The sequence below is a fragment of the Vigna umbellata genome, chromosome 1 (assembly GCF_029865625.1).
Source record: "Vigna umbellata cultivar VRB3 chromosome 1, Vumbellata_1.0, whole genome shotgun sequence".
NCBI lineage: Eukaryota > Viridiplantae > Streptophyta > Magnoliopsida > Fabales > Fabaceae > Vigna > Vigna umbellata.
Window position 1 is genome coordinate 19,910,959 of NC_142165.1, and position 72,089 is coordinate 19,983,047.

At 38.5% G+C, this 72,089-nt stretch overlaps 1 protein-coding gene and 1 long non-coding RNA gene across 2 annotated transcripts; both read left to right on the plus strand.

The window, feature by feature from the left end:
- Window positions 1–14,745: 14,745 nt before the first annotated feature.
- LOC148204868 (uncharacterized) lies at window positions 14,746–27,304 on the plus strand. The gene is made up of 7 exons (XR_015784612.1): window positions 14,746–15,052; window positions 16,941–17,095; window positions 18,982–19,136; window positions 20,995–21,149; window positions 23,004–23,158; window positions 25,045–25,199; window positions 27,101–27,304. It is a non-coding gene; the product is annotated as an uncharacterized LOC148204868 (long non-coding RNA).
- A 33,288-nt stretch (window positions 27,305–60,592) lies between these two features.
- On the plus strand, window positions 60,593–64,186 carry LOC124833239 (PHD finger protein ALFIN-LIKE 4-like). Its single transcript, XM_047307658.2, has 5 exons — window positions 60,593–60,829; window positions 60,964–60,996; window positions 62,389–62,617; window positions 63,233–63,365; window positions 63,679–64,186. The coding sequence occupies exons 1-5, from the start codon at window positions 60,739–60,741 to the stop codon at window positions 63,946–63,948; spliced, it is 756 nt and encodes a 251-aa protein (XP_047163614.1). The 5' UTR covers window positions 60,593–60,738; the 3' UTR covers window positions 63,949–64,186.
- Window positions 64,187–72,089: the final 7,903 nt, after the last annotated feature.

The window sequence follows — 72,089 nt, forward strand, 5'->3', positions numbered from 1 at the left end:
CCACGATAAGATCACCCATGATAAGATTACGCACAATAAGATCTTCTACGATAAGTTCACCCCGATAAGATCACCCACGATAAGATCACCCACGATAATATCACCCACGATAAGATCACCCACGATAAAATCAGCCACGATAAAATTACCCACGATAAGATTACCCATGATAAGATTACCCACGATAAAATCACCCACGATAAAATCACCCACAATAAGATAACCCCAGATGAGTTCACCCACGATCAGATCACCCTCTATAATTTCACCCACGATAAGTTCAGCAACAAGAATTTCACCCACGATATGTTCACCCATGATAAGTTCACCCACGATAAGATCACCCATGATAAGATTACGCACAATAAGATCACCTATGATAAGATCACCCACGATAAGATCACCCACGATAAAATCACCCACGATAAGATCACCCACGATAATATCACCCATGATAAAATGACCCACGATAAGATTACCCATGATAAGATTACCCACGATAACATCACCCACGATAAAATCACCCACGATAAGATTACCCACGATAAAATCACCCACGATAAAATTACCCACGATAAGATTACCCATGATAAGATTACCCACGATAAAATCACCCACGATAAAATCACCCACGATAAAATCACCCACGATAAGATAACCCCAGATGAGTTCACCCACGATCAGATCACCCTCTATAATTTCACCCACGATAAGTTCAGCAACAAGAATTTCACCCACGATATGTTCACCCATGATAAGTTCACCCACGATAAGATCACCCATGATAAGATTACGCACAATAAGATCACCTACGATAAGTTCACCCCGATAAGATCACCCATGATAAGATTACCCACAATAAGATCACCCACGATAAGATTACCCACGATAAAATCACCCACGATAAGATTACCCACGATAAAATCACCCACGATAAGATCACCCATGATAAGATCACCCACGATAAGATCACCCATGATGAGATCTCCCACGATAAGATCACCCACGATAAGATCACCCATGATAAGATCACCTACGATAAGATCACCCTCGATAATTTCACCCACGATAAGATCACCCATGATGAGATCTCCCACGATAAGATCACCCATGTTAACTTCACCAAAAATTAGATCAACCAAGATAAGATCACCCACGATAAGATCACCACGATAAGATCACAACGATAAGATAACCACGATAAGATCACCCACGCTAAAATCACCTACGATAAGATCACCCACGATAAAATCACCCATGATAAAATTACCCACGATAAGATTACCCACGATAAGATCACCGACGATAAGATCTCCCACGATAAGATCAACACGATAAGATCACCGACGTTAACTTCACCCACAATAAGATCAACCAAGATGAGATCACCCACGATAAGATCACCACGATAAGATCACTACGATAAGATAACCACGATAAGATCACCCACGCTAAAATCACCCACGATAAGATCACCCACGATAAAATCACCCACGATAAAATTACCCACGATAAGATGACCCACGATAAGATCACCGACGATAAGATCTCCCACGATAAGATCACGGACGTTAACTTCACCCACAATAAGATCAACCAAGATAAGATCAACCAAGATGAGATCACCCACGATAACATCACCACGATATGATCACCCACGATAATATCACCCACGATAAGATCACCCTCGATAATTTCACCCACGATAAGATCAACCATGATAAGATTACGCACAATAAGATCACCTACGATAACTCCACCCCGATAAGATCACCCATGATAAGATTACCCACAATAAGATCACCCACGATAAGATTACCGACGATAAAATCACCCACGATAAGATCACCCAGGATAAAATCACCCACGATAACATTACCCACGTTAAGATTACCCACGATAAGATCACCCACGATAAGATTACCCACGATAAAATAACCCACGATAAAATCACCCACGATAAAATTACCCACGATAAGATTACCCACGATAAGATCACCCACGATAAGATCACCCACGATAAGATTACCCACGATAAAATAACCCACGATAAAATCACCCACGATAAAATTACCCACGATAAGATTACCCACGATAAGATCACCCACGATAAGATCACCACGATATGATCACCCACGATAAAATCACCCACGATAAGATAACCCCAGATGAGTTCACCCACGATAAGATCACCCTCGATAATTTCACCCACGATAAGCTCACCCATGATAAGATCTCCCACGATAAGATCACCCACGTTAACTTCACCCACAATAAGAGCAACCAAGATGAGATCACCCACGATAAGATCACCACGATAAGATCACTACGATAAGATAACCACGATAAGATCACCCACGCTAAAATCACCCACGATAAGATCACCCACGATAAAATCACCCATGATAAAATTACCCACGATAAGTTCCCACAACGATAAGATCACCCACGATAATTTCACCCACGATATGTTCACCCATGATAAGTTCACCCACACCCACAACGATAAGTTCACCCACGATAAGATCACCCATGATAAGAGCACCCACGATAAGATCACCCATGATAAGATCTCCCACGATAAGATCACCCATGTTAACTTCACCAAAAATAAGATCAACCAAGATAAGATCACCCACGATAAGATCACCACGATAAGATCACCCACGATAAGATCGCCACGATAAGATCACTACGATAACATCACCACGATATGATCACCCACGATAAAATCACCCACGATAAGTTCCCACAACGATAAGTTCACCCACGTCAAGATCAGCCATGATAAGAGGACCATTGATAAGAGCACCCATGAAATGATTACCCACGACAAGATCTCCCACGATAAGATCACCACGATAAGATCACCCACGATAAGATCACCCACGATAAGATCACCAGGTTAAGATCACTACGATAAGATAACCACGATAAGATCACCCACGATAAAATCACCCACGGTAAGATCACCCATGGTAAGATTACGCACAATAAGATCACTCACGATAAGTTCACCCCGATAAGATCACCCATGATAAGATTACCCACCATAAGTTCACCCACGATAAGATCACCCATGTTAACTTCACCAAAAATAAGATCAACCAAGATAAGATCACCCACGATAAGATCACCATGATAAGATCACCCACAACGATAAGTTCACCCACGATAAGATCACCCATGATAAGAGTACCCACGATAAGATCACCCACGATAAGATCTCCCACGATAAGATCACCACGATAAGATCACCCCTGTTAACTTCACCAAAAATAAGATCAACCAAGATAAGATCACCCACGATAAGATCACCCACGCTAAAATCACCCACGATAAGATCACCCACGATAAAATCACCCATGATAAAATTGCCCACGATAAGATTACCCACGATAAGATTACCCACGATAAAATGACCCACGATGAAATCACCCACGATAAGATCACCCACGATAAAATCACCCACGATAAAATTACCCACGATAAGATCACCCACGATAAGATTACCCACGATAACATCACCCACGATAAAATCACCCACGATAAGATAACCCCAGATGAGTTCACCCACGATCAGATCACCATCGATAATTTCACCCACGATAAGTTCACCAACAAGAATTTCACCCACGATATGTTCACCCATGATAAGTTCACCCACGATAAGATCACCCATGATAAGATTACGCACAATAAGATCACCTACGATAACTCCACCCCGATAAGATCACCCATGATAAGATTACCCACAATAAGATCACCCACGATAAGATTACCGACGATAAAATCACCCACGATAAGATCACCCAGGATAAAATCACCCACGATAACATTACCCACGTTAAGATTACCCACGATAAGATCACCCACGATAAGATTACCCACGATAAAATAACCCACGATAAAATCACCCACGATAAAATTACCCACGATAAGATTACCCACGATAAGATCACCCACGATAAGATCACCACGATATGATCACCCACGATAAAATCACCCACGATAAGATAACCCCAGATGAGTTCACCCACGATAAGATCACCCTCGATAATTTCACCCACGATAAGCTCACCCATGATAAGATCTCCCACGATAAGATCACCCACGTTAACTTCACCCACAATAAGATCAACCAAGATGAGATCACCCACGATAAGATCACCACGATAAGATCACTACGATAAGATAACCACGATAAGATCACCCACGCTAAAATCACCCACGATAAGATCACCCACGATAAAATCACCCATGATAAAATTACCCACGATAAGATTACCCACGATAAGATCACCGACGATAAGATCTCCCGCGATAAGATCAACACGATAAGATCACCGACGTTAACTTCACCCACAATAAGATCAACCAAGATGAGATCACCCACGATAAGATCACTACGATAAGATAACCACGATAAGATCACCCACGCTAAAATCACCCACGATAAGATCACCCACGATAATTTCACCCACGATATGTTCACCCATGATAAGTTCACCCACACCCACAACGATAAGTTCACCCACGATAAGATCACCCATGATAAGAGCACCCACGATAAGATCACCCATGATAAGATCTCCCACGATAAGATCACCCATGTTAACTTCACCAAAAATAAGATCAACCAAGATAAGATCACCCACGATAAGATCACCACGATAAGATCACCCACGATAAGATCGCCACGATAAGATCACTACGATAACATCACCACGATATGATCACCCACGATAAAATCACCCACGATAAGTTCCCACAACGATAAGTTCACCCACGTCAAGATCACCCATGATAAGAGGACCATTGATATGAGCACCCATGAAATGATTACCCACGACAAGATCTCCCACGATAAGATCACCCACGTTAACTTCACCAAAAATAAGATCAACCAAGATAAGATCACTACGATAAGATCACCCACGATGAGATCTCCACGATAAGATCACTACGATTAGATAACCACGATAAGATCACCCACGCTAAAATCACCCACAATAAGATCAGCCACGATAAAATCACCCACGATAAAATTACCCACGATAAGATTACCCACAATAAGATCACCGACGATAAGATCTCCCACGATAAGATCACCCACGATAAGTTCCCACAACGATAAGATCACCCACGATAATTTCACCCACGATATGTTCACCCATGATAAGTTCACCCACACCCACAACGATAAGTTCACCCACGATAAGATCACCCATGATAAGAGCACCCACGATAAGATCACCCATGATAAGATCTCCCACGATAAGATCACCCATGTTAATTTCACCAAAAATAAGATCAACCAAGATAAGATCACCCACGATAAGATCACCATTAACTTCAACCACAATAAGATCAACCAAGATAAGATCACCCACGATAAGATCGCCACGATAAGATCACTACAATAACATCACCACGATATGATCACCCACGATAAAATCACCCACGATAAGTTCCCACAACGATAAGTTCACCCACGTCAAGATCACCCATGATAAGAGGACCATTGATAAGAGCACCCATGAAATGATTACCCACGACAAGATCTCCCACGATAAGATCACCACGATAAGATCACCCACGTTAACTTCACCAAAAATAAGATCAACCAAGATAAGATCACAACGATAAGATCACCCACGATGAGATCTCCACGATAAGATCACTACGATTAGATAACCACGATAAGATCACCCACGCTAAAATCACCCACGATAAGATCACCCACGATAAAATCACCCACGATAAAATTACCCACGATAAGATTACCCACAATAAGATCACCGACGATAAGATCTCCCACGATAAGATCACCCACGATAAGTTCCCACAACGATAAGTTCACACACGATAAGATCATCCATAATAAGATCACCAGCGATACATTCACCCAAGATAAGTTCACCACAATAAATTCACCCATTATAACTTTACCCACGAAAAGTTCACCCACGATAAGATAACCCCAGATGAGTTTATCCACGATAAGATCACCCTCGATAATTTCACCCACGATAAGTTCACCAACAAGAATTTCACCCACGATATGTTCACCCATGATAAGTTCCCCCACGATAAGATCACCCATGATAAGATTACGCACAATAAGATCACCCACGATAAGTTCACCCCGATAAGATCACTCATGATAAGATTTCCCACTATAAGTTCACGCACAATAAGATCACCACGATAAGATCACCCACGATAAGCTCACCACGATAAGATCACCCACGATAAGATCACCAGGTTAAGATCACTACGATAAGATAACCACGATAAGATCACCCACGATAAAATCACCCACGGTAAGATCACCCATGGTAAGATCACCCATGGTAAGATTACGCACAATAAGTTCACCCATGATAAGTTCACCTATGATAAGTTCACCCACGATAAGTTCACCCACGATAAGTTCACCTATGATAAGTTCACCCAAGATAAGATCACCCATGATAGGATCACCCAGGATAAGATCACCCAGCATAAGATGACCCACGATATGTTCACCGACGATAACTTCACACACGATAACTGTTACCAATAAGGAGTATTGGTAAATCTTGAAGAAATTTGTTTTGATGATGCTACAAGAAGTTTTAGTTGAAGAAGATATTAGAATTAGTTAAAAGCAATTTGTAGAAATTAAATATAGTAGGAAATTCTTGTAAACCTTGTAAACTTGCATTTTTAACTGTAATAATCGATTATGGAATGGCAATAATCGATTATCACAGAGTCATACAGGAATAATCGATTATCACATTCTTGAAAACCTGTAACGGACTTGAATAATCGATTATCACTTACAATAATCGATTATTCATGGCAGTTGGGAGCTGACCTTTGGCATTCAGTGTACTTGGCTATATATTTTGTTTTGGAGAAATTAGAATGTAACGTTGTTGAACAGAAGCTCTTGCAGAATACTGTTTGTCAGAGGAAGTTCTCAGAAGCTATAGTTCAAGTTCCCTTGCTTGGTCTCGTGAACAGGAGAGGCTCGCGTGTCGTGTGTCGATAGTCGGAGCAAGCTCTCTTCGAGTTAGCAAGGTGCTCTGCCTGGTCTCGTGAATAGGAGAAGCTCGTGTTTCGTTTGTCGATAGTCGGAGCGGTTCTCTTCGAGTTGGCAGAGTGTTCTTCTTCCGGTTCGTTCGTCGAAGGAAGGTTTATTTATCTGCTTTATTCACTATTTCTTGTAATCTGTTAAATAACTTTTTAGTGAAAAAGGTTAATCACTATTTATAGTGATTAACGACTGGACGTAGATTCTTTTGAATCGAACCAGGATGAAAATTGCTTGTGTGATTTTCTATTCCCTACACTCTTTATCTTTTACGCATATCAACTGTTTGATAAATTTTCTCTAACAAAATTGTTTTTCTAAAACGGACCATTAAACTTGATTTGTGACCGTAACACGCTTTCTAAGTATTTTATTCCGCTGCGCGACTCTATAACGGTACCGATTGTTCCAACAATTGGTATCAGAGCTTGCTTTGATATTTTTTCAAATTTTTTCGAAAATGGGCCGTCATAACCAAGTTTATGCTGAGGGTGCTTCTATTGATAGACCTCCTTTGTTTACGGGGGAAAATTATGCGTTTTGGAAAATTAGAATGCAAATATTTTTGGAGTCTATTGACAGGGGTATTTGGGAAGTTGTTATAAATGGACCAATTGTTCCCACTATTTTTGTAAATGATATGCAGGTAGAAAAACCATTTTTACAGTGGACTATGGATGAAAATAGAATAGCACAATATGATGTTAGGGCTAGGAACATAATTTTATCTGCACTAACCCTTGATGATTTCTTCAAAGTATCTGTTTATAAAAGTGCTCAAGAAATGTGGGAATTTTTAAGAGTCAGTCATGATGAAGTATCGAATGTGGCTAAGTTGACTTGTTCGAATTCATGCTCTACATCAAACTCCTCAAGCTCAAGCGATTCTAATGAGCAAGAAAATCTATGCTTGATGGCCAATGATAAATCATCTGAAAGCAAAATATTGAAGGAAAAGAAGGACTATCAGGGTTCCTCTTCAAGCTTGAGATGTTATGGATGTGGTGAAAGAGGCCATGTGAAAGCTTATTGTTCAAGCAACAAAAGAAGTAAAGAAAGAAAAGAAAAGAAAATTCACAAGAAGAAAAAGGTTCACGTTGCGTCGGAGGATAATGCATCAACCACCTCTAGTTCAAGTGATTCTGTTGAAGAAGTAAACTTATGTTTGACAGCTAATGTTGATGACACTGCAAGCCAAGTAAGTTGTTCTAATTCTGAATCTAGTGAATTTGATTTGCAAAAAGCTTTTCTTGAATTGCTTGATGAATCTGAAAAATTGAATGTTGCTCATAAAAATTTGAAAAAGGAATTTAAAGAATTGCGAATTAAATATGAGAAGGCATTAGATGAGGAAGTAAGTTTGAGAAATAAAATTTGCAACTTGGAAATGAAAGAGTCTTCAAATGTTGAAATATGAATGTTAGATGTGTCTTAAGTTGAAAATTTGGCCCAAATTTGTGTTTTCCGGAAATTAACGTAAATAATCGATTACCAAGGGTAATAATCGATTATCTCGTCCTCAAAAATTTGGATTTTGACAATTTGGCTCGCACATAATCGATTATTTAAAGTAATAATCGATTATCTTAAGTTTTCGTAAAAAAAAAAAAAAAACTTTTTTTATATTTTTTTGGAGTTTGTTTTTAAAAGGGGATTATTACATTCAGGGGAAGATATATGAGGTATTATGCTCTTTCATGTTATGAAATTTCAATTTTATTTATGTTTTGAAATGCATCAATTCTTTTGTTGAGGGGGAGAAAAATTTGAGGGGGAGTTTTTCCATTATTTTACTTTTTGCTTCTGATCAAAAAGGGGGAGAAGAATAATACAAGGGGAGAAGTATAAATTATTACAGGTAATGCTAACCTTGTTGTTGTTTGTTAGCTTGTATGTTTTGCAGGTAAGCCAAACTTGCTTTTAAAATTGAATTTTTGATCATCATCAAAAAGGGGGAGATTGTTACCAATAAGGAGTATTGGTAAATCTTGAAGAAATTTGTTTTGATGATGCTACAAGAAGTTTTAGTTGAAGAAGATATTAGAATTAGTTAAAAGCAATTTGTAGAAATTAAATATAGTAGGAAATTCTTGTAAACCTTGTAAACTTGCATTTTTAACTGTAATAATCGATTATGGAATGGCAATAATCGATTATCACAGAGTCATACAGGAATAATCGATTATCACATCATATAATCGATTATCACATTCTTGAAAACCTGTAACGGACTTGAATAATCGATTATCACTTACAATAATCGATTATTCATGGTAGTTGGGAGCTGACCTTTGGCATTCAGTGTACTTGGCTATATATTTTGTTTTGGAGAAATTAGAATGTAACGTTGTTGAACAGAAGCTCTTGCAGAATACTGTTTGTCAGAGGAAGTTCTCAGAAGCTATAGTTCAAGTTCCCTTGCTTGGTCTCGTGAACAGGAGAGGCTCGCGTGTCGTGTGTCGATAGTCGGAGCAAGCTCTCTTCGAGTTAGCAAGGTGCTCTGCCTGGTCTCGTGAATAGGAGAAGCTCGTGTTTCGTTTGTCGATAGTCGGAGCGGTTCTCTTCGAGTTGGCATAGTGTTCTTCTTCCGGTTCGTTCGTCGAAGGAAGGTTTATTTATCTGCTTTATTCACTATTTCTTGTAATCTGTTAAATAACTTTTTAGTGAAAAAGGTTAATCACTATTTATAGTGATTAACGACTGGACGTAGATTCTTTTGAATCGAACCAGGATAAAAATTGCTTGTGTGATTTTCTATTCCCTACACTCTTTATCTTTTACGCATATCAACTGTTTGATAAATTTTCTCTAAGAAAATTGTTTTTCTAAAACGGACCATTAAACTTGATTTGTGACCGTAACACGCTTTCTAAGTATTTTATTCCGCTGCGCGACTCTATAACGGTACCGATTGTTCCAACAATAACTTCACCAACAATAAGATCAACTACGAAAAGTTCAGCCACGATAAGTTCTCCCACGATATCCTCACCCCACGATAAGTTCATCCACTTATAAGTTCACCTACGATAAGTCAACCGATGATAAGTTCACCAACGATAAGTTCACTCGCGGTAAGTTCGCCCACGATAAGATCACCCACTACAAGATCATCCACGATAAAATCACCCTCTATAAGTTAAGCCACGATAAGTTCACCCACAATAAGTTAAGCCACAATAAGTTCACCAAACGATAAGTTCAATCACGACATGTGCACCCAGGATAAGTTCACCTGTGATAAGTTCACCCACGGTAAGTTCACCAACGATAAGTTCGCTCAACGATAACCACGATAAGTTCATCGATGATAAGTTCACCCATGATAAGTTCACCCATGATAAGTTCACCCATGATAAGTTCACCCACGATAAGTTCACCCAACGATAAGTTCACCCACGATAAGATCACCCAAGATATGTTTAGTCACGATAAGTTCAACCACGGTAACTTCACCCATAATAAGATCACCCACGATAAGTGAACCCAATAATAGGTTCATCCAACGACAAGTTCACCAAACGATAAATTCACCAAACGAGAAGTTAACCCACGATAAGTTCACCCACAATAAGTTCACCTACGATAAGTTCACACAACGATAAGTTCACCCACGATCAGATCACCCACAACAAGTTCACCCACAATAAATTTACCTACGATAAGTTCACACAACGATAAGTTCACCCACAATAAGATCACCCACAAGAAGTTCACCCATTATAAGTTCACCCATGATAAGATCACCCACGATGAGTTCACCCACGATGAGTTCACCCACGATAAGATCACCCATTATAAGTTCACCCAGGATAAGTTCACCCATGATAAGTTCACCCACGATAAGATCACCCACAATAACATCACCCACGATAAGATCACCCATGATAGGTTCACCCACGCTAACTTCACCCACAATAAGATCACCCATGATAACATCACCCACGATAGATCACCCACGATAAGTTCACCCACGGTAATTTCACCCACGATAAGATCACCCACGATAAGTTCACCCACGATCACATTACCCTCGATAATATCAACTACGATAAGTTCAGCCACGATAAGTTCTCCCATCACATGTTCACCGCATGATAAGTTCATCCACAATAAAATCACCCACGATAAGATCACCCACAATAGGATCACCCACGATAAGATCAACACGATAAGATCACCAAAGATAAGATCGCCCACCATACGTTCACCCACGGTAACTTCCCCACGATAAGATCACCCACAATACCATCAACCACGATAAGATCGCCCACGATAAGTTCACCCACGATAAGATTACCCACGATAACATCACCCACGATAAAATCACCCACGATAAGATAACCCCAGATGAGTTCACCCACGATCAGATCACCCTCGATAATTTCACCCACGATAAGTTCACCAACAAGAATTTCACCCACGATATGTTCACCCATGATAAGTTCACCCACGATAAGATCACCCATGATAAGATTACGCACAATAAGATCACCTACGATAACTTCACCCCGATAAGATCACCCATGATAAGATTACCCACAATAAGATCACTCACGATAAGATTACCGACGATAAAATCACCCACGATAAGATCACCCAGGATAAAATCACCCACGATAACATTACCCACGTTAAGATTACCCACGATAAGATCACCCACAATAAGATTACCCACGATAAAATAACCCACGATAAAATCACCCACGATAAAATTACCCACGATAAGATTACCCACGATAAGATCACCCACGATAAGATCACCACGATATGATCACCCACGATAAAATCACCCACGATAAGATAACCCCAGATGAGTTTATCCACGACAAGATCACCCTCGATAATTTCACCCACGATAATTTCACCAACAAGAATTTCACCAACAAGAATTTCACCCACGATATGTTCACCCATGATAAGTTCCCCCACGATAAGATTACCCACGATAAGATCACCACGATAAGATTACCCACGATAAGATCACCAGGATAAGATCACTACGATAAGATAACCACGATAAGATCACCCACGATAAAATCTCCCACGCTAAGATCACCCACGTTAAGATCACCCACGATAAGATCACCCACGATGAGCGAAACCGCGATAAGATCACCCACGATAAGTTCACACACGATAATATCACCCACGATAAGATCACCACGATAAGATCACTACGATAAGATAACCATGATAAGATCACCCACGCTAAAATCACCCACGATAAGATCACCCACGATAAAATCACCCACGATAAAATTACCCACGATAAGATCACCCACGATAAGATTACCCACGATAAAATCACCCACGATAAGATCACCCACGATAAAATCACCCACGATAAAATTACCCACGATAAGATCACCCACGATAAGATCACCACGATATGATCACCCACGATAAAATCACCCACGATAAGATAACCCCAGATGAGTTCACCCACGATAAGATAACCCCAGATGAGTTCACCCACGATCAGATCACCCTCGATAATTTCACCCACGATAAGTTCACCAACAAGAATTTCACCCACGATATGTTCACCCATGATAAGTTCACCCACGATAAGATCACCCATGATAAGATTACGCACAATAAGATCACCTACGATAAGTTCACCCCGATAAGATCACCCACGATAAGATCACCCACGATAAAATCACCCACGATAAGATCACCCACGATAAAATCACCCATGATAAAATTACCCACGATAAGATTACCCATGATAAGATTATCCACGATAACATCACCCACGATAAAATCACCCACGATAAGATCACCCACGATAAAATCACCCACGATAAAATTACCCACGATAAGATTACCCATGATAAGATTACCCACGATAAAATCACCCACGATAAAATCACCCACGATAAGATAACCCCAGATGAGTTCACCCACGATCAGATCACCCTCGATAATTTCACCCACGATAAGTTCACCAACAAGAATTTCACCCACGATATGTTCACCCATGATAAGTTCACCCACGATAAGATCACCCATGATAAGATTACGCAGAATAAGATCACCTACGATAACTTCACCCCGATAAGATCACCCATGATAAGATTACCCACAATAAGATCACCCACGATAAGATTACCCACGATAAAATCACCCACGATAAGATCACCCAGGATAAAATCACCCACGATAACATTACCCACGTTAAGATTACCCACGATAAGATCACCCACGATAAGATTACCCACGATAAAATAACCCACGATAAAATCACCCACGATAAAATTACCCACGATAAGATTACCCACGATAAGATCACCCACGATAAGATCACCACGATATGATCACCCACGATAAAATCACCCACGATAAGATAACCCCAGATGAGTTCACCCACGATAAGATCACCCTCGATAATTTCACCCACGATAAGATCACACATGATAAGATCTCCCACGATAAGATCACCCATGTTAACTTCACCAAAAATAAGATCAACCAAAATAAGATCACCCACGATAAGATCACCACGATAAGATCACTACGATAAGATAACCACGATAAGATCACCCACGCTAAAATCTCCCACGATAAGATCACCCACGATAAAATCACCCATGATAAAATTACCCACGATAAGATTACCCACGATAAGATCACCGACGATAAGATTACCCACGATAAGATTACCCACGATAAGATCACCGACGATAAGATCTCCCACGATAAGATCAACACGATAAGATCACCACGATAAGATCACCGACGTTAACTTCACCCACAATAAGATCAACCAAGATGAGATCACCCACGATAAGATCACCACGATAAGATCACTAGGATAAGATAACCACGATAAGATCACCCACGCTAAAATCACCCACGATAAGATCACCCACGATAAAATCACCCATGATAAGTTCCCACAACGATAAGTTCACCCACGATAAGATCATCCATAATAAGATCACTAGCGATGCATTCACCCAAGATAAGTTCACCACAATAAATTCACCCATGATAACTTTACCCACGAAAAGTTCACCCACGATAAGATAACCCCAGATGAGTTTATCCACGATAAGATCACCCTCGATAATTGACTGAAGTTAGTTACGTGGCTTTGTGTGGGTAATACGTGGCAGTGAGAGGGTGATACGTGGCTGTGAGAGGGTAAATCAGAAATTAGGGTTTGAGTTGCAGAGAAATTGGGATTTATTGTCGTGACCAGAGCTGCGAACGTCGCTGACATGGGTTTTCTCCTTCTTCCAGGTCCACCATGGTTGCACTTCTCACAGCCGGTCAGGGTGTATCCGGTAACGTCAATCGGAGCTAGAGCTGCTGCTATCGTCGCACGAACCTTTGCTTTTTACCCCGTTAAACACGCGAAACTCCTCCTCGAGATCTCCGGCGACACAACCAAACGGCCAGTCACGAATTCCTGCGTCTCCTCCACGATTAGAGGCATGGAAATTGAAGTCCTGGATATTATTAACAAGGAGTGTGTACTGTTTGCTTTCCGTTAATTCTTTTTACTGAACTTGTTTTTATGTTGTTGCGGCAAGCTTAAGTTCAATGAAAAGGCCAAGGGATTTAACTAAGAAAGGAGAAAAAGGAAAAGGTAGAAACAAATTAAGAAGGTTTATTGTAAAATAATCATGTCTCAAAAACACCCACATTCATCATGTTTGGTTCCCAGGCTACGATTTACAGAAATGATAGCATCAGGAACTTTATACTTATTGCAACAACACACTAACCATGGAACTAAAAGGAATAAGGAGGGGGGAGAAGTTAACCCTCATGCACGTACAATCAATTAGAAAACACACAGGTTGATGAAATTTGACAGAAGAAAAAGGAAATCCAGACATAGAAAAGTAGATGAAGATGATATGATATATGTTGTGATTAAGCACACTGGAAATCACGTGGGGCAGTTCTGGAGCAAACATTGAGAAGCAAGGAGAGTGAGATGGGAAGGTTGAGGTTGATGCCCAAAATGTTCGCTTTGAGAGCAGTGCAGAGGCAGACTGCAGCCTCAGAAGAAACACGACAATAAATCCCAATTTCTCTGCAACTCAAACCCTAATTTCTTATTTACCCTCTCACAGCCACGTATCACCCTCTCACTGCCACGTATTACCCACACAAAGCCACGTAGCTAACTTCAGTCCACCCTGTCAACTGCTCCGTTAAAAACTTAACGCCGTTTCCAAAAAGGACTTGATTGCACACTTTTTACAAAAGATGGGATCACATTGAACTTCTAAAAAAAGGTGGGACCACATTGAACATTGGCCCCCTTTCTAGGGACCAAAAGAGGTATTAAACCATAAAATTACCCACGATAAGATTACCCACGATAAGATCACCCACGATAAGATCACCACGATATGATCACCCACGATAAAATCACCCACGATAAGATAACCCCAGATGAGTTCACCCACGATAAGATCACCCTCGATAATTTCACCCACGATAAGATCACCCATGATAAGATCTCCCACGATAAGATCACCCATGTTAACTTCACCAAAAATAAGATCAACCAAAATAAGATCACCCACGATAAGATCACCACGATAAGATCACTACGATAAGATAACCACGATAAGATCACCCACGCTAAAATCACCCACGATAAGATCACCCACGATAAAATCACCCATGATAAAATTACCCACGATAAGATTACCCACGATAAGATCACCGACGATAAGATTACCCACGATAAGATTACCCACGATAAGATCACCGACGATAAGATCTCCCACGATAAGATCAACACGATAAGATCACCGACGTTAACTTCACCCACAATAAGATCAACCAAGATGAGATCACCCACGATAAGATCACCACGATAAGATCACTACGATAAGATAACCACGATAAGATCACCCACGCTAAAATCACCCACGATAAGATCACCCACGATAAAATCACCCATGATAAGTTCCCACAACGATAAGTTCACCCACGATAAGATCATCCATAATAAGATCACCAGCGATACATTCACCCAAGATAAGTTCACCACAATAAATTCACCCATGATAACTTTACCCACGAAAAGTTCACCCACGATAAGATAACCCGAGATGAGTTTATCCACGATAAGATCACCCTCGATAATTGACTGAAGTTAGTTACGTGGCTTTGTGTGGGTAATACGTGGCAGTGAGAGGGTGATACGTGGCTGTGAGAGGGTAAATCAGAAATTAGGGTTTGAGTTGCAGAGAAATTGGGATTTATTGTCGTGACCAGAGCTGCGAACGTCGCTGACATGGGTTTTCTCCTTCTTCCAGGTCCACCATGGTTGCACTTCTCACAGCCGGTCAGGGTGTATCCGGTAACGTCAATCGGAGCTAGAGCTGCTGCTATCGTCAGCACGAACCTTTGCTTTTTACCCCGTTAAACACGCGAAACTCCTCCTCGAGATCTCCGGCGACACAACCAAACGGCCAATCACGAATTCCTGCGTCTCCTCCACGATTAGAGGCATGGAAATTGAAGTCCTGGATATTATTAACAAGGAGTGTGTACTGTTTGCTTTCCGTTAATTCTTTTTACTGAACTTGTTTTTATGTTGTTGCGGCAAGCTTAAGTTCAATGAAAAGGCCAAGGGATTTAACTAAGAAAGGAGAAAAAGGAAAAGGTAGAAACAAATTAAGAAGGTTTATTGTAAAATAATCATGTCTCAAAAACACCCACATTCATCATGTTTGGTTCCCAGGCTACGATTTACAGAAATGATAGCATCAGGAACTTTATACTTATTGCAACAACACACTAACCATGGAACTAAAAGGAATAAGGAGGGGGGAGAAGTTAACCCTCATGCACGTACAATCAATTAGAAAACACACAGGTTGATGAAATTTGACAGAAGAAAAAGGAAATCCAGACATAGAAAAGTAGATGAAGATGATATGATATATGTTGTGATTAAGCACACTGGAAATCACGTGGGGCAGTTCTGGAGCAAACATTGAGAAGCAAGGAGAGTGAGATGGGAAGGTTGAGGTTGATGCCCAAAATGTTCGCTTTGAGAGCAGTGCAGAGGCAGACTGCAGCCTCAAAAGAAACACGACAATAAATCCCAATTTCTCTGCAACTCAAACCCTAATTTCTGATTTACCCTCTCACAGCCACGTATCACCCTCTCACTGCCACGTATTACCCACACAAAGCCACGTAGCTAACTTCAGTCCACCCTGTCAACTGCTCCGTTAAAAACTTAACGCCGTTTCCAAAAAGGACTTGATTGCACACTTTTTACAAAAGATGGGATCACATTGAACTTCTAAAAAAAGGTGGGACCACATTGAACATTGGCCCCCTTTCTAGGGACCAAAAGAGGTATTAAACCATAAAATTACCCACGATAAGATTACCCACGATAAGATCACCCACGATAAGATCACCACGATATGATCACCCACGATAAAATCACCCACGATAAAATAACCCCAGATGAGTTCACCCACGATAAGATCACCCTCGATAATTTCACCCACGATAAGATCACCCATGATAAGATCTCCCACGATAAGATCACCCATGTTAACTTCACCAAAAATAAGATCAACCAAAATAAGATCACCCACGATAAGATCACCACGATAAGATCACTACGATAAGATAACCACGATAAGATCACCCACGCTAAAATCACCCACGATAAGATCACCCACGATAAAATCACCCATGATAAAATTACCCACGATAAGATTACCCACGATAAGATCACCGACGATAAGATTACCCACGATAAGATTACCCACGATAAGATCACCGACGATAAGATCTCCCACGATAAGATCAACACGATAAGATCACCGACGTTAACTTCACCCACAATAAGATCAACCAAGATGAGATCACCCACGATAAGATCACCACGATAAGATCACTACGATAAGATAACCACGATAAGATCACCCACGCTAAAATCACCCACGATAAGATCACCCACGATAAAATCACCCATGATAAGTTCCCACAACGATAAGTTCACCCACGATAAGATCATCCATAATAAGATCACCAGCGATACATTCACCCAAGATAAGTTCACCACAATAAATTCACCCATGATAACTTTACCCACGAAAAGTTCACCCACGATAAGATAACCCCAGATGAGTTTATCCACGATAAGATCACCCTCGATAATTGACTGAAGTTAGTTACGTGGCTTTGTGTGGGTAATACGTGGCAGTGAGAGGGTGATACGTGGCTGTGAGAGGGTAAATCAGAAATTAGGGTTTGAGTTGCAGAGAAATTGGGATTTATTGTCGTGACCAGAGCTGCGAACGTCGCTGACATGGGTTTTCTCCTTCTTCCAGGTCCACCATGGTTGCACTTCTCACAGCCGGTCAGGGTGTATCCGGTAACGTCAATCGGAGCTAGAGCTGCTGCTATCGTCACACGAACCTTTGCTTTTTACCCCGTTAAACACGCGAAACTCCTCCTCGAGATCTCCGGCGACACAACCAAACGGCCAATCACGAATTCCTGCGTCTCCTCCACGATTAGAGGCATGGAAATTGAAGTCCTGGATATTATTAACAAGGAGTGTGTACTGTTTGCTTTCCGTTAATTCTTTTTACTGAACTTGTTTTTATGTTGTTGCGGCAAGCTTAAGTTCAATGAAAAGGCCAAGGGATTTAACTAAGAAAGGAGAAAAAGGAAAAGGTAGAAACAAATTAAGAAGGTTTATTGTAAAATAATCATGTCTCAAAAACACCCACATTCATCATGTTTGGTTCCCAGGCTACGATTTACAGAAATGATAGCATCAGGAACTTTATACTTATTGCAACAACACACTAACCATGGAACTAAAAGGAATAAGGAGGGGGAGAAGTTAACCCTCATGCACGTACAATCAATTAGAAAACACACAGGTTGATGAAATTTGACAGAAGAAAAAGGAAATCCAGACATAGAAAAGTAGATGAAGATGATATGATATATGTTGTGATTAAGCACACTGGAAATCACGTGGGGCAGTTCTGGAGCAAACATTGAGAAGCAAGGAGAGTGAGATGGGAAGGTTGAGGTTGATGCCCAAAATGTTCGCTTTGAGAGCAGTGCAGAGGCAGACTGCAGCCTCAGAAGAAACACGACAATAAATCCCAATTTCTCTGCAACTCAAACCCTAATTTCTGATTTACCCTCTCACAGCCACGTATCACCCTCTCACTGCCACGTATTACCCACACAAAGCCACGTAGCTAACTTCAGTCCACCCTGTCAACTGCTCCGTTAAAAACTTAACTGCCGTTTCCAAAAAGGACTTGATTGCACACTTTTTACAAAAGATGGGATCACATTGAAGTTCTAAAAAAAGGTGGGACCACATTGAACATTGGCCCCCTTTCTAGGGACCAAAAGAGGTATTAAACCATAAAATTACCCACGATAAGATTACCCACGATAAGATCACCCACGATAAGATCACCACGATATGATCACCCACGATAAAATCACCCACGATAAGATAACCCCAGATGAGTTCACCCACGATAAGATCACCCTCGATAATTTCACCCACGATAAGATCACCCATGATAAGATCTCCCACGATAAGATCACCCATGTTAACTTCACCAAAAATAAGATCAACCAAAATAAGATCACCCACGATAAGATCACCACGATAAGATCACTACGATAAGATAACCACGATAAGATCACCCACGCTAAAATCACCCACGATAAGATCACCCACGATAAAATCACCCATGATAAAATTACCCACGATAAGATTACCCACGATAAGATCACCGACGATAAGATTACCCACGATAAGATTACCCACGATAAGATCACCGACGATAAGATCTCCCACGATAAGATCAACACGATAAGATCACCGACGTTAACTTCACCCACAATAAGATCAACCAAGATGAGATCACCCACGATAAGATCACCACGATAAGATCACTACGATAAGATAACCACGATAAGATCACCCACGATAAAATCACCCATGATAAGTTCCCACAACGATAAGTTCACCCACGATAAGATCATCCATAATAAGATCACCAGCGATACATTCACCCAAGATAAGTTCACCACAATAAATTCACCCATGATAACTTTACCCACGAAAAGTTCACCCACGATAAGATAACCCCAGATGAGTTTATCCACGATAAGATCACCCTCGATAATTGACTGAAGTTAGTTACGTGGCTTTGTGTGGGTAATACGTGGCAGTGAGAGGGTGATACGTGGCTGTGAGAGGGTAAATCAGAAATTAGGGTTTGAGTTGCAGAGAAATTGGGATTTATTGTCGTGACCAGAGCTGCGAACGTCGCTGACATGGGTTTTCTCCTTCTTCCAGGTCCACCATGGTTGCACTTCTCACAGCCGGTCAGGGTGTATCCGGTAACGTCAATCGGAGCTAGAGCTGCTGCTATCGTCACACGAACCTTTGCTTTTTACCCCGTTAAACACGCGAAACTCCTCCTCGAGATCTCCGGCGACACAACCAAACGGCCAATCACGAATTCCTGCGTCTCCTCCACGATTAGAGGCATGGAAATTGAAGTCCTGGATATTATTAACAAGGAGTGTGTACTGTTTGCTTTCCGTTAATTCTTTTTACTGAACTTGTTTTTATGTTGTTGCGGCAAGCTTAAGTTCAATGAAAAGGCCAAGGGATTTAACTAAGAAAGGAGAAAAAGGAAAAGGTAGAAACAAATTAAGAAGGTTTATTGTAAAATAATCATGTCTCAAAAACACCCACATTCATCATGTTTGGTTCCCAGGCTACGATTTACAGAAATGATAGCATCAGGAACTTTATACTTATTGCAACAACACACTAAACCATGGAACTAAAAGGAATAAGGAGGGGGAGAAGTTAACCCTCATGCACGTACAATCAATTAGAAAACACACAGGTTGATGAAATTTGACAGAAGAAAAAGGAAATCCAGACATAGAAAAGTAGATGAAGATGATATGATATATGTTGTGATTAAGCACACTGGAAATCACGTGGGGCAGTTCTGGAGCAAACATTGAGAAGCAAGGAGAGTGAGATGGGAAGGTTGAGGTTGATGCCCAAAATGTTCGCTTTGAGAGCAGTGCAGAGGCAGACTGCAGCCTCAGAAGAAACACGACAATAAATCCCAATTTCTCTGCAACTCAAACCCTAATTTCTGATTTACCCTCTCACAGCCACGTATCACCCTCTCACTGCCACGTATTACCCACACAAAGCCACGTAGCTAACTTCAGTCCACCCTGTCAACTGCTCCGTTAAAAACTTAACGCCGTTTCCAAAAAGGACTTGATTGCACACTTTTTACAAAAGATGGGATCACATTGAACTTCTAAAAAAAGGTGGGACCACATTGAACATTGGCCCCCTTTCTAGGGACCAAAAAGGTATTAAACCATAAAATTACCCACGATAAGATTACCCACGATAAGATCACCCACGATAAGATCACCACGATATGATCACCCACGATAAAATCACCCACGATAAGATAACCCCAGATGAGTTCACCCACGATAAGATCACCCTCGATAATTTCACCACGATAAGATCACCCATGATAAGATCTCCCACGATAAGATCACCCATGTTAACTTCACCAAAAATAAGATCAACCAAAATAAGATCACCCACGATAAGATCACCACGATAAGATCACTACGATAAGATAACCACGATAAGATCACCCACGCTAAAATCACCCACGATAAGATCACCCACGATAAAATCACCCATGATAAAATTACCCACGATAAGATTACCCACGATAAGATCACCGACGATAAGATTACCCACGATAAGATTACCCACGATAAGATCACCGACGATAAGATCTCCCACGATAAGATCAACACGATAAGATCACCGACGTTAACTTCACCCACAATAAGATCAACCAAGATGAGATCACCCACGATAAGATCACCACGATAAGATCACTACGATAAGATAACCACGATAAGATCACCCACGATAAAATCACCCATGATAAGTTCCCACAACGATAAGTTCACCCACGATAAGATCATCCATAATAAGATCACCAGCGATACATTCACCCAAGATAAGTTCACCACAATAAATTCACCCATGATAACTTTAACCCACGAAAAGTTCACCCACGATAAGATAACCCAGATGAGTTTATCCACGATAAGATCACCCTCGATAATTGACTGAAGTTAGTTACGTGGCTTTGTGTGGGTAATACGTGGCAGTGAGAGGGTGATACGTGGCTGTGAGAGGGTAAATCAGAAATTAGGGTTTGAGTTGCAGAGAAATTGGGATTTATTGTCGTGACCAGAGCTGCGAACGTCGCTGACATGGGTTTTCTCCTTCTTCCAGGTCCACCATGGTTGCACTTCTCACAGCCGGTCAGGGTGTATCCGGTAACGTCAATCGGAGCTAGAGCTGCTGCTATCGTCACACGAACCTTTGCTTTTTACCCCGTTAAACACGCGAAACTCCTCCTCGAGATCTCCGGCGACACAACCAAACGGCCAATCACGAATTCCTGCGTCTCCTCCACGATTAGAGGCATGGAAATTGAAGTCCTGGATATTATTAACAAGGAGTGTGTACTGTTTGCTTTCCGTTAATTCTTTTTACTGAACTTGTTTTTATGTTGTTGCGGCAAGCTTAAGTTCAATGAAAAGGCCAAGGGATTTAACTAAGAAAGGAGAAAAAGGAAAAGGTAGAAACAAATTAAGAAGGTTTATTGTAAAATAATCATGTCTCAAAAACACCCACATTCATCATGTTTGGTTCCCAGGCTACGATTTACAGAAATGATAGCATCAGGAACTTTATACTTATTGCAACAACACACTAACCATGGAACTAAAAGGAATAAGGAGGGGGAGAAGTTAACCCTCATGCACGTACAATCAATTAGAAAACACACAGGTTGATGAAATTTGACAGAAGAAAAAGGAAATCCAGACATAGAAAAGTAGATGAAGATGATATGATATATGTTGTGATTAAGCACACTGGAAATCACGTGGGGCAGTTCTGGAGCAAACATTGAGAAGCAAGGAGAGTGAGATGGGAAGGTTGAGGTTGATGCCCAAAATGTTCGCTTTGAGAGCAGTGCAGAGGCAGACTGCAGCCTCAGAAGAAACACGACAATAAATCCCAATTTCTCTGCAACTCAAACCCTAATTTCTGATTTACCCTCTCACAGCCACGTATCACCCTCTCACTGCCACGTATTACCCACACAAAGCCACGTAGCTAACTTCAGTCCACCCTGTCAACTGCTCCGTTAAAAACTTAACGCCGTTTCCAAAAAGGACTTGATTGCACACTTTTTACAAAAGATGGGATCACATTGAACTTCTAAAAAAAGGTGGGACCACATTGAACATTGGCCCCCTTTCTAGGGACCAAAAGAGGTATTAAACCATAAAATTACCCACGATAAGATTACCCACGATAAGATCACCCACGATAAGATCACCACGATATGATCACCCACGATAAAATCACCCACGATAAGATAACCCCAGATGAGTTCACCCACGATAAGATCACCCTCGATAATTTCACCCACGATAAGATCACCCATGATAAGATCTCCCACGATAAGATCACCCATGTTAACTTCACCAAAAATAAGATCAACCAAAATAAGATCACCCACGATAAGATCACCACGATAAGATCACTACGATAAGATAACCACGATAAGATCACCCACGCTAAAATCACCCACGATAAGATCACCCACGATAAAATCACCCATGATAAAATTACCCACGATAAGATTACCCACGATAAGATCACCGACGATAAGATTACCCACGATAAGATTACCCACGATAAGATCACCGACGATAAGATCTCCCACGATAAGATCAACACGATAAGATCACCGACGTTAACTTCACCCACAATAAGATCAACCAAGATGAGATCACCCACGATAAGATCACCACGATAAGATCACTACGATAAGATAACCACGATAAGATCACCCACGCTAAAATCACCCATGATAAGATCACCCACGATAAAATCACCCATGATAAGTTCCCACAACGATAAGTTCACCCACGATAAGATCATCCATAATAAGATCACCAGCGATACATTCACCCAAGATAAGTTCACCACAATAAATTCACCCATGATAACTTTACCCACGAAAAGTTCACCCACGATAAGATAACCCCAGATGAGTTTATCCACGATAAGATCACCCTCGATAATTGACTGAAGTTAGTTACGTGGCTTTGTGTGGGTAATACGTGGCAGTGAGAGGGTGATACGTGGCTGTGAGAGGGTAAATCAGAAATTAGGGTTTGAGTTGCAGAGAAATTGGGATTTATTGTCGTGACCAGAGCTGCGAACGTCGCTGACATGGGTTTTCTCCTTCTTCCAGGTCCACCATGGTTGCACTTCTCACAGCCGGTCAGGGTGTATCCGGTAACGTCAATCGGAGCTAGAGCTGCTGCTATCGTCACACGAACCTTTGCTTTTTACCCCGTTAAACACGCGAAACTCCTCCTCGAGATCTCCGGCGACACAACCAAACGGCCAATCACGAATTCCTGCGTCTCCTCCACGATTAGAGGCATGGAAATTGAAGTCCTGGATATTATTAACAAGGAGTGTGTACTGTTTGCTTTCCGTTAATTCTTTTTACTGAACTTGTTTTTATGTTGTTGCGGCAAGCTTAAGTTCAATGAAAAGGCCAAGGGATTTAACTAAGAAAGGAGAAAAAGGAAAAGGTAGAAACAAATTAAGAAGGTTTATTGTAAAATAATCATGTCTCAAAAACACCCACATTCATCATGTTTGGTTCCCAGGCTACGATTTATAGAAATGATAGCATCAGGAACTTTATACTTATTGCAACAACACACTAACCATGGAACTAAAAGGAATAAGGAGGGGGAGAAGTTAACCCTCATGCACGTACAATCAATTAGAAAACACACAGGTTGATGAAATTTGACAGAAGAAAAAGGAAATCCAGACATAGAAAAGTAGATGAAGATGATATGATATATGTTGTGATTAAGCACACTGGAAATCACGTGGGGCAGTTCTGGAGCAAACATTGAGAAGCAAGGAGAGTGAGATGGGAAGGTTGAGGTTGATGCCCAAAATGTTCGCTTTGAGAGCAGTGCAGAGGCAGACTGCAGCCTCAGAAGAAACACGACAATAAATCCCAATTTCTCTGCAACTCAAACCCTAATTTCTGATTTACCCTCTCACAGCCACGTATCACCCTCTCACTGCCACGTATTACCCACACAAAGCCACGTACCTAACTTCAGTCCACCCTGGCAACTGCTCCGTTAAAAACTTAACGCCGTTTCCAAAAAGGACTTGATTGCACACTTTTTACAAAAGATGGGATCACATTGAACTTCTAAAAAAAGGTGGGACCACATTGAACATTGGCCCCCTTTCTAGGGACCAAAAGAGGTATTAAACCATAAAATTACCCACGATAAGATTACCCACGATAAGATCACCCACGATAAGATCACCCACGATAAGATCACCACGATATGATCACCCACGATAAAATCACCCACGATAAGATAACCCCAGATGAGTTCACCCACGATAAGATCACCCTCGATAATTTCACCCACGATAAGATCACCCATGATAAGATCTCCCACGATAAGATCACCCATGTTAACTTCACCAAAAATAAGATCAACCAAAATAAGATCACCCACGATAAGATCACCACGATAAGATCACTACGATAAGATAACCACGATAAGATCACCCACGCTAAAATCACCCACGATAAGATCACCCACGATAAAATCACCCATGATAAAATTACCCACGATAAGATTACCCACGATAAGATCACCGACGATAAGATTACCCACGATAAGATTACCCATGATAAGATCACCGACGATAAGATCTCCCACGATAAGATCAACACGATAAGATCACCGACGTTAACTTCACCCACAATAAGATCAACCAAGATGAGATCACCCACGATAAGATCACCACGATAAGATCACTACGATAAGATAACCACGATAAGATCACCCACGCTAAAATCACCCACGATAAGATCACCCACGATAAAATCACCCATGATAAGTTCCCACAACGCTAAGTTCACCCACGATAAGATCATCCATAATAAGATCACCAGCGATACATTCACCCAAGATAAGTTCACCACAATAAATTCACCCATGATAACTTTACCCACGAAAAGTTCACCCAGGATAAGATAACCCCAGATGAGTTTATCCACGATAAGATCACCCTCGATAATTGACTGAAGTTAGTTACGTGGCTTTGTGTGGGTAATACGTGGCAGTGAGAGGGTGATACGTGGCTGTGAGAGGGTAAATCAGAAATTAGGGTTTGAGTTGCAGAGAAATTGGGATTTATTGTCGTGACCAGAGCTGCGAACGTCGCTGACATGGGTTTTCTCCTTCTTCCAGGTCCACCATGGTTGCACTTCTCACAGCCGATCAGGGTGTATCCGGTAACGTCAATCGGAGCTAGAGCTGCTGCTATCGTCACACGAACCTTTGCTTTTTACCCCGTTAAACACGCGAAACTCCTCCTCGAGATCTCCGGCGACACAACCAAACGGCCAATCACGAATTCCTGCGTCTCCTCCACGATTAGAGGCATGGAAATTGAAGTCCTGGATATTATTAACAAGGAGTGTGTACTGTTTGCTTTCCGTTAATTCTTTTTACTGAACTTGTTTTTATGTTGTTGCGGCAAGCTTAAGTTCAATGAAAAGGCCAAGGGATTTAACTAAGAAAGGAGAAAAAGGAAAAGGTAGAAACAAATTAAGAAGGATTATTGTAAAATAATCGTGTCTCAAAAACACCCACATTCATCATGTTTGGTTCCCAGGCTACGATTTACAGAAATGATAGCATCAGGAACTTTATACTTATTGCAACAACACACTAACCATGGAACTAAAAGGAATAAGGAGGGGGAGAAGTTAACCCTCATGCACGTACAATCAATTAGAAAACACACAGGTTGATGAAATTTGACAGAAGAAAAAGGAAATCCAGACATAGAAAAGTAGATGAAGATGATATGATATATGTTGTGATTAAGCACACTGGAAATCACGTGGGGCAGTTCTGGAGCAAACATTGAGAAGCAAGGAGAGTGAGATGGGAAGGTTGAGGTTGATGCCCAAAATGTTCGCTTTGAGAGCAGTGCAGAGGCAGACTGCAGCCTCAGAAGAAACACGACAATAAATCCCAATTTCTCTGCAACTCAAACCCTAATTTCTGATTTACCCTCTCACAGCCACGTATCACCCTCTCACTGCCACGTATTACCCACACAAAGCCACGTAGCTAACTTCAGTCCACCCTGTCAACTGCTCCGTTAAAAACTTAACGCCGTTTCCAAAAAGGACTTGATTGCACACTTTTTACAAAAGATGGGATCACATTGAAGTTCTAAAAAAAGGTGGGACCACATTGAACATTGGCCCCCTTTCTAGGGACCAAAAGAGGTATTAAACCATAAAATTACCCACGATAAGATTACCCACGATAAGATCACCCACGATAAGATCACCACGATATGATCACCCACGATAAAATCACCCACGATAAGATAACCCCAGATGAGTTCACCCACGATAAGATCACCCTCGATAATTTCACCCACGATAAGATCACCCATGATAAGATCTCCCACGATAAGATCACCCATGTTAACTTCACCAAAAATAAGATCAACCAAAATAAGATCACCCACGATAAGATCACCACGATAAGATCACTACGATAAGATAACCACGATAAGATCACCCACGCTAAAATCACCCACGATAAGATCACCTACGATAAAATCACCCATGATAAAATTACCCACGATAAGATTACCCACGATAAGATCACCGACGACAAGATTACCCACGATAAGATTACCCACGATAAGATCACCGACGATAAGATCTCCCACGATAAGATCACCGACGTTAACTTCACCCACAATAAGATCAACCAAGATGAGATCACCCACGATAAGATCACCACGATAAGATCACTACGATAAGATAACCACGATAGGATCACCCACGCTAAAATCACCCACGATAAGATCACCCACGATAAAATCACCCATGATAAAATTACCCACGATAAGATTACCCACGATAAGATCACCGACGATAAGATCTCCCGCAATAAGATCAACACGATAAGATCACCGACGTTAACTTCACCCACAATAAGATCAACCAAGATGAGATCACCCACGATAAGATCACTACGATAAGATAACCACGATAAGATCAACCAAGATAAGATCAACCAAGATAAGATCACCCACGTTAACTTCACCAAAAATAAGATCAACCAAGATAAGATCACTACGATAAGATCACCCACGATGAGATCTCCACGATAAGATCACTACGATTAGATAACCACGATAAGATCACCCACGCTAAAATCACCCACGATAAGATCAAGCACGATAAAATCACCCACGATAAAATTACCCACGATAAGATTACCCACAATAAGATCACCGACGATAAGATCTCCCACGATAAGATCACCCACGATAAGTTCCCACAACGATAAGTTCACCCACGATAAGATCACCCACGATAATTTCACCCACGATATGTTCACCCATGATAAGTTCACCCACACCCACAACGATAAGTTCACCCACGATAAGATCACCCATGATAAGAGCACCCACGATAAGATCACCCATGATAACATCTCCCACGATAAGATCACCCATGTTAACTTCACCAAAAATAAGATCAACCAAGATAAGATCACCCACGATAAGATCACCATTAACTTCAACCACAATAAGATCAACCAAGATAAGATCACCCACGATAAGATCGCCACGATAAGATCACTACAATAACATCACCACGATATGATCACCCACGATAAAATCACCCACGATAAGTTCCCACAACGATAAGTTCACCCACGTCAAGATCACCCATGATAAGACGACCATTGATAAGAGCACCCATGAAATGATTACCCACGACAAGATCTCCCACGATAAGATCACCACGATAAGATCACCCACGTTAACTTCACCAAAAATAAGATCAACCAAGATAAGATCACAACGATAAGATCACCCACGATGAGATCTCCACGATAAGATCACTACGATTAGATAACCACGATAAGATCACCCACGCTAAAATCACCCACGATAAGATCACCCACGATAAAATCACCCACGGTAAAATTACCCACGATAAGATTAGCCACAATAAGATCACCGACGATAAGATCTCCCACGATAAGATCACCCACGATAAGTTCCCACAACGATAAGTTCACACACGATAAGATCATCCATAATAAGATCACCAGCGATACATTCACCCAAGATAAGTTCACCACAATAAATTCACCCATTATAACTTTACCCACGAAAAGTTCACCCACGATAAGATAACCCCAGATGAGTTTATCCACGATAAGATCACCCTCGATAATTTCACCCACGATAAGTTCACCAACAAGAATTTCACCCACGATATGTTCACCCATGATAAGTTCCCCCACGATAAGATCACCCATGATAAGATTACGCACAATAAGATCACCCATGATAAGATTTCCTACTATAAGTTCACGCACAATAAGATCACCACGATAAGATCACCCACGATAAGCTCACCACGATAAGATCACCCACGATAAGATCACCAGGTTAAGATCACTACGCTAAGATAACCACGATAAGATCACCCACGATAAAATCACCCACGGTAAGATCACCCATGGTAAGATTACGCACAATAAGTTCACCCATGATAAGTTCACCCATGATAAGTTCACCCACGAAACGTTCACCCACGATAAGTTCACCTATGATAAGTTCACCCAAGATAAGATCACCCATGATAGGATCACCCAGGATAAGATCACCCAGCATAAGATGACCCACGATATGTTCACCGACGATAACTTCACACACGATAACTTCACCAACAATAAGATCAACTACGAAAAGTTCAGCCACGATAAGTTCTCCCACGATATCCTCACCCCACGATAAGTTCATCCACTTGTAAGTTCACCTATGATAAGTCAACCGATGATAAGTTCACCAACGATAAGTTCACTCGCGGTAAGTTTGCCCACGATAAGATCACCCACTACAAGATCATCCACGATAAAATCACCCTCTATAAGTTAAGCCACGATAAGTTCACCCACAATAAGTTAAGCCACAATAAGTTCACCCAACGATAAGTTCAATCACGGCATGTGCACCCAGGATAAGTTCACCTGTGATAAGTTCACCCACGGTAAGTTCACCAACGATAAGTTCGCTCAACGATAACCACGATAAGTTCATCGATGATAAGTTCACCCATGATAAGTTCACCCACGATAAGTTCACCCATGATAAGTTCACCCACGATAAGTTCACCCATGATAAGTTCACCCACGATAAGTTCACCCAACGATAAGTTCACCCACGATAAGATCACCCACAATAAGATCTACCACTATAAGTTCACCCAAAATATGTTTAGTCACGATAAGTTCAACCACGGTAACTTCACCCATAATAAGATCACCCACGATAAGTGAACCCAATAATAGGTTCATCCAACGACAAGTTCACCAAACGATAAATTCACCAAACGAGAAGTTAACCCACGATAAGTTCACCCACAATAAGTTCACCTACGATAAGTTCACACAACGATAAGTTCACCCACGATCAGATCACCCACAACAAGTTCACCCACAATAAATTTACCTACGATAAGTTCACACAACGATAAGTTCACCCACAATAAGATCACCCACAAGAAGTTCACCCATTATAAGTTCACCCATGATAAGATCACCCACGATGAGTTCACCCACGATAAGATCACCCATTATAAGTTCACCCAGGATAAGTTCACCCATGATAAGTTCACCCACGATAAGATCACCCACAATAACATCACCCACGATAAGATCACCCATGATAGGTTCACCCACAATAACATCACCCACGATAAAATCACCCACGATAAAATTACCCACGATAAGATCACCCACGATAAAATTACCCACGATAAGATCACCACGATAAGATTACCCACGATAAGATCACCACGATAAGATTACCCACGATAAGATCACCAGGATAAGATCACTACGATAAGATAACCACGATAAGATCACCCACGATAAAATCTCCCACGCTAAGATCACCCACGTTAAGATCACCTACGATAAGTTCACCCACGATAAGATCACCCACGATAAGATCACCCACGATGAGCGAAACCGCGATAAGATCACCCACGATAAATTCACACACGATAACATCACCCACGATAAGATCACTCACGATAAGATCACCCAGGATAAGATTACCCACGATAAGATCGCCCACTATAGAATTTCACCCACGATAAGATCACCCACGATAAAATCACCGACGATAACATCACCCACGATAAAATCACCCACGATAAAATTACCCACGATAAGATTACCCACGATAAGATCACCGACAATAAGATCTCCCTCGATAAGATCAACACGATAAGATCACCGTCGATAATTTCACCCACGATAAGTTCACCCACGATCAGATCACCCTCGATAATTTCACCCACGATAAGTTCACCAACAAGAATTTCACCCACGATATGTTCACCCATGATAAGTTCACCCACGATAAGATCACCCATGATAAGATTACGCACAATAAGATCACCTACGATAAGTTCACCCCGATAAGATCACCCATGATAAGATTACCCACAATAAGATCACCCATGATAAAATTACCCACGATAAGATTACCCACGATAAGATTACCCACGATAAAATCACCCACGATAAAATCACCCACGATAAAATCACCCACGATAAGATAACCCCAGATGAGTTCACCCACGATCAGATCACCCTCTATAATTTCACCCACGATAAGTTCAGCAACAAGAATTTCACCCACGATATGTTCACCCATGATAAGTTCACCCACGATAAGATCACCCATGATAAGATTACGCACAATAAGATCACCTACGATAAGTTCACCCCGATAAGATCACCCATGATAAGATTACCCACAATAAGATCACCCACGATAAGATTACCCACGATAAAATCACCCACGATAACATCACCCACGATAAAATCACCCACGATAACATTACCCACGATAAGATTTATCTACAATAAGATCACCCACGATAAGATTTCCCACGATAAAATCACCCACGATAAGATCACCCACCATAAAATCACCCACGATAACATTACCCACGATAAGATTACCCACGATAAGATCACCCACGATAAGATGACCCACGATAAAATCACCCACGATAAGATCACCCATGATAAGATCACCCACGATAAGATCACCCTCGATAATTTCACCCACGATAAGATCACCCATGATGAGATCTCCCACGATAAGATCACCCATGTTAACTTCACCAAAAATAAGATCAACCAAGATAAGATCACCCACGATAAGATCACCATGATAAGATCACCCACGCTAAAATCACCTACGATAAGATCAGCCACGATAAAATCACCCATGATAAAATGACCCACGATAAGATCACCCACGATAAATTCACACACGATAACATCACCCACGATAAGATCACCCACGATAAGATCACCCAGGATAAGATTACCCACGATAAGATCGCCCACTATAGAATTTCACCCACGATAAGATCACCCACGATAAAATCACCGACGATAACATCACCCACGATAAAATCACCCACGATAAAATTACCCACGATAAGATTACCCACGATAAGATCACCGACAATAAGATCTCCCTCGATAAGATCAACACGATAAGATCACCGTCGATAATTTCACCCACGATAAGTTCACCCACGATCAGATCACCCTCGATAATTTCACCCACGATAAGTTCACCAACAAGAATTTCACCCACGATATGTTCACCCATGATAAGTTCACCCACGATAAGATCACCCATGATAAGATTACGCACAATAAGATCACCTACGATAAGTTCACCCAGATAAGATCACCCATGATAAGATTACCCACAATAAGATCACCCATGATAAAATTACCCACGATAAGATTACCCACGATAAAATTACCCACGATAAAATCACCCACGATAAAATCACCCACGATAAAATCACCCACGATAAGATAACCCCAGATGAGTTCACCCACGATCAGATCACCCTCTATAATTTCACCCACGATAAGTTCAGTAACAAGAATTTCACCCACGATATGTTCACCCATGATAAGTTCACCCACGATAAGATCACCCATGATAAGATTACGCACAATAAGATCACCTACGATAAGTTCACCCCGATAAGATCACCCATGATAAGATTACCCACAATAAGATCACCCACGATAAGATTACCCACGATAAAATCACCCACGATAACATCACCCACGATAAAATCACCCACGATAACATTACCCACGATAAGATTTATCTACAATAAGATCACCCACGATAAGATTTCCCACGATAAAATCACCCACGATAAGATCACCCACCATAAAATCACCCACGATAACATTACCCACGATAAGATTACCCACGATAAGATCACCCACGATAAGATGACCCACGATAAAATCACCCACGATAAGATCACCCATGATAAGATCACCCACGATAAGATCACCCTCGATAATTTCACCCACGATAAGATCACCCATGATGAGATCTCCCACGATAAGATCACCCATGTTAACTTCACCAAAAATAAGATCAACCAAGATAAGATCACCCACGATAAGATCACCATGATAAGATCACCCACGCTAAAATCACCTACGATAAGATCAGCCACGATAAAATCACCCATGATAAAATGACCCACGATAAGATTACCCACGATAAGATCACCACGATTAGTTCACTACGATAACATCAACACGATATGATCACCCACGATAAAATCACCCACGATAAGATTACCCTCGATAATTTCACCCACAATAAGTTCACCAACCAGAATTTCACTCACGATATGTTCACCCATGATAAGTTCACCCACGATAAGATCAACCATGATAAGATTACGCACAATAAGATCACCCACGATAAGTTCACCCTGATAAGATCACCCATGATAAGATTACCCACAATAAGATCACCGACGATAAGATCTCCCACGATAAGATCACCCACGATAAGTTCCCACAACGATAAGTTCACCCACGATAAGATCATTAATAATAAGATCACCAGCGATACATTCACCCAAGATAAGTTCAACACAATAAATTCACCCATGATAACTTTAACCACGATAAGATCACCCACGATAAGATCACCAACGATAAGATCACCCACGATAAGATTACCCACGATAACATCACCCACGATAATATTACCCACGATAAGATCACCGACGATAAGATCTCGCACAATAAGATCACCGACGTTAACTTCACCCACAATAAGATCAACCAAGATAAGATCAACCAAGATGAGATCACCCACGATAAGATCACCACGATAAGTTCACTACGATAACATCAACACGATATGATCACCCACGATAAAATCACCCACGATAAGATCACCCTCGATAATTTCACCCACAATAAGTTCACCAACCAGAATTTCACTCACGATATGTTCACCCATGATAAGTTCACCCACGATAAGATCAACCATGATAAGATTACGCACAATAAGATCACCCACGATAAGTTCACCCTGATAAGATCACCCATGATAAGATCACCACGATAAGTTCACTACGATAACATCAACACGATATGATCACCCACGATAAAATCACCCACGATAAGATCACCCTCGATAATTTCACCCACAATAAGTTCACCAACCAGAATTTCACTCACGATATGTTCACCCATGATAAGTTCACCCACGATAAGATCACCCAGGATAAGATTACGCACAATAAGATCACCCACGATAAGTTCACCCCGATAAGATCACCCACGATAAGATCACCAGGATAAGATCACTACGATAAAATAACCACGATAAGGTCACCCACGATAAAATCACCCACGATAAAATCACCCACGATAAGATCTCCCACGACAAGATCACCCACGCTAAGATCACCCACGATAAGTTCACCCACGGTAACTTCACCCACGATAAGATCACCCACGATGAGCTCAACCCCGATAAGATCACCCACGATAAATTCACACACGATAACATCACCCACGATAAGATCACCCACGATAAATTCACACACGATAAGATCACCCACGATAAGATCACCCAGGATAAGATTACCCACGATAAGATCGCCCACTTTAGAATTTCACCCACGATAAGATCACCCACGATAAAATCACCGACGATAACATCACCCACGATAAAATCACCCACGATAAAATTACCCACGATAAGATTACCCACGATAAGATCACCGACAATAAGATCTCCCTCGATAAGATCAACACGATAAGATCACCGACGTTAACTTCACCCGCAATAAGATCAACCAAGATAAGATCACCCACGATAAGATCACCACGATAAGATCACTACGATAACATCACCACGATATGATCACCCACGATAATAAAATCACCCACGATAAGTTCCCACAACGATAAGTTCAACCACGATAAGATCATCCATATTTTAAGATCACCAACGATACATTCACCCAAGATAAGTTCACCACAATAAATGCACCCATGATAACTTTACCCACGAAAAGTTCACCCACGATAAGATAACCCCAGATGAGTTCACCCACGATAAGATAACCCCAGATGAGTTCACCCACGATAAGATCACCCTCGATAATTTCACCCACGATAAGTTCACCAACAAGAATTTCACCCACGATATGTTCACCCATGATAAGTTCACCCACGATAAGATCACCCATGATAAGATTACGCACAATAAGATCACCCACGATAAGTTCACCCACGATAAGATCACCCACGATAAAATCACCCACGCTAAGATCACCCACGCTAAGATCACCCACGATAAGTTCACACACGATAACATCACCCACGATAAGATCACCACGATAAGATCACTACGATAAGATAACCACGATAAGATCACCCACGCTAAAATCACCCACGATAAGATCACCCCTGATAAAATTACCCACGATAAGATTACCCACAATAAGATCACTGACGATAAGATCTCCCACGATAAGATCAACACGATAAGATCACCGACGTTAACTTCAACCACAATAAGATCAACCAAGATAAGATCACCCACGATAAGATCACTACGATAACATCACCACGATATGATCACCCACGATAGAATCACCCACGATAAGTTCCCACAACGATAAGTTCACCCACGTCAAGATCACCCATGATAAGAGGACCATTGATAAGAGCACCCATGAAAAGATTACCAACGACAAGATCTCCCACGATAACATCACCACGATAAGATCACCCACGTTAACTTCACCAAAAATAAGATCAACCAAGATAAGATCACCACGATAAGATCACCCACAATGAGATCTCCACGATTAGATCACTACGATTAGATAACCACGATAAGATCACCCACGCTAAAATCACCCACGATAAGATCACCCACGATAACCATGATAAGTTCACCCACGATAAGATCACCCATGGTAAGATTACGCACAATAAGATCACCCATGATAAGTTCACCCTGATAAGATCATCCATAATAAGATCACCAGCGATACATTCACCCAAGATAAGTTCACCACAATAAATTCACCCATGATAACTTCACCCACGATAAGATAACCCCAGATGAGTTTATCCACGACAAGATCACCCTCGATAATTTCACCCACGATAATTTCACCAACAAGAATTTCACCCACGATATGTTCACCCATGATAAGTTCCCCCACGATAAGATTACCCACGATAAGATCACCACGATAAGATTACCCACGATAAGATCACCAGGATAAGATCACTACGATAAGATAACCACGATAAGATCACCCACAATAAAATCTCCCACGCTAAGATCACCCACGTTAAGATCACCTACGATAAGTTCACCCACGATAAGATCACCCACGATAAGTTCACCAACAAGAATTTCACCCACGATATGTTCACCCATGATAAGTTCACCCACGATAAGATCACCCACGATAAGATTACCCACGATAAGATCACCCACGATAAAATCACCCACGATAAAATTACCCACGATAAGATCACCCACGATAAGATTACCCATGATTAGATTACCCACGATAAAATCACCCACGATAAAATCACCCACGATAAAATCACCCACGATAAGATAACCCCAGATGAGTTCACCCACGATCAGATCACCCTCTATAATTTCAGCCACGATAAGTTCTCCCACGATATCCTCACCCCACGATAAGTTCATCCACTTATAAGTTCACCTACGATAAGTCAACCGATGATAAGTTCACCCAAGATAAGTTCACCACAATAAATGCACCCATGATAACTTTACCCACGAAAAGTTCACCCACGATAAGATAACCCCAGATGAGTTCACCCACGATAAGATCACCCTCGATAATTTCACCCACGATAAGTTCACCAACAAGAATTTCACCCACGATATGTTCACCCATGATAAGTTCACCCACGATAAGATCACCCATGATAAGATTACGCACAATAAGATCACCCACGATAAGTTCACCCACGATAAGATCACCCACGATAAAATCACCCACGCTAAGATCACCCACGCTAAGATGACCCACGATATGTTCACCGACGATAACTTCACACACGATAACTTCACCAACAATAAGATCAACTACGAAAAGTTCAGCCACGATAAGTTCTCCCACGATATCCTCACCCCACGATAAGTTCATCCACTTATAAGTTCACCTACGATAAGTCAATCGATGATAAGTTCACCAACGATAAGTTCACTCGCGGTAAGTTTGCCCACGATAAGATCACCCACTACAAGATCATCCACGATAAAATCACCCTCTATAAGTTAAGCCACGATAAGTTCACCCACAATAAGTTAAGCCACAATAAGTTCACCCAACGATAAGTTCAATCACGACATGTGCACCCAGGATAAGTTCACCTGTGATAAGTTCACCCACGGTAAGTTCACCAACGATAAGTTCGCTCAACGATAACCACGATAAGTTCATCGATGATAAGTTCACCCATGATAAGTTCACCCACGATAAGTTCACCCATGATAAGTTCACCCACGATAAGTTCACCCAACGATAAGTTCACCCACGATAAGATCACCCACAATAAGATCTACCACTATAAGTTCACCCAAGATATGTTTAGTCACGATAAGTTCAACCACGGTAACTTCACCCATAATAAGATCACCCACGATAAGTGAACCCAATAATAGGTTCATCCAACGACAAGTTCACCAAACGATAAATTCACCAAACGAGAAGTTAACCCACGATAAGTTCACCCACAATAAGTTCACCTACGATAAGTTCACACAACGATAAGTTCACCCACGATCAGATCACCCACAATAAGTTCACCCACAATAAATTTACCTACGATAAGTTCACACAACGATAAGTTCACCCACAATAAGATCACCCACAAGAAGTTCACCCATTATAAGTTCACCCATGATAAGATCACCCACGATGATTTCACCCACGATAAGATCACCCATTATAAGTTCACCCAGGATAAGATTACCCACGATAAGATCACCACGATAAGATTACCCACGATAAGATCACCAGGATAAGATCACTACGATAAGATAACCACGATAAGATCACCCACAATAAAATCTCCCACGCTAAGATCACCCACGTTAAGATCACCTACGATAAGTTCACCCACGATAAGATCACCCACGATAAGTTCACCAACAAGAATTTCACCCACGATATGTTCACCCATGATAAGTTCACCCACGATAAGATCACCCACGATAAGATTACCCACGATAAGATCACCCACGATAAAATCACCCACGATAAAATTACCCACGATAAGATCACCCACGATAAGATTACCCATGATAAGATTACCCACGATAAAATCACCCACGATAAAATCACCCACGATAAAATCACCCACGATAAGATAACCCCAGATGAGTTCACCCACGATCAGATCACCCTCTATAATTTCACCCACGATAAGTTCAGCAACAAGAATTTCACCCACGATATGTTCACCCATGATAAGTTCACCCACGATAAGATCACCTATGATAAGATCACGCACAATAAGATCACCTACGATAAGTTCACCCCGATAAGATCACCCATGATAAGATTACCCACAATAAGATTACCCATGATAAGATCACCCATGATAAAATTACCCACGATAAGATTACCCATGATAAGATTACCCACGATAACATCACCCACGATAAAATCACCCACGATAAGATCACCCACGATAAAATCACCCACGATAAAATTACCCACGATAAGATTACCCATGATAAGATTACCCACGATAAAATCACCCACGATAAGATAACCCCAGATGAGTTCACCCACGATCAGATCACCCTCTATAATTTCACCCACGATAAGTTCAGCAACAAGAATTTCACCCACGATATGTTCACCCATGATAAGTTCACCCACGATAAAATCACCCACGATAACATTACCCACGATAAGATTTATCTACAATAAGATCACCCACGATAAGATTTCCCACGATAAAATCACCCACGATAAGATCACCCACGATAAAATCACCCACGATAACATTACCCACGATAAGATTACCCACGATAAGATCACCCACGATAAGATGACCCACGATAAGATCACCCATGATGAGATCTCCCACGATAAGATCACCCATGTTAACTTCACCAAAAATAAGATCAACCAAGATAAGATCACCCACGATAAGATCACCATGATAAGATCACCCACGCTAAAATCACCTACGATAAGATCAGCCACGATAAAATCACCCATGATAAAATCACCCACGATAAGATTACCCACGATAAGATCACCTCGATAAGTTCACTACGATAACATCAACACGATATGATCACCCACGATAATTTCACCCACAATAAGTTCACCAACCAGAATTTCACTCACGATATGTTCACCCATGATAAGTTCACCCACGATAAGATCAACCATGATAAGATTACGCACAATAAGATCACCCACGATAAGTTCACCCTGATAAGATCACTCATGATAAGATTACCCACAATAAGATCACCGACGATAAGATCTCCCACGATAAGATCACCCACGATAAGTTCCCACAACGATAAGTTCACCCACGATAAGATCATTAATAATAAGATCACCAGCGATACATTCACCCAAGATAAGTTCAACACAATAAATTCACCCATGATAACTTTAACCACGATAAGATCACCCACGATAAGATCACCAACGATAAGATCACCCACGATAAGATTACCCACGATAACATCACCCACGATAATATTACCCACGATAAGATTACCCACGATAAGATCACCGACGATAAGATCTCGCACAATAAGATCACCGACGTTAACTTCACCCACAATAAGATCAACCAAGATGAGATCACCCACGATAAGATCACCACGATAAGTTCACTACGATAAGATCACCACGATAAGTTCACCACGATAAGATCACCCACGATAAGATTACCCACGATAACATCACCCACGATAATATTACCCACGATAAGATTACCCACGATAAGATCACCGACGATAAGATCTCGCACAATAAGATCACCGACGTTAATTTCACCCACAATAAGATCAACCAAGATAAGATCAACCAAGATGAGATCACCCACGATAAGATCACCACGATAAGTTCACTACGATAACATCAACACGATATGATCACCCACGATAAAATCACCCACGATAAGATCACCCTCGATAATTTCACCCACAATAAGTTCACCAACCAGAATTTCACTCACGATATGTTCACCCATGATAAGTTCACCCACGATAAGATCAACCACGATAAGATTACGCACAATAAGATTACGCACAATAAGATCACCCACGATAAGTTCACCCCGATAAGATCACCCACGATAAGATCACCAGGATAAGATCACTACGATAAAATAACCACGATAAGGTCACCCACGATAAAATCACCCACGATAAGATCACCCACGATAAAATCACCCACGATATGATCTCCCACGATAAGATCACCCACACTAAGATCACCCACGATAAGTTCACCCACGGTAACTTCACCCACGATAAGATCACCCACGATGAGCTCAACCCCGATAAGATCACCCACGATAAATTCACACACGATAACATCACCCACGATAAGATCACCCAGGATAAGATTACCCACGATAAGATCGCCCACTATAGAATTTCACCCACGATATGTTCAACCATGATAAGTTCACCCACGATAAGTTCACCCCGATAAGATCACCCACGATAAGATCACCCACGATAAAATCACCCACGATAAGATCACCCACGATAACATTACCCACAATAAGATTACCCACGATAAGATCACCCACGATAGGATTACCCACGATAAAATCACCTACGATAAATAAGATCACCCACGATAAAATCACCCACGATAAAATTACCCACGATAAAATCACCCACGATATGATCACCCACGATAACATTACCCACGATAAGATTACCCACCATAAGATCACCCACGATAGGATCACCCACGATAAAATCACCCACGATAAATAAGATCACCCACGATAAAATTACCCACGATAAGATTACCCACGATAAGATCACCCACGATAAGATCACCACGATATGATCACCCACGATAAGATAACCCCAGATGAGTTCACCTACGATAAGATCACCCTCGATAATTTCACCCATGATAAGTTCACCCACACCCACAACGATAAGTTCACCCACCATAAGATCACCCATGATAAGAGCACCCACGACAAAATGACCCATGATAAGATCACCTTCGATAATTTCACCCCCGATAAGATCACCCAGGATAAGATCTCCCACGATAAATCACCCATGTTAACTTCACCAAAAATAAGATCAACCAAGAAAAGATCACCCACGATAAGATCACCACGATAAGATCACTACGATAAGATAACCACGATAAGATCACCCACGCTAAAATCACCCACGATAAGATCACCCACGATAAAATCACCCATGATAAAATTACCCACGATAAGATTACCCACGATAAGATCACCGACGATAAGATCTCCCGCGATAAGATAAACACGATAAGATCACCGACGTTAACTTCACCCGCAATAAGATCAACCAAGATGAGATCACCCACGATAAGATCACCCACGATAATTTCACCCACGATATGTTCACCCATGATAAGTTCACCCACACCCACAACGATAAGTTCACCCACGATAAGATCACCCATGATAAGAGCACCCACGATAAGATCACCCATGATAAGATCTCCCACGATAAGATCACCCATGTTAACATCACCAAAAATAAGATCAACGAAGATAAGATCACCCACGATAAGATCACCATTAACTTCAACCACAATAAGATCAACCAAGATAAGATCACCCACGATAAGATCGCCACGACAAGATCACTACAATAACATCACCACGATATGATCACCCACGATAAAATCACCCACGATATGTTCACCCATGATAAGTTCCCCCACGATAAGATCACCCATGATAATATTACGCACAATAAGATCACCCACGATAAGTTCACCCCGATAAGATCACCCATGATAAGATTACCCACTATAAGTTCACGCACAATAAGATCACCCACGATAAGCTCACCATGATAAGATCACCCACGATAAGATCACCAGGTTAAGATCACTACGATAAGATAACCACGATAAGATCACCCACGATAAAATCACCCACGGTAAGATCACCCATGGTAAGATTACGCACAATAAGTTCACCCATGATAAGTTCACCCATGATAAGTTCACCCATGATAAGTTCACCCATGATAAGTTCACCCACGATAAGTTCACCCATGATAAGTTCACCCAAGATAAGATCACCCATGATAGGATCACCAAGAATAAGATCACCCAGCATAAGATGACCCACGATATGTTCACCGACGATAACTTCACACACGATAACTTCACCAACAATAAGATCAACTACGAAAAGTTCAGCCACGATAAGTTCTCCCACGATATCCTCACCCCACGATAAGTTCATCCACTTGTAAGTTCACCTATGATAAGTCAACCGATGATAAGTTCACCAACGATAAGTTCACTCGCGGTAAGTTTGCCCACGATAAGATCACCCACTACAAGATCATCCACGATAAAATCACCCTCTATAAGTTAAGCCACGATAAGTTCACCCACAATAAGTTAAGCCACAATAAGTTCACCCAACGATAAGTTCAATCACGACATGTGCACCCAGGATAAGTTCACCCACGGTAAGTTCACCAACGATAAGTTCGCTCAACGATAACCACGATAAGTTCATCGATGATAAGTTCACCCATGATAAGTTCACCCACGATAAGTTCACCCACGATAAGTTCACCCACGATAAGTTCACCCACGATAAGTTCACCCAACGATAAGTTCACCCACGATAAGATCACCCACAATAAGATCTACCACTATAAGTTCACCCAAGATATGTTTAGTCACGATAAGTTCAACCACGGTAACTTCACCCATAATAAGATCACCCACGATATGTGAACCCAATAATAGGTTCATCCAACGACAAGTTCACCAAACGATAAATTCACCAAACGAGAAGTTAACCCACGATAAGTTCACCTACGATAAGTTCACACAACGATAAGTTCACCCATGATCAGATCACCCACAACAAGTTCACCCACAATAAATTTACCTACGATAAGTTCACACAATGATAAGTTCACCCACAATAAGATCACCCACAAGAAGTTCACCCATTATAAGTTCACCCATGATAAGATCACCCACGATTAGTTCACCCACGATGAGTTCACCCACGATAAGATCACCCATTATAAGTTCACCCAGGATAAGTTCACCCATGATAAGTTCACCCACGATAAGATCACCCACAATAACATCACCCACGATAAGATCACCCATGATAGGTTCACCCACGCTAACTTCACCCACAATAAGATCACCCACGATAACATCACCCACGATAACATCACCCACGATAGATCACCCACGATAAGTTCACCCACGGTAATTTCACCCACGATAATATCACTCACGATAAGTTCACCCACGATCACATTACCCTCGATAATATCAACTACGATAAGTTCAGCCACGATAAGTTCTCCCATCATATGTTCACCGCATGATAAGTTCATCCACAATAGAATCACCCACGATAAGATCACCCACAATAGGATCACCCACGATAAGATCACCAAAGATAAGATCGCCCACCATACGTTCACCCACGGTAACTTCCCCACCATAAGATCACCCACAATACCATCAACCACGATAAGATCGCCCACGATAAGTTCACCTACTGTAACTTCACCCATGATAAGATCACCCACGATAAAATCATCGACGATAACTTCACCTACGATAACATCACCCACGATAAGATCATCTTCGATAAGTTAAGCCACGATAAGTTCTCCCATGATATGTTCACCCCACGATAAGTTCACCCACGATAAGATCACCCACGAAAAGATTACCGCGATAAGATCACCCACGATATGATCATCCACGATAAGTTCACCCACGATAAGATAACCCACGATAAGATCACTCACAATAAGTTCACCCATGATAAGATCACCCACGGTAAGATCACCCACGACAAGTTCACCCATAATAAGATCACCCACGATAGGATGACCATGAAAAGATCATCCACGATAAGATCACCCACGTTAAGGTCACCCACGATAAGATCACCCAGGGTAACTTCACCCATGATAAGATCACCCAAGATAAGATCACCACGATAAGATAACCCACGATAAAATCACCCACGATAAGATCACCCACGATAAAATCACCGACGATAACATCACCCACGATAAAATCACCCACGATAAAATTACCCACGATAAGATTACCCACGATAAGATCACCGACGATAAGATCTCCCTCGATAAGATCAACACGATAAGATCACCGACGTTAACTTCACCCACAATAAGATCAACCAAGATAAGATCACCCACGATAAGATCACCACGATAAGATCACTACGGTAACATCACCACGATATGATCACCCACGATAAAATCACCCACGATAAGTTCCCACAACGATATGTTCACCCACGATAAGATCATCCATATTAAGATCACCAACGATACATTCACCCAAGATAAGTTCACCACAATAAATGCACCCATGATAACTTTACCCACGAAAAGTTCACCCACGATAAGATAACCCCAGATGAGTTCACCCACGATAAGATCACCCTCGATAATTTCACCCACGATAAGTTCACCAACAAGAATTTCACCCACGATATGTTCACCCATGATAAGTTCACCCACGATAAGATCACCCATGATAAGATTACGCACAATAAGATCACCCACGATAATTTCACCCACGATAAGATCACCCACGATAAAATCACCCACGCTACGATCACCCACGCTAAGATCACCCACGATAAGTTCACACACGATAACATGACCCACGATAAGATCACCACGATAAGATCACTACGATAAGATAACCACGATAAGATCACCCACGCTAAAATCACCCACGATAAGATCACACTTGATAAAATTACCCACGATAAGATTACCCACAATAAGATCACCGACGATAAGATCTCCCACGATAAGATCAACACGATAAGATCACCGACGTTAACTTCAACCACAATAAGATCAACCAAGATAAGATCACCCACGATAAGATCACTACGATAACATCACCACGATATGATCACCCACGATAGAATCACCCACGATAAGTTCCCACAACGATAAGTTCACCCACGTCAAGATCACCCATGATAAGAGGACCATTGATAAGAGCACCCATGAAAAGATTACCAACGACAAGATCTCCCACGATAACATCACCACGATAAGATCACCCACGTTAACTTCACCAAAAATAAGATCAACCAAGATAAGATCACCACGATAAGATCACCCACGATGAGATCTCCACGATTAGATCACTACGATTAGATAACCACGATAAGATCACCCACGCTAAAATCACCCACGATAAGATCACCCACGCTAAAATCACCCACGATAAGATCACCCACTATAACCATGATAAGTTCACCCACGATAAGATCACCCATGGTAAGATTACGCACAATAAGATCACCCACGATAAGTTCACCCCGATAAGATCATCCATAATAAGATCACCAGCGATACATTCACCCAAGATAAGTTCACCACAATAAATTCACCCGTGATATCGTGCCCTTCCACAATCCGTCTGCAAAATTCAATGCTTAACCACCTCATAAGTGACCTCCACCTCCCTTTCTCCCAACCTGCCACCATCTTCTGCGATAATGAATCCGCCATCAAGATTGCTACTAATCAAGTCTTCCACGAACGGACAAAACATATTGAGATAGACTACCATTAAATCTGCGAGAAAGTTCAGCAAGGAATAGTTAAAATTCTCCCTATTCATTCCACTCTCCAACTTGCTGATATTCTCACAAAACCGCTTCCTCCTTCTCCATTCCACAACAATAATTCCAAGCTTGGCACTATAGACATCTATGCCAACCTTGAGGGGGGCTCTCAGAATTCAAAAACTTAATTATCGATCGTTCAGTCTCAATCATACAAACTACCGCTCGATCTTAACTTAATGATCGACCGCTCGATCTCATTCATGCCCGCTCGGTCTAAACTTAATTATTAATCGTTCGAACTTCATCATACTCACTACTGCTCGGTCTCATTCATGCTTTCGTCTTTCACCACTAGGCTCTTCATTCATCAACGCTCGGTTCCATCTTCCACCACTCGATTCTTCATCCCCGCTCGGTTTCATCTTCCACCACCCGGTTCTTCATCATCGCTCGATTCCATCTTCCACCACTCGATTTTTCATCACCGCTCGGTTTCATCTTTCATCACTTGGCTCTTCATCCCCACCGCTCGGTTCCATCTTTCACCACTCGGTTCCTCATTCCACCGCTCGGTTTCCTGACCATCATCGCTTCTCTGATCAACCACTTATTCTTATGTGTAACTGCTTATTGTTTTCTATTTTTCTCTTTTCCTCTGTATAAATAGGCATTAACGCCTATCTCTTTGTATAATTTTTCACATTAATCAAAATACTTTTCATTCTATCTTCTCATAGCGCTGTCTCTGTTCTTCTTCTCTTTCAATCCACGATAAGTTTACCCACGATAGTTCACCCATGATAAGTTCACCCACGATAAGTTCACCCACCTATACGTTCATCAAACGATAAGTTCACCCACGATAATATCACCCACGATAAGATAACCCATGATAAGATGACCGACGATAAGATCACCCACGATAAGTTCACCCACGATAAGTTTAGTCAAGATAAGTTCAGCCATGATAAATTCACCAACGATAAGTTCCCCAAACAATAAGTTCACCACACATATGTTCACCCGCGATAAGTGCACCCAACGATAAGTTCACCAACGATAAGATCACCCACGATAAGATCATCCACGGTAAGATCACCCACGATAACATCACCCACGACAAGTTCACCCACGATAAGTTTATCAACGATAAGTTCACGCACGAGAAGTTCACCCACGATAAGTTCACCCACGATAAGTTCATCAACGATAAGTTCACCCACGATAAGTTCACCCACGATAGTTCATCCACCTATACGTTCACCAAACGATAAGTTCATCCATGATAACTTTACCCACGATAAGATCACCCACGATAAAATCACCCATGATAAGATCACCCACGATAAGATCATCCACGATAAGTTCACCCATGATAAGATCACCCACGATAAGATCATCCACGATAAGTTAACCCATGATAAGTTTAGTCACGATAAGTTCAGCCACAATAAATTCACCCACGATAAGTTCACCAAGAATAAGTTCCCCAAACGATGAGTTCACCCAACATATGTTCACCCGCGATAAGTTCACCAATGATAAGTTCATCCAACGATAAGTTCACCAAACGATAAATTCACCAAACGATAAATTCACCAAACGATAAGTTCACTCGCCATAACTTCACACAACAATAAGTTCACCCACGACAAGTTCACCCACAATAAGTTCACCCATGATAAGTTCACTTACGATAAGTTCACCCATGGTAACTTCACCCACGATAAGATCAATCACGATAAGATCACCACGATAAGATCACCCACGATAAAATCACCCACGATAAGATCACCCACAATAAGATCTCCCACGATAAGTTCACCAAACGATAATTTAACCCAAGATATGTTCATCCACGATAAGTGAACCCAACAATAGGTTCATCCAACGATAAGTTCACCAAACGATAAATTCACCAAACGATAAGTTCACCTACGATAAGATCACCCACGATAAGATCACCACAATAAGTTCACCCACGGTAACTTCACCCACGATAAGATCAACTACAATAAGTTCACACAACGATAAGTTCACCCACGATAAGATCAGCCATAATAAGATCACCCATGATAAGTTTACCCACGATAAGTTCACCCATGAGAAATTCACCCCTGATAAGTTCACCAAACGATAATTTCACCCAAGATATGTTCACCCACGATAAGTGCACCCAACAATAAGTTCATCCAACGATAAGTTCACCAAACCATAAATTCACCAAACGATCAGTTCACCCACGATAAGTTCACGCACAATAGGTTCACCTACGACAAGTTCACACAAGGATAAATTCACCCAGGATAAGATCACCCACAACAAGTTAACACACTATATGTTCACCCATGATAAGATTCCCCACGATAAGATCACCCACGATAAGTTCATCCACGGTAACTTTTACCCATGATAAGATCACCAACTATAAGTTCACCCACGATAAGTACACCCACGATAAGATCACCCACGATAAGATCACCCACGATAAGATTAACTACAATAAGTTCACACAACGATAAGTTCACCCACGTTAAGATCACCCATAATAAGATCACCAACAATACGTTCACCCACGACAAGTTCACCCACAATAAGTTCACCCAAGATAAGTTCACCCATTATAAGATCACCCACAATAATTTCACCCACGATAAGTTCACCCACGATAAGTTCACCCACGATAAGATCACCCATGATAAGATCACCGGCAATAAATTATCCCACAGTAACTTCACCCAAAATAAGATCACCCATAATAAGATCACCAACGATACGTTCACCCACGACAAGTTCACCCACAATAAGTTCACCCAAGATAAGTGCACCTACGATAAGATCACCCCCAATAATTTCACCCACGATAAGTTCACCCACGATAAGATCACCCATCATAAGATCATCGACAATAAATTATCCCACAGTAACTTCACCCATAATAAGATCACCCAAGATAAGATCACCCACAATAAGATCACCCACGATAAGATCACCACGATAAGATCACCCACGATAAGATCACCAACGATAAGATCACTCACGATAAGTCCACCAATGATAAGATCAACTACAATAAGTACACACAACGATAAGTTCACCCACGATAAGATCACCAACGATACGTTCACCTACGACAAGTTCACCCACAATAAGTTCACCACGATAAGATAACCCCAGATGAGTTCACCCACGATAAGATCACCCTCGATAATTTCACCCACGATAAGTTCACCAACAAGAATTTCACCCACGATATGTTCACCCATGATAAGTTCACCCACGATAAGATCACCCATGATAAGATTACGCACAATAAGATCACCCACGATAAGTTCACCCACGATAAGATCACCCACGATAAAATCACCCACGCTAAGATCACCCACGCTAAGATCACCCACGATAAGTTCACACACGATAACATCACCCACGATAACATCACCCACGATAAGATCACCACGATAAGATCACTACGATAAGATAACCACGATAAGATCACCCACGCTAAAATCACCCACGATAAGATCACCCACGATAAAATCACCCACGATAAAATTACCCACGATAAAATTACCCACGATAAGAGCACCCACGACAAAATGACCCATGATAAGATGAACTTCGATAATTTCACCCACGATAAGATCACCCAGGATAAGATCTCCCACGATAAATCACCCATGTTAACTTCACCAAAAATAAGATCAACCAAGAAAAGATCACCCACGATAAGATCACTACGATAAGATAACCACGATAAGATCACCCACGCTAAAATCACCCACGATAAGATCACCCACGATAAAATCACCCATGATAAAATTACCCACGATAAGATTACCCACGATAAGATCACCGACGATAAGATCTCCCGCGATAAGATCAACACGATAAGATCACCGACGTTAACTTCACCCACAATAAGATCAACCAAGATGAGATCACCCACGATAAGATCACTACGATAAGATAACCACGATAAGATCACCCACGCTAAAATCACCCACGATAAGATCACCCACGATAATTTCACCCACGATATGTTCACCCATGATAAGTTCACCCACACCCACAACGATAAGTTCACCCACGATAAGATCACCCATGATAAGAGCACCCACGATAAGATCACCCATGATAAGATCTCCCACGATAAGATCACCCATGTTAACTTCACCAAAAATAAGATCAACCAAGATAAGATCACCCACGATAAGATCACCATTAACTTCAACCACAATAAGATCAACCAAGATAAGATCACCCACGATAAGATCGCCACGATAAGATCACTACAATAACATCACCACGATATGATCACCCACGATAAAATCACCCACGATAAGTTCCCACAACGATAAGTTCACCCACGTCAAGATCACCCATGATAAGAGGACCATTGATAAGAGCACCCATGAAATGATTACCCACGACAAGATCTCCCACGATAAGATCAACCAAGATAAGACCACAACGATAAGATCACCCACGATAAGTTCACCCATGATAAGTTCACCCATGATAAGTTCACCCATGATAAGTTCACCCACGATAAGTTCACCCACGATAAGTTCACCCATGATAAGTTCACCCAAGATAAGATCACCCATGATAGGATCACCCAGGATAAGATCACCCAGCATAAGATGACCCACGATATGTTCACCGACGATAACTTCACACACGATAACTTCACCAACAATAAGATCAACTACGAAAAGTTCAGCCACGATAAGTTCTCCCACGATATCCTCACCCCACGATAAGTTCATCCACTTATAAGTTCACCTACGATAAGTCAACCGATGATAAGTTCACCAACGATAAGTTCACTCGCGGTAAGTTTGCCCACGATAAGATCACCCACTACAAGATCATCCACGATAAAATCACCCTCTATAAGTTAAGCCACGATAAGTTCACCCACAATAAGTTAAGCCACAATAAGTTCACCCAACGATAAGTTCAATCACGACATGTGCACCCAGGATAAGTTCACCTGTGATAAGTTCACCCACGGTAAGTTCACCAACGATAAGTTCGCTCAACGATAACCACGATAAGTTCATCGATGATAAGTTCACCCACGATAAGTTCACCCACGATAAGTTCACCCACGATAAGTTCACCCAACGATAAGTTCACCCACGATAAGATCACCCACAATAAGATCTACCACTATAAGTTCACCCAAGATATGTTTAGTCACGATAAGTTCAACCACGGTAACTTCACCCATAATAAGATCACCCACGATAAGTGAACCCAATAATAGGTTCATCCAACGACAAGTTCACCAAACGATAAATTCACCAAACGAGAAGTTAACCCACGATAAGTTCACCCACAATAAGTTCACCTACGATAAGTTCACACAACAATAAGTTCACCCACAACAAGTTCACCCACAATAAATTTACCTACGATAAGTTCACACAACGATAAGTTCACCCACAATAAGATCACCCACAAGAAGTTCACCCATGATAAGATCACCCACGATGAGTTCACCCACGATGAGTTCACCCACGATAAGATCACCCATTATAAGTTCACCCAGGATAAGTTCACCCATGATAAGTTCACCCACGATAAGATCACCCACAATAACATCACCCACGATAAGATCACCCATGATAGGTTCACCCACGCTAACTTCACCCACAATAAGATCACCCACGATAACATCACCCACGATAGATCACCCACGATAAGTTCACCCACGGTAATTTCACCCACGATAAGTTCACCCACGATGACATTACCCTCGATAATATCAACTACGATAAGTTCAGCCACGATAAGTTCTCCCATCACATGTTCACCGCATGATAAGTTCATCCACAATAAAATCACCCACGATAAGATCGCCCACAATAGGATCACCCACGATAAGATCAACACGATAAGATCACCAAAGATAAGATCGCCCACCATACGTTCACCCACGGTAACTTCCCCACGATAAGATCACCCACAATACCATCAACCACGATAAGATCGCCCACGATAAGTTCACCTACGGTAACTTCACCCATGATAAGATCACCCACGATAAAATCATCGACGATAACTTCACCTACGATAACATCACCCACGATAAGATCATCTTCGATAAGTTAAGCCACGATAAGTTCTCCCATGATATGTTCACCCAACGATAAGTTCACCCACGATAAGATCACCCACGAAAAGATTACCGCGATAAGATCACCCACGATAAGATCATCCACGATAAATTCACCCACGATAAGATAACCCACGATAAGATCACTCACAATAAGTTCACCCATGATAAGATCACCCACGGTAAGATCACCCACGACAAGTTCACCCATAGTAAGATCACCCACGATAATATGACCATGAAAAGATCATCCACGATAAGATCACCCACGTTAAGGTCACCCACGATAAGATCACCCAGGATAACTTCACCCACGATAAGATCACCCAAGATAAGATCACCACGATAAGATAACCCACGATAAAATCACCCACGATAAGATCACCCACGATAAAATCACCGACGATAACATCACCCACGATAAAATCACCCACGATCAAATTACCCACGATAAGATTACCCACGATAAGATCACCGACGATAAGATCTCCCTCGATAAGATCAACACGATAAGATCACCGACGTTAACTTCACCCACAATAAGATCAACCAAGATAAGATCACCCACGATAAGATCACCACGATAAGATCACTACGATAACATCACCACGATATGATCACCCAAGATAAAATCACCCACGATAAGTTCCCACAACGATAAGTTCACCCACGATAAGATCATCCATATTAAGATCACCAGCGATACATTCACCCAAGATAAGTTCACCACAATAAATGCACCCATGATAACTTTACCCACGAAAAGTTCTCCCACGATAAGATAACCCCAGATGAGTTAACCCACGATAAGATCACCCTCGATAATTTCACCCACGATAAGTTCACCAACAAGAATTTCACCCACGATATGTTCACCCATGATAAGTTCACCCACGATAAGATCACCCATGATAAGATTACGCACAATAAGATCACCCACGATAAGTTCACCCACGATAAGTTCACCCACGATAAGATCACCCACGATAAAATCACCCACGCTAAGATCACCCACGCTAAGATCACCCACGATAAGTTCACACACGATAACATCACCCACGATAAGATCACCACGATAAGATCACTACGATAAGATAACCACGATAAGATCACCCACGCTAAAATCACCCACGATAAGATCACCCACGATAATTTCACCCACGATATGTTCACCCATGATAAGTTCACCCACACCCACAACGATAAGTTCACCCACGATAAGATCACCCATGATAAGAGCACCCACGATAAGATCACCCATGATAAGATCTCCCACGATAAGATCACCCATGTTAACTTCACCAAAAATAAGATCAACCAAGATAAGATCACCCACGATAAGATCACCATTAACTTCAACCACAATAAGATCAACCAAGATAAGATCACCCACGATAAGATCGCCACGATAAGATCACTACAATAACATCACCACGATATGATCACCCACGATAAAATCACCCACGATAAGTTCCCACAACGATAAGTTCACCCACGTCAAGATCACCCATGATAAGAGGACCATTGAAAAGAGCACCCATGAAATGATTACCCACGACAAGATCTCCCACGATAAGATCACCACGATAAGATCACCCACGTTAACTTCACCAAAAATAAGATCAACCAAGATAAGATCACAACGATAAGATCACCCACGATGAGATCTCCACGATAAGATCACTACGATTAGATAACCACGATAAGATCACCCACGCTAAAATCACCCACGATAAGATCACCCACGATAAAATCACCCACGATAAAATTACCCACGATAAGATTACCCACAATAAGATCACCGACGATAAGATCTCCCACGATAAGATCACCCACGATAAGTTCCCACAACGATAAGTTCACCCACGATAAGATCATCCATAATAAGATCACCAGCGATACATTCACCCAAGATAAGTTCACCACAATAAATTCACCCATGATAACTTTACCCACGAAAAGTTCACCCACGATAAGATAACCCCAGATGAGTTTATCCACGATAAGATCACCCTCGATAATTTCACCCACGATAAGTTCACCAACAAGAATTTCACCCACGATATGTTCACCCATGATAAGTTCCCCCACGATAAGATCACCCATGATAAGATTACGCACAATAAGATTACCCACGATAAGTTCACCCCGATAAGATCACCCATGATAAGATTACCCACTATAAGTTCACGCACAATAAGATCACCACGATAAGATCACCCACGATAAGCTCACCACGATAAGATCACCCACGATAAGATCACCCACGATAAGATCACCAGGTTAAGATCACTACGATAAGATAACCACGATAAGATCACCCACGATAAAATCACCCACGGTAAGATCACCCATGGTAAGATTACGCACAATAAATTCACCCATGATAAGTTCACCCATGATAAGTTCACCCATGATAAGTTCACCCACGATAAGTTCACCCACGATAAGTTCACCCATGATAAGTTCACCCAAGATAAGATCACCCATGATAGGATCACCCAGGATAAGATCACCCAACATAAGATGACCCACGATATGTTCACCGACGATAACTTCACACACGATAACTTCACCAACAATAAGATCAACTACGAAAAGTTCAGCCACGATAAGTTCTGCCACGATATCCTCACCCCACGATAAGTTCATCCACTTATAAGTTCACCTACGATAAGTCAACCGATGATAAGTTCACCAACGATAAGTTCACTCGCGGTAAGTTTGCCCACGATAAGATCACCCACTACAAGATCATCCACGATAAAATCACCCTCTATAAGTTAAGCCACGATAAGTTCACCCACAATAAGTTAAGCCACAATAAGTTCACCCAACGATAAGTTCAATCACGACATGTGCACCTAGGATAAGTTCACCTGTGATAAGTTCACCCACGGTAAGTTCACCAACGATAAGTTCGCTCAACGATAACCACGATAAGTTCATCGATGATAAGTTCACCCACGATAAGTTCACCCATGATAAGATTACCCACAATAAGTTCACCCACGATAAGATCACCCACGATAAGATCACCCACGATAAGCCCAAACGATAAGTTCACTTACGATAACTTCACCGACGATAAGTTCACCAAACGATAAGTTCACCCAACGATAGATTCACCAAATGATAAATTTACCAAGTGATAAATTCACCAAACGATAAATTCACCAAACGATAAATTCACCAAACGATGACTTCACCATATGATATCTCCACCAAACGATAACTATAAGTTCACCCACATTAAGCTCACCCACAATATGTTCACCCACAATAAGTTCACCCACGATAAGTTCACTCAACGATAAGTTCACCCAACGATAAGTTCACCAACGATAAGTTCACCAACGATAAGTTCACCAAACGATAAGTTCACCAAACGATAAGTTCACCAAACGATAAGTTCACGCACGATATGTTTACCCACGATAAGTTCACCCACGATAAGTTCACCCATGATAAGTTCACCCACGATAAGTTCACTCACAGATAAGTTCACCCACGATAATTTCTCCAAACGATTCTTAAATTATTTGTTAAGTATAATTATATGAAGCTCACCGTTTCGATTTTATTTTCTTTTTTATCCATTTATTCAACTTTTTTATTTTATTTTTTTATCTTATTAAGTGGTTACAACGTAACATGATTTTACATGTACTTTTGTATTTGATTATTATTTATTTTTAAATTTCATTCTTCACTATTGTTTGTGAGTAAAAAACACGAGAACATTATTATAAATGGAAGTCAAAATTAAAATTGAAAACTTTAATGTAATTTAAGGAGAATTTATAAACTATCAAAGATCAAATTAAATAGCAGTGAAATGCAGGTTGAAAACATGAGAGGATGAATAACAAGTTAAAAATTCACTGCAAAAGAACTATTGTAAATTAGTGAAAATTACAAAAAAAAACAGATAATAAAAATTGCAGTTTGTTGTACTTTCAAATTTAAATTAATCTTTTCATTAAAATTTATTTATATTTTATATAGTAATGCTTTGCGGTTTGTTATACATTCAAATTTGGATGAAACAACATTTGTGTTTACATTAATAATAAATAAAAAAAATTAAAGATAATAAGAAATTAAATATAAAAAATTATCATTGAAAAAAATTAAATAAACTATAATGTGTCTAAAGTAACCTCTAGTTTATGAACTAAAAACTCTTAAAACAAAGAATTTTGAGTACCTTATCAAATACTTTTATATTCATCAAATTAGACAGTGTCAATTTCATTACTTTATCAAACATACATTTAATGTAAGAAGTTAGAAATTTGTAAACTACCACCAACTCACTTATAAGCTAGATTATATAGTTAATATCGAAATTAAGATTACGCATAGTTGAAAACATACAAAATCCTAAATCGTAAAGATAAATAGTAGGTTTTACTTTATACAAAACCATGTTATATATATATATATATATATATATATATATATATATATATATATATATATATATATATATATATATATATATATATATATTAATTGAGTTTTATTTTAATTAAAATTCATTCACCAAGGAAAGTGAATGGTGTATCAAAAAATATACTTAATTTTTATTTGGGTTTGTATTTTTTTTATTCAGAATTACATTAAGGAGAGAGTAAATAACTTTTAATTAAGATTATGTTTTATTCAAAATTACATTAATTGAGTAGGGTTGTGGTTGACAACATATAAGGTGAATTTTTAATTACAATAACTTTTAAATAAGATTGTTTTATTTGAATTGAATCCATTCACTCAAAAGAGGTGCAATGGACAATTTAGAAAAAAATGGTGATCAAAACAATTTTACAATTTCATTTGATGGTCTAATTTTACTAGGATTATATATGAGATCTGAATAAAAAATTGTGTAAAATTGTACAATCTTAACATAGTACAAGTTAAATACGATCTTCACTAATGCATACACAGTTTGATTTATATCACCAAATTTATTTAATGATATTAATTTCTAAATTCCATTATGATTTATTTGTATTTATGTCAAATATAAAAAAATTATTTAAAATAAAATGTGCTAATGTTAATGAAATTAAATTATTTTAAATGTTTACCTAATTAGTACAACATTAATTATTGTTTTGTATGAGTGTAAAATAAATATACATTTAAATATGTCACATGGAAGACTCATAAATGATGCACAATTAAGAATGATAAAATATAAATTTAAATATCAATACATCCTAGCACTATTTAATAATAAAATAGTATATATTTAAAGATGTCATACTATGAACTATTATGAACTTATGATTATTAAATAATAATAATAACAATAATATACACATTTAAATATCAATAGATGCTAAACTTAAATATTAAAAATGCTTTCCATTTAAACATACATTTTACTTTATTTATGCATATTATTCTTGAAACATATTTTAATTATGGCTTAATACCTCTTTTGGTCCCTCAAAAGAGAGAATATTCAAATTCGTCCTACCTTTTTTAAAAAGTTAAAAAGGATCCCAACTTGTGAAAAAACTGTTCAAGTTAATTCTTTTTTGTTACAGCATCAAACTTTTAACGGTGCAGCTACCACCCGAGACAAAACATAATGACGTGTCTAGTTTATGTCATTGCGTGGCAGTGTGAGGTTAAATGACGTGTAAAATTTAAATTAAAAAAATATTTTGACAGAGGGTAGGAGCTACTTTGCTCTGCATTGAAGAAGATGCAGATGTTGATGGCATGATGAAAACTGGCGATGAAGGGTTTGCTTGCAGGTTCAAAGAGTTTGATGTGTTGATGACGAATCTTGGTTGGGTGATTTTCGCGAGAGGGTTGGACGTTTTTTATTCTCGTTTTTTATTAACGCACTGTTAAGGTCAGATACACTTAATTGGTGCTAGAATAAAAAGTGACTTGCAAAACCAATTTATGCGTGCAATTATTTTATTTTCAGTTGAACCATTAGGTGTTGATTTGTGATCTGCGTTGTTTCTTCTTCTAAGGTGAACTGTAGTAAAAGCTATAGTCATTGTAATGGAATCATTTAAGCTGTTAAAATTGACGTGCAAAGTTAAAAAGCAAAACAGACTTATGTAGTTCACCATAGTGATGTCTGAATCCAAAATTGAAAATTTGCGGAATCACATAGTTCATTGAAGGAGCTTGTAGTGGAGCTTAATCTCTTCCAAGGTAATTAGGGCTCTGGATTTCAAATACACGAAAGAGACATTTCATAAACAAAGTAGAAAAATGGAGAAGTGTATAATTGATAACAGGGGCTTAAATTACTATATTCCATATGCAAAAAGGAAAAATAGATTATCCATATCTCTACTGATAAGAACAGTTTTAACAGCACAGGACCACAGAAATATAACTTTCCACCACCATAACTAAAACCTATAACAGTTGTAAATCTTAGATTTACTGAACACATTCAACACCCTCGTATTTTTTTTTATTCTTGCTATATCACTCTAAGTTTTAAGCCTACCACTAATCGCAGGACAGAAAATCCCAAATTAGGAATCCTAATCGCGAGTTCATCGCGAATAAAAAACGTCCAACTCTCTTGCAAAAATCACCCAACCAAGATTCACCATCAGCACATCAAACTCTTTGAACCTGCAAGCAAACCCTTCATCGCCAGTCTTCATCGCGCCATCAACATCTGGATCTTCAACGTAGAGCAAGCAGCCCCTACCCTCTGTCAATGTTTTTTTTAAATTTAAATTTTACACGTCATTTAACCTCACACTGTCACGCAATGACATAAACTAGACATGTCATTATGCTTTGTCCAGAGTGGCAGCTGCACTGTTAAAAATTTGACGCCGTAACAAAAAAGGATTAATTTGAATATTTTTTTCACAAGTTGGAACCTTTTCAACTTTTTAAAAAAGGTAGGACGAATTTGAACATTCCTCCTCTTTCGAAGGAACAAAAGAGGTATTAAGCCTTTAATTATTGACCCATCACGAGATCAATTCTAAAAAAAAATATTTTAATTTTTTAAATTAATAATAATATAATTAAATAATTTTATTTAATATAAATTTCATTTATTTTATTTACACAGAAAAGGAACATTTAAATGTGATATTTAAGGATCAATAAATGCTTTACAACTTTAATGATTAACTTTGATATAATAATTGTTTAAATATATGGTATTCAAATTTAATATAGGTAAAATGAACATTATTTAACTAAATATTAAAAAGCTCTAAAATTTATAGAAATAAGATTCTTTATAATATATATATATATATATATATATATATATATATATATTTCTATTTTATCTTCAATTATATTTTATGATTAAAAAAGTAAAAGTAAAACTAAATGATCTGATTGCTTAAATATATTATTATAATCATCTATTATTATTTTTATGTAATCATTATTATCAATATTATTTTTTAAAAAAATATATAAAGGCACTAAGTGTTTCTCTTTCACTAATATTCAATAATAAGAAAATAATATGTTAATTTAATGAATGTAATAAATGCTAACTATTAATAATGATATAAAAATATATTTAAATACGTAGCATTTATTCAACAATTAATACTACTATTACTTCTTTTTTACATTAATTAATACTGAAATTACTTTAACCATAAAGGGCCTCGCCCGAACCAGAACTGCTCCAGTGCTTCGACGTAAGACATACACTCAAGTTTTTGTTTTTTTTTTAAAGCCATAAAAAGTGTAAGAAAAAAAAAACCGTATCCGGTTCAAGTGACGGATTCGATGGGCTTTTATCAAATCCAGTTAATTCAATCCAATTGTTTCCGATTCAAATCCGGGTTATAAAAAGCCTGTGTTGTTTCTCTGTTTCACTATTACTACATTACTCCTATTTTCATGTGTGTTGTGTTTTGTTGCACACACTACACACAGATACATAAACATAGAGAGTGAGAAAAGGGTCAAATAGTTTACTTGTTTTTCTTTCCCTCCATTCTTTTCAACTCTGCAACCTTCGGACATGGACGCAGGATACAATCCTCGTACGGTCGAAGAGGTCTTTAGGGATTTCAAAGGTCGCAGAGCTGCTCTGATTAAAGCTCTCACCACTGGTTCTTACTTCTTATCCTTTTCCATTCCAATTCTTTCTTTTTTCTTTGCTTTTAAAGGATAAAAAACTGAATAAAAATTGACGTTTTTCACCCTCCTAATGTTGTTCTTTTCCACTTCTATGTGGGTATTCCAGATGTTGAAGAGTTCTACCAGCAGTGTGATCCCGGTAACGTTTTGTTCCGTAAAAAACCTGTTTTTTTTTTTCTTTTCATTGTTTTTGTTTTGGTCGGCTTTTATGATGTTTCTTTTCCAGTCTGGACCATTGAATTGGGTTTATTTCTGAAGTGGGAGGTGAAGATTATTTTGAGTTTGGGTTTTGTTGGTTTCAATTTGGAGAGAAATTTGAATTTTGGTGCGTGCGAAACTATGTTTGGATTAGATTTTGGGAAGTACTTTTGCAAATTGGAATGCACAATTGCGAATTCCAGTGCAGCACACGACCGAAGGGGAAAATGTTGTTTTGAGAGTAAAATTATTTTTGGTTTGTCCCAGCTTCAATCCTAACAGCACTGGGGATGGGATTTTCGAACATAAATTTTGAAAATATGGGAAAGCGTGTATACCAATTTGCTTACTCTTGACAATTTTGTAATGGCTACTAGTTGAAGTTTTCATTTTTCTTATCTAATAAACACTGTGCTCTATTTTGTATGGAATGGGGTCATTAGAGGATTTCTATTTCTGTTTCTTTGTAGTTGTTATATAGCTATGATGTAGCATGGACTGAAGTTTCCTTATGCTACCATAAATGGGAAGAATCTCAATTGCAAAATATTCAGTTGGTAGCTTTCAAATTTAGCGTGCATCATTATGTTTCATTGTACTTGGGCCCATAAAATTTGTTTGGCTGAGAAGGCTATACTTGCACCGGTTAAAATATGGTGAAATGGATTCATTTTGCATGCTTCCTTTCATATGAATTATATTTGATGGGACACAGAATGAAGCTAAATTTTATTTTCATTTTAGATTTTTTCAGGACCATTTGTTCTAATCCTTACCCTTTTGGGAGGTATGAATATGACATGACTTGAAATGAGTACGTGTGTGCTTGTTATTGCTTGATATATTTTTTGACAGTGATTTTGGGTTAAAGGGGTGTGCTGATAGACATTAGGTTGGTCTTTAATGGACTGCAGTCAAGGCATGTTGTGCAGATCTCTTGGTATATTTGGGGCTCGGAAGGGGAGGTAATTGAAAATAAAATGATGAGGAAGTGTAAGGGTTTTCTTTGGATGTTTACTACAAAATAATGAAAGATTCTAGGCTTTTGGGTTATGTGAGACTGTCTTATTTCCCTCATAAGGAAAAATCTCAAATGTCAGACATCTGTTAAATTTAATTTTTCTGCCTATCCAATGTCATTAATGCCGGGTATGAATCTTTTCTTTTGGGGTATTTGATCTAATGTGTGATTGATATAAGCTGTTTCAACAGGCTACCATAATGCCATAACTCAGTTACTGATTATAGTGTTGTTCTTATTGCATTTAAAATTTCTTAGTATTTTTTGAAAATGAGACTTTAAATGTGAACTTATATGAGTTCTGTGGTACAGAGAAGGAAAATCTTTGCCTTTATGGATTTCCAAGTGAGCAGTGGGAAGTCAATCTGCCAGCTGAGGAGGTGCCTCCAGAGCTTCCAGAGCCAGCATTAGGTATTAACTTTGCCAGAGATGGGATGCAGGATAAGGACTGGCTGTCTTTGGTTGCTGTACACAGTGATGCTTGGTTACTTGCTGTGGCTTTTTATTTTGGTGCTAGGTTTGGGTTTGACAAGGCTGATAGGTACGTACTTTCCTTTCTCTTCTACATATAAAAAAATAAGGATCATCGGATGTTGTTTTCACATTATCCCGAATCTCTGATGGTTTTTCACTATCTGATTCTAACTAAAATCAGATGAAAGAATACCGGAGAGGGTATGAATATCATACTCCCTCACAACCGTGTGTTTCCATAAGAGACTTGGGAAGTTCAATTTTTTCTGTTACCCGTTCCAATAATTACTAGATTGTAACGTATGAATATGATAGTGTAAAAGTACTAGTTGTGAGGGGTAGAACATGAGTGTTTTAAGTCCCCATTCAGTCTGTTGAATTGTTTTCTGTTTCCGCATAATTTTGTTCCTTTTAGTAGAAAAAACATTTTCCCATGACCTAGGCACTCATCTAATGCCGTACAGTTCAAATTTTAACACGTATTAATTAGAGAATCTTTTTCTTTTAAGAAGAGCAAACTTTTCTATACCTGGCTTGAATTCATTCCTTAGCAGTTCTAATTAAAGATGTTGATGGGTTTTTCTATCTCCCTGTGACTTGTTGATTGTTTTACCTATCTTAGTTGTGATTAATTGGAGAAGTTGGGATCTTTCAGTAATATTTATTTTTCATCTTCGTACAGGAAGCGACTATTTAACATGATTAATGATCTTCCAACTATATTTGAGGTTGTTACTGGGATGGCCAAGAAACAAGGAAAGGAAAAGTCATCAGTTTCAAATCATAGCAGTAACAAGTCAAAATCAAACTCTAAGGTATGTGTTTGAAAATCTAGCTGCTTTTACATGCAGTAGCATGCAAAGTATCATATAAGCTTATAGAAATGAGGCTAATTCCTAAGTTTGTACGTGTCTGATACTGATTATTACTTAGAATTAGAAATACTCTTCTATCAAAATTTCTCTTGGAAAACTTGTGGTATGTTGTCTTTAAGATGTTATCATTAGAACTAGGAGTGAAAAAGTATTCTGGGAGCCAGATATGTCTTCTACTATTTGTAATGTGATCTGGTTTCTGATTAGTATTTGACTATGTTCTTTCTCTCATCTCTTGAGTTGACAAATGCAGCGAGGTTCTGAATCAAAGAACACAAAAGCAATGCAATCAAAGGACGAGGATGATGAGGGTGTGGCTTTGGAAGCTGATGATGAAGAGGAGCATGAAGAGACTTTCTGTGGGGCATGTGGAGAGAGCTACACTTCTGATGAGTTCTGGATTTGCTGTGACATCTGTGAGAAATGGTTCCATGGCAAGTGCGTGAAGATTACACCTGCAAGAGCTGAGCACATCAAGCAGTACAAATGTCCATCCTGCAGCAACAAGAGAGCTAGACCTTGACCATGTGGCTAGGATGGTTGTGACTATAATCTTGGCAATTTTATAACTACTAATTTGTTTAGTAGGTCAAGTTTATTAGTCTTGCTGTGAATTTCAGGTATATTATTCCAGATAAAACATTAGGTTTATGAGCAGCTGTTGATTTACCTACCATTAGGATAGTTATTTCATAAGCAGACTTTATGTTTTTGTTAAGTACTTTCTTAAATTTAATGTAGTTGTAACTGTGTTGTGTCCATAGCTTGCTCAAGTTCATACTCATATTCCATGTCATGGGAATCTCTTTTCATTTTTTTCACTGAACTTTTTTCAAATTCAAGTTCGTTTTCTAAACGTGGGTGAAACATTGAATCTGTAAACCTCCCGTTCTAAAATTTGGAACATTTGAAGCAAGTTTTTATAAATATAATGTTTGGATTAGTTTGCTTATAGCCAAAACAATTTGTAGCAATTAGGAGAATCTCGGAGGAGTTTTCTTTGAAGATCGAACAAATAATATGTACATCTTTTAATAATTAAAATGAATTGTGTTTCAATTTTGAATGTGTAGCATAACAAAATACCCATTATATTTATAAAACATTGGATTTGCCCAACTTTGGTTTTTTAAATTAAATACTTGTTTATCTTCTAATAAAACCTTTATATTTTTTTTATCACGTCTTCATGGATGCTCACATTAAAATAAAACATTCATTTCAATATTATAGATTTGACTCCTCACTTATGAACGTAAAATTTTATCTAAGGTGTTTGACTTCATGTTATGCTGGTATTATTAAAAACTTTTGTGAGGTGGGCACATAACCCTCAGACTAATTATGCCATCATTGGCTAATGCATCGCTTTAGCAATTTTTAGCCTAAATTGTTCAACATTATTATGAACATGTTTGTTCCTCATCATTGTAAAGAACATTGCCATTTTCTTTGGTGGAGAAAAAGAAACGTTGGTACTTGGCAAACCTAAATGAAACCTATATTAAGCTCTTCTTTACAAGATCATGAAAATGTCTTGTTAAAGCCTTTCATTATTACATTATGAAAGTAGGGTGTTTGCCTCAGCCTCTTCTAAAACTCATGGTAAAGTTCGAGATTTTTGTTGCAGTACTTCTGGCTACTTGATGATCTCCATGTACAGTGAGCACTTTGTTTCATGGGTAGTTTCAAAATTGAATCTTTAGTGTTTGTTTGGATTAGAGGGTGAATTTGAGAAAGTGAAGATGAGTGAATTTGAGAGGAAAGAGATGTGAAAGTAAAGTTATTTAGATTAAAGGAAAGATGGTGAGAAATAATGAGAAAATTTATTAAAGTTGGTTAATGATTTGATGAGTTAATAAATAATTTATTTTTTAATAAAATTAATTAATTAAATATATTCTTAAAATTAATTTCTATAAATATAAAGTATTTATTATATTATAATAAAGAATAAATATTTTATTCAATTTTAATTAATTATATTTATATATTTAATTAATTATGAGATAGTGATATAAATTATTATAAAAATAAAATAAATAAAAAAACAACTTTCTCTTCTTTTCTTCGCATGAATGAGCAGAAAGATAGAAGTTAGATTTTTTTTTTTTCTTTTTCTTTTCTCAATTTGATGCATTGATTTTCGCACTATCAACTCAAATCAGTGTTTGGTAACTTTCCGTCGTGCGAATCAAACACACCCTAGTAATTTTGTTTTGATGGTAAGATAAGAAGAAGAATGGTGAATTACTAAAGGTTTGACATTGATTGTCTTGTTTGACGTGTCATTCTCAGGGGTTGACTTGACACTTTTAGGAAAGATCCTATCTTTGGCGAACAAAGTGAGCTTGCCATCATGGGGACCAAGTTGTCCTTCAAAATTTTCATAATTATGTTTATAGTTAATCTTTTTTGTCTTTATTAAAGTAGAAGAGATACATTGGTCACAGTTTCTCTTAAAATTATTGTATTTTTTCAGTGAGAGGCTCAACTTGCAAACCATTGGAGTATTGTTCTTCTTGTGTGTTTTAAGTTGATTGAAAGCTCGTTATTTAGTATTTGAATTCCGGGTTCAAATTGACTTTAAGGGTCAACGTTTCTATGATATATATGGGTTTGACACCCTTTGTGCTTTTTAATATATTATATCCCTTACTGAAATAAAATAAACTTTTTTTACATTGATTAAATATTTATAGGGATAGGCAAAAGTTATATTTAACCAAAAAATTGTTTAAATTAACTGAAAATTAGTTTAAATGAACTTAATTGATTTTTTTTCTATCAAATTGTACTTCATAAAAATGTATTGAAATTTTTTTTTTACTTCAAAACACAACTCGGTAGATTTTTTTTACTGAAATTTGGCCAAATTTGTTTGAGACGATCGCAGTTAAGTCGACCATGATTAAAAATCGATCAAATTTGGTTGGCACAATTACGACGGAAACTCAATTGAGTAAGTAATGACCGAAATTTTGCCTAATTGATCCTGCTAAAAATTGGCTGAATTCGACAGAAATATCCACTATCAAAACTTAATCGAATCGGTCTATACCAAAGTTTGGCTGAGTGGGCCTCGACCGAAAATTGGCCGAATTTCAATTGAATCAGCCACGGCCAAAACTCAGTCGTATTTGCTTTGACCGAAATTTTCGTTAAGGGTAGGCAAAATTAATTGAATTGTTAAAATTGCACTAAACAAAAAAATAGTTTGTTTGAATTGAACTGAAAATTAGTTGAGACAAACTCAATTAACCTACTTTTTGTTCAAACAAATTGAACTGAATTGAATTATTATTCAAAAACCTTGAAAAAAAATTAACTAAGTAAATAGGAAAAAATTGTCTTTACTTGATCAAAACGGATCAGCGGCAAAATTCGATCGAATTCAGTCGGAACAGACACATCAAAATTCGATTGAATCAATCGCGACCTAAAGTCGATTGAATTAGGTTGGGAAGCCACATACGAAACTCAATCAAGTTGGTCTCGACCGAAATTCGATCGAGTTGTCTCCAGTCAAAAATCGGACAAATTTAGTTGGAATGATGACGTTAAAAACTCGATCGAGTCAATTTTCACTAAAAATCGACCGAATTTTGATGAATTGACCTTGGCCAAAAATTGGTCATTTTCAGTCGGGATGATCACGATTGAAACTTATTTAAGTTAGTCCCTATCAAAATTGACCAAATTCGACCAAGTCAACCTTGGTTGAAAATTATCAAAATTTGGTCGAGATGACCATGGATGGTTGAGACGATACTGACTGAAAATCAATCAAATTCGGTTAAGTCAATCTTAGACAAAAATTGGTGAAATTTGTCCTACTCGAAATGATTTTAACTCGATTAAGTCAATCCCAACTGAAATTCAATTAGATCAACCCTTACCATAATTTGACCCAATTCGACGAGTCAACTCCGATCAAAAATCGATCGAATTCGATTAAGTCGATCCCAATCAAAATTTAAATGACTTGGCAATAGTCAATCTTAACCAAACTTTATTGATTCTTAAAGTAAAATGTATAAAAAAATCAGTTTCAAGTTAACTAACAGTGAACTGAAGTCTAACTTTAAAAATTAAGTTTTCTAAAACTAAACTACAAAATTGTACAATTCAGTTTTTATTAGTTTTTATTGTAAAAAATTTAATTTTTTTGTTCAATATAATACAATTAATTGATAATTTAATACAATTAAGTTAAAATATCATATTTATAAGTTTGATTGTACATGTTAAAAAATATCCTTGGAGAAATCCAACTAACAAGACATGAGCCATTCTTATTGAACGGTCGGTGGGAGAGTGCATTTATGAACTACAGTAATCTTGATAAATTGATTGATATGTTTTATTTACCTTCCTTTATATGAATATAATTTTGGTGTAAATATGTTAAATTGAATATCTTCTAAGAGACAATTTTTCTACACATTTGATGGATTTTTCCGTACTTAAATGATTTTTTATATTTTCTTTCACTAGGATTACTTTCATAATTTTAATACATCTTAAAAAACTAATTTCTCTTAACATTTTATTTTATATACTTGAAAATTAAATTTCTAATTATATTCTTGAAAATTTAAATTATATAGTAATAACAAAACTACATTTATAGATACGTTTATGTGATTTTTTTTATATATTTATTTTTTTACTAATAGTAAAATATGTTTTTTTATGATAATTTATTCGTGAAATTCACATGTCAATAAGTTGAGCGGTAAGAAGAAACATATCATAATAAGTTGAATGATGATATTTTTGTAATAAAAATAACACTTGTTATTGACATATCATAATAAGTTGAATGATGATATTTTTGTAATAAAAATAACACTTGTTATTGATTGATAAATGAGGACATTATTGATATAGAGAACCCTTCAATCTCAGTAATTCAAAATTGTCAAGATGATTTTTAACTTGATTTGATGATAATTGAATAATTATTTTTTATTATGTTAAATAATGTTCCTAACTTGATAAATAATTTGTGAAACTATGATTAATTGTATGTGTAATCAATTTGTTGATATATTAGGAGTAAAACTTAAAAAAATTAGTGTCTTACTCTTTGTTTTAATGGATTGAAAGAATTATCTAATTCGATTAAAAATTGTAAATTTTAATTAATTAAATAAATATTTTAATCAATTAAAATTGTTTGATTATTAGGAAGCTTGACTTTTTGTTTTAATTGATTAAAGAAATAATTTATTGAATTAAAACTTTTTTTGTTATATATGTGAATAATTCCTTTTGGAGACACGAAATCTAAGAATATTTTATTATCTTTAAGATGTTATTCTTGAATAAACAAGCCATTTGAAACAATTCAACCATTCAAACTTTCAAGACTGAGAAAGTGAGAGAAAAGATAAAGGAAAATCTAAATTTTGAGTTTTTTATAATATCAACGTTAAAAGCGTACTGTCTATTTTTATAATCTTTTATTTATTTAAAAGTCAATTAACTTTTGAATTGACTATTAATGATCCATAGATTAAATTTAACAAAAAAATATTAAAGGATAAAGTTGAAATATATTTTTTTTACTGTAAATTAATTTAAAAATAAATCAAATTGATAAAATATTTCAATAACTCTTTAAAGACACAATTTTTTATTTTGCAGTGGAAACATTTTGTGGTATTATGAATTATATTTTAAATAATATTTCTTAAAACATATTTTTTTAATTTTAGAAATTATAAAAGGATAAAATTAAAAATGAAAAAAAATAGTATAAAAATATATTTATATTTTTAAGACAAATCAATTTATAAATAAAACAAATAGATAAACGTAAAAATAACTTTTATACACATGTGATAATAAATCAGATATCATTTTAAAAAATTAATAACATTAAATAAGTAAAAGAAATAATTTTTTAAACAATTGTTCACAAATAAACACAGATAACAAAATAATACATAAAAAGTTAACTTATAAAATATATCAATTTCACGTATAAAAAGATTGATAGAGGTGGACATGTGTGAATATTGGCTCATCTCATCCAACTTGGATTACATAATTGGTTTAAGAAAAGAAAATTAAAAACAAAGAAGGTGGATAGTAAAAATGAGTAAAAAGTGATACTCGTCTATCTATCTTTGAAGATATTTATAATAATATTAAAAAGTACAAATTAAACACATAAAATGAAACAATATTTAAAAAACAAGGAGAAAGGACATCAATAAAATTAAGTTTAATGGAAGGAAATTAGTCCTTCAAAATAAACATTTGAACCTATAGAGAAGATTTTCTTTTGTGTTTTCTAATTTTACTTTTTAAATAATGTTTTTAAATTAAAATAGTTATTTTGTCAATATAATATTTTAAGAGATTGCTTTTTTAAATTTAGCTGTTTTTCTCAGTTTAACTGTGTTTTCTAAATTTAAGCATTTTCTTAATTATAAAACTGACTACAAAATAAATAAAAATTATTTACAATAAAATTATAAGTATTATTTGTATTTAATTTTATAATTATAATAATAATAATTATTAGTATTATTATTATAATAATCATGTTACTATTATTATTATCATAAAAATAAAAATAAAAATAAAGACACATACTTGGTGCTTTCACTAATTTATATTTAATGTCAATAAACAGAAAAGATACATGTGAAAAAAGAGAGGAAGAAATATGATACGAATTAATATTTTTGTCCTTTAATTATTTATAATTTTTTTATCTTTCAATCACTGTATCATAAATCTTTTTCTTATGCGAGATTACATTTATTCTTTTCATATTTTACAAATTGCTTTCTTGACTTCTTTTCCTTTTCCTTTCACTCCCATCCTTTCGTTTTCAATCAAACACAAACAAAGAAGTTAAATAAAATGAGAATAGGTGAGATAAAAACAAATCAAATTCCTCAGCTATTAATTCACATTTTTAAATTTTTTTTATCTGATCTAAATAATAAAACTGAAATAGCTCAAGCATAAAACAGAGAAATATGTAATTTCATATCATATAAAATTCTAAAAATCTAATTAAAATAAAAAAATGAAATTATATTTTCAATTCCATCTTTGGAATAATACTCTAGAAATAATAAGATTAAATGATGATCACACATCAACAATGCCAAGTGGATTTGAATTTTTGAGGACTGAAGAGACTTTGAGATCCTATATATGACTTATGTCCTTTGAAAACCCTAAAAGCCATGTCCCCTAACCCTTCCCAACATCTTGAAGAGGTGAGTAAATTCTATTACGCCTTCTTCATCACAATAACTTTAATCATTAGAATAATAAATCAATTCTTCATCTAATAAACTTGATTAATTAAGTTTATTGTTAACAAAATTCACACCATTATAAGCTAGGTTTAGCAGTGTCGTTTTAAAGGAAAAGAAAAGAAGGCTGTTTTAACATTTTAGAATGAAATAACATATTTTATATCATACATCAGAACACAATTTCAAATTTTGAGTAGTAAAACGATAGCTATTTTTTTTTGGTTTCTTAATTATAATTTTTAATATTTTTTCTTTTTCCTTAATGTATATTATTCTTATAACTAGTAAAAATAATTTGAAATAGGATATACATACAAAATCATGTTTAACTCTTTATTACGTCATTTATTATATTTCAAGATTTCACTGTTGATTGTAAAATTTATTGTACAGGTATCATTTCTCAGTAAATTTATCATTTTCGAAAAGAGAAGATCATAAAAATATATATGAAACAGAGTTTTTTTATAACGTATTAATTACTTAATAAAAGTTAATGACTCAAAATATCTAACAAAGTGCACTAAGAAAAATTTGACTATTAATAAAAACAGAATTATTTTAAATTTGACTTCAAAGTATAATACCCAAAAAATTATAGTTTTAAATTAAACAAAACATTGTTTTTATAAAATAATTAAGTATGGTACTAAAACATGATCATAGTTTATTACAAAATATTTATGACCAACACTTCAAGGGAGGAGAGATAATTTATGTATTTTTTACTTAAATAATAACTACTGTAGGAAAGACTTTCTATGTCAATTAAAAAAATATTTTCTATATCAATTTTTGAATCAATATATATACATTTGGTATAAAAAGTTTCCATTTTGTATATTGGTTATTGTCATACTGATATAGAAAGTTTCATTTTCTATGACTTTTCTTGCTCTTAAGACATTAAAGCTCAAGACCATGCAGAACTTTTCATGTTAACCATCACTACCATTCACTTCTTACTTTGTTTCCTTCGCTTCTTCGTTCTCATTTGTGAGGTTTGCGTTCTCACCGCCCCTTTCTTTGCCAACGTCACTCATGTTGCATACTTCTTTGTCAAAGAGGAATGAGACTTTGACGTCGGTATAACAAACACAATAAATACGTTATTACACTTGCATTGATCTTAATAGGAATGAAAATAGGAGTCTTGCACTACTTTAGTGGAACTATTTCAATTGGGTTACATATCAAAATACAGTGATAGACTATGCTTGAGTGGATTCTCTAATGCAAATTGGGCAAGTTATGAACGTCGTTCAATTGTAGGCTATTGTGTGTACTTTTGTGATAGTCTAATTTCCTAGTCTTTTAATAAGCAACATGTTGTACCCAAGTCAAGTATTGAATATGAATATAGATCTCTAGTTAA

What these genes read in the sequence shown, in the direction of transcription:
- LOC124833239 (XM_047307658.2), top strand. Translation starts at nt 60,739, where the DNA reads ATGGACGCAGGATACAATCCTCGTACGGTCGAAGAGGTCTTTAGGGAT. An exon ending in CTACCAGCAGTGTGATCCCG is followed by an intron (nt 60,997 to 62,388) that starts GTAACGTTTTGT and finishes TCTGTGGTACAG; the next exon opens with AGAAGGAAAATCTTTGCCTT. An exon ending in AGTCAAAATCAAACTCTAAG is followed by an intron (nt 63,366 to 63,678) that starts GTATGTGTTTGA and finishes TGACAAATGCAG; the next exon opens with CGAGGTTCTGAATCAAAGAA.